Here is a 64,106-nt window from a genome sequence, read left to right on the forward strand (position 1 = left end):
TGAGGGTGAACCATTCCCTGACCTGCATCCCAACCCCCTGACAGAGCTCCAGCCGTTCCCTGGGTCCTGGCCCTGCTCCCACAGGGAAGAGATCAGTGCCTCTCTCAGGAGGAAGGGAATTTTTAAACCTCCCCAGCAGTCACCTTGTCTGAGGTCCAAGCCACCCCTTCAGCTGCTGCCACTGTCCCTTTGTCCCCAGACAGGACCTTGGGAATGCTCCCAACCCATTCCTTTCCCAGCCCAGAGCACTGCCCTAAGTTGTTTTAATTAACCAGAGTTGTGTTTAATCCAGGAACAGCTCAGCACCTGCCAGGGCTGCCCCATCCAACCTCTGGGCTCCAGCTCCTCCTCCTCACATTCCACGGGTCCCTTCTCCCCTCAGGAGCCATTCCTGGCCTGAGACAGCGCGGGGCAAGGGCAGGGATGGTGACGTGTCCAGCCAGTCCAAACAGACGTGGAAATGGTGCTCCCAAGAGGCTCGGAGGAGACACGCCTTGAGAATGTGCCTGAGCAAGGCTGAGGCAGGGAGAAATCGGGAAAGATGGGGATAAATTGTGCACCTGAGCAAAAAGGCTGATGGAGGGAGTTCCTGGCTCACACTTCAGGAGTTTTTTCCACAGTTTGTCACTGGTACCATCAACACGTGGAGGGTGGAAAATGCATCTGATATCTAAAACAAATCTGCATTGTTGTTACATGGTTCTGCTGTGGAGGAATCCTTAGATCACCTCCAGTGAGAGAGGCTTTAATGCAGCTTCTTTATCCAGCTTCTCTCATCCATGGAGAGCTCTTCCAAGCGGGGTCCGGATCCGTCAGGAGGGAGAACTCACACTGGAGGAAGCTGTTTGGAAAAAAAACACAAGAGCTATAACAGTCCTGGAAATTCTGAAATACAACCACCACCCACACATGCACAGATGGACACACACTGAGAACCTCCAATGCAGAGGAAAATCGAGATATTTTAGAAATAGCACTGACATTTAGAATCCCAGAATGGTTTGGGTTGGAAAGACCTTAAAGATTATCCCATTCTAGCCCCTACCATGGGCAGGGACACCTTCCACTCTCCCAGGTTGTTCCAAGCCCTGTCCAGCCTTGGACACTTCCAGGGATGGGGCAGCCACAGCTTCCCTGAGCAACTTCCCCCAGCGTCTTCAGCAAAACCAGGATTTTGTTTGAACCTGGCAGAGAAGAAGAAAAGAAATAAAAAGGAGAGGTGTGAAAACCCAAGAGTTACAGGTGGACAAAACTGACGAGACTGAAATGCACCGAGATCCTCCCACTGATGGGGAACAGATGCCACAGAGAAAGTGCAGTCAGAGGGATGGAAAAGGATGTTTCCCTAGTGCCTCATTCCCTACAGCTCCAGGAGGAGTTAAATCCATTCATGGACTCTTGGAATGGCTTCCACTATTCCGTCACACAATGAGACCCAGCCTCATCCCATGTCCCAGTCATTTTTTCACCTCTAAACTGACTGAGAGATGCCATCAAAAACCACTCCAAAGCTATTTTCCAAGCTCTCAGCTCAGGGATGTTGAGCTTCTCTTCACTAACGATGGAAAGAAACTCCACAGAAATTCCTGACTGGCACCACTCCAAATTCAGCCAGATCCAAGCTCGGACACTGAAGGTTGTAAACCCGCAAAAAATCCCATCTCTAAATTAAACAAATTTCAGGATGTCTCCTGCATGTCCCTGCTGCAAGAGGAACATCTGTATCCTATGGAGTGGGGAGATATCCTTGATTGAATCAGGTTGGGGAGATTAGAAGGATAATAGGAGCCATTTGCAAATTCCCAGTTTCCTAAAACTTCTCATTCCCACTGCTGCTGGACACTGGTGGGATCTCCTGGAGCTGTCCATGTGGTGGGGAAGGCAGTGGATGTGTGCTCTAATTCAGCCTAAATAACCAAACCAGGTTAAACCAGACCCATGGCTCCATAAACCTCATTTGGGTAGGGCTGGAGAGTTCTGGTGCCTCAAGCGAGGGGCTCCGGGTGGGACAAGCTCCCCAAGACACCTCAGAATGAACCAAATGCCAAAATACCCATCCCCATCGAGGCTGGGGCAAAGTCCCCTGATGGATCAATGTGCTGGCTTCCATTCCAAAAGGAAAATATGGCCCTGAAGCCACCCAGCCCTTCTGCTCCTTTTGGGTCTGACCCAAATCTGCACCTCCCCTCCCCCTGCATTTCCCCCCGACACACCTTTCCTTCCACTGGAACATAACCCCAAATAAGACGTTGGCCTGACATGAAAGGAAAATGTATAAATATTTTTAAAAAGAGAAGAATTCCTGCCTCTCCACCAGTTTGCTCCAACTAATAGGTTTCAGATGTCTCACATACTTCATTCATTCAGCCCCATTCAGTCTCCTAGGAGCCCCCGCTGTATTTATTAAACACAGCAATTGTGGAATGTTCAGCACTTACAGAATCAAACACACCATTTTTTTCCTTTTTTTTCCCCCCCAAAAAAGCGTAATTAGAAAGCTTTGTGAGTGACCTAAAACCATCATCCTGGTTCCAATCCCAGTGCCCACTCCAGCGTCCTGCAGCTGTCCCAAACCTCTTGCCACGGTTTAACCCTTCCTGCCTGCCCAAGAACACTTTTTTTGGGGGGAGTTTTATCCTCAGCAGGACGATTTCCCTGCCGTGCTGGAGCACCTCCTGCTCACTGTGTTGTTCCTGAACGTGTTCTTTTGGACACTTGGCTCTCACATCCAACTTGTCTCCGCAGTCTCGGCAGCTCTTCCCACTCTGGAGGCGCGAGGCGAGGCTGGAATCCTGCAGGATGCCAGCGCTAATTTCAGCAGCACGGAGCTGGAGAGAACACGAGCTCTTTCCTAGAGGGATTCAAATGGAAGCAGACACAAGAGCAGAGCCATTTCTCATTCCAGAGCTGGCAGGGAGAGCCGAGGAGGATGTCTGGGCTGCAGAGGCAGGACGTGGGGTTGGTTCCAGCACCGGTGACCTGCCAGAGCTGGGGGACTGCTCCGAAGGGTTTGCTGGAGTCTGGCGCTGGCCCAGGCCTTTTTTTGGGGAGAGACACATGAAAAGCAGAGCTGAGAGGGGACGTGAGGCCCTGAGCCTGGGCTGGGACCATCTGGCAGGAGGCAGCGGCGGAGGAATGGCCTTTGCTTGAGGCCACAACCAGTTCATGCAGCTGCTGAGCTCTGTCGGTCTGGAGTGCTCCAACAGCAGGTCACGGCCCCCAGCCAGCCTCCCTTGGACCAGCAGCTCCATCCTGGCCTCCCCTGGGCCTGGGCCTCAAACTCCATCCCAGCCTCCCTTGGACCAGCAGCTCCATCCTGGCTTTCCCTGGGCCTCAAACTCCATCCCAGCCTCCCTTGGACCAGCAGCTCCATCCTGGCCTCCCCTGGGCCTCAAACTCCATCCCAGCCTCCCTTGGACCAGCAGCTCCATCCTGGCTTCCCCTGGGCCCCAAACTCCATCCCAGCCTCCCTTGGACCAGCAGCTCCATCCCGGCCTCCCCTGGGCCTCAAACTCCATCCCAGCCTCCCTTGGACCAGCAGCTCCATCCTGGCCTCCCCTGGGCCTCAAACTCCATCCCAGCCTCCCTTGGACCAGCAGCTCCATCCCAGCCTCCCCTGGGCCTCAAACTCCATCCCAGCCTCCCTTGGACCAGCAGCTCCATCCCAGCCTCCCCTGGGCCTCAAACTCCATCCCAGCCTCCCTTGGACCAGCAGCTCCATCCTGGCCTCCCCTGGGCCTCAAACTCCATCCCAGCCTCCCTTGGACCAGCAGCTCCATCCCAGCCTCCCCTGGGCCTCAAACTCCATCCCAGCCTCCCTTGGACCAGCAGCTCCATCCTGGCCTCCCCTGGGCCTCAAACTCCATCCCAGCCTCCCTTGGACCAGCAGCTCCATCCTGGCCTCCCCTGGGCCTCAAACTCCATCCCAGCCTCCCTTGGACCAGCAGCTCCATCCCAGCCTCCCCTGGGCCTCAAACTCCATCCCAGCCTCCCCTGGACCAGCAGCTCCATCCCAGGAAGGCAGCCCAGCCCAGCCCTGCACAGCCATCCTGGGCACACCATGCTCTTCCCAGAGATGTGGTGGTTCATTTCCCCCCCTTTTTTTGGGCTGCAGAGCCCCTGCCCCCATGGGAGACCCCTGGCTGATGGGAACTGTGCTGCTGTCACTGTTTCCACATTACTGCCCGCTTCAAAGAGCCCTCAATGAGCCTTGTCCCAGACACTCCCAGGGGAGCTGTTGGTTTCCAGGCAGGATCCCTGGTTATTGGTCCCACTGCAGGAGGCTGTACGGGAAGGGATGAATTCCCCTGGCTGTAAAACACCAAATGTGCTGAGAGCCACTCCAGAGCCTCCCAAAGCCTCATTACAGCACTGGGTAATTAAAGTCCAGCTGTCACAGCCTCTGCCTGGGCACAAGGGCAGCTCCTTGCTCTGACCACCTCCAGGGGTTCCCAGTTTTCCTGTGCTTTTGCCATCTCATTGTACAAGGAAAAACACCTCTGCAAACCCTGGTTCCTGGAATTTGCAAGTGCTCTGGCCAGGGAATGGTCACATTCCCAGGGCTGCCAGAGCTCCAGGAGCGTTTGGGCAACGCCTGAGGCACAGGGTGGGATTGTTGGGGTGTCTGTGCAGGGCCAGGAGCTGGAATCTGATCCTTGTGGATCCCTCCCAGCTCAGGACATTCCATGGTTCTACAATTCCGTGTGACTAATTAACAATCCAGGTTAATTGCCTGGTGGGGACAGGCCCTCCTTAGAAGGACCATTTCTACTTGAGCAGCGTCTCTACACCCCCAGGAGCACAGAGGGACTGGGAGATCCCGGGCAATCCCTCTCTTCCATCAGCATCCTCACCCCCACCACATCCCACCTCCTCTCTTCAGGGCTTTGCCGACTTCAGGGAACTCCCAGGTGAAACCCAAGGCAACCCCTGCAGCACCTCACATCCAACTCATGCCAAGCCTTAGGAAACCCCAGGGATCCGAGAGTCTGGATTCAAGGATCTGGGACAGGAACCCATGGAGCAGCCCCACCTTGCAGCTCCTCAGTTCAGAGTTGCTCCATCTCCGATTGTTCCCGGATATTCCAGGGTCACTCAGCTGTGTGCTCGTGGCACAATTCCAGATTTCTGCAGAGATGCCCAGGCCATGAGCACAAACCACTGCCCCGGTCTGACAATGTGTTGGAAAAACCCCTAAGGAAGATTCCTGCCCATTCCTGAAAGCTGGTGCCTCTGGGACAGCAATTCCTCCCCATTCACCCCAGGTTTCCAGCCTTTTTGTGAGGTTGGCTGAGCATCTGCTGGTGATTAAAGGTTTTGTCATCTGGAAAGAGCTGACAATTACCTCCAATTATTCCAACTAGGTCAGGTTCTTCAGCACGAGTTTATGTGACGACTCTTGGCTGGAATTTAGGATTTCAAACTCCAGTGGAGAGCAGAATCCACTTCTCCTCTCTCACACTCAGGAAAAAATTCTTTCCATAAATAACAGCTCCTTGTCCCACAGGACCTGACCTGTGTGTCCCTGGCCTCCTGTTGTTTCAGGACAACACCCCAGGAACCACACAACAGGCCTGGTTGCTGGTTGTCCAGAACTGGAAAAGGGAGTGAAGGGAATTTCAGGATGCTCCAGGAATTTCAAGAAGGGTTTTCTCATCAAACTTTCCATGTCAAACCTCCCAGCTTCCTTGGAAATGTCCTTTGGGGCCTCAGGTGCCAGGTGAGAGAGTGGGGACTGAGGTTTAGACTCAGTGTGGGCAAAGGATGCCTCATTCCATTTCCTGGGATCCACTGTCCTGGACAGGCTCTAATTTCCTACTGGGAACCTCTCATTGTGTGAGCAGCAACCATTTAACAGGGGCTGCACTAAAGTCCTTTAAAGATTCCTGCCAACCCCAGCTATTCCGGGGCTTTTTGAACAGTTGAACTTCTCCAATCCCACAGCAGACTGGGGCTGTCTGTCCCCCATCTCCAGGGAAGAGTTTTTCCAGGTGTCCCTCAAAAGCTCAGAGCTCCTCCGCACTCCCAGTTCCCATTCAAGACTCAACGTGCCTGGAAAGCCTCCTCAGGAATCTCCTGCAGAGCGGGAAAAGCGGAGAGAATTGAGCACCCATCATCCCATTTGTGGCTCTGCCCGTGCCAGGTTCTGTCCTTGTCACCCTGCCACCCTGGCCAGCACAGGTGCCCCGTGTTCAGCTTCCCACCAAGATTCCCTTGGGGGCAGGAGCGTGTCCCACAAAGCCCAGCTCGGAGCACACCCCAGGAATGAGATGGTCCAAATGGGACAAGCACGACTGGAAAATGTGCGGCACTGCAAGGCCAGGAGATTCCAACTCCTTCTCCCTAATTACATGTGATTGCTTCTTGGCAAGAGCTCAACCTGCCAGAGCAGTGAGGTTTTACAAACATTCACACAGGCATTAGATCATTGTTTGAAGGAGTTATTGGCAGCCCAAATCTGAAGTAAAAACAGAGTTTAAAGCAGACCATATTGACCAGGGTGAAGCTGTCTGCTTTCATGCCTCCTGCTCCTCTCTGGACACCCAGGACCCCGTTCATTTCCTGTCACTCCCATCACCATGGCATTCCTGGGGCTGGATGTCACCGTCCTGGGGGCTTCTGTCCTTGTTAGGAACACAGGTTTAGAGAATCAAGAATCCCCGGATGGTTTGGATTGGAAGGGACTTAAATCCCATCCAGGGCCACCCCTGCCATGGACAGGGACACCTTCCCCAGTCCCAGGTGACTCCAAGCCTCGTCCAGCCTGGCCTTGGACACTTTCCAGGGATGCAGGGGCAGCCCCAGCTGCTCTGGGCACCCCGTGCCAGGGCCTGCCCACCCTCCAAAAGAGGAATTCCACCCCAACATCCCATCCATCCCTGCCCTCTGGCAGTGCGAAGCCATTCCCTGTGTCCTGGCACTCCAGGCCCTCGTCCAAAGTCCCTCTCCAATATTTATTTCTCTATGTCAGAGAAACACCTTCCCACATCCAAACGCGCATTGGGAACAATGTGTTTCAACAGAAATTTGTATTTCTGCTCTGCTCTCGTGAATTCATCCTTGCCTCTGCTGGGCCAGTTTGACATCATGGGATGAGCTCTGGAGAGCTCTGCCACCCTCTCCCAAAACCTTTGGGAAAGCAGGTGGGGGCTCAAGCCCGTGGCAAAGGACAAAGGGGAATTGCCACAGAATCCTGCTGCCAGTCCCTGGGAGAACAAAGGCCTGCTGCAGAGGTGGGTCTGTCCTGCACTGCGCTCAGGTGGGGCTGGATATGGATGAAAACACCAGAGGCTCTGGCGGCCGAGCAGGCTGGAGCTCCTCACAGAGCAGCTCCCAGCCCGGAGCCCTGGAGGACACCCTGGCCTTCCATCCACGTGTTCCTAAATTAGATCTCCTGAGACCAGCCCTGGCTTTTAAAAGGGAGGTGAGCTTGTTAGTGCCCAGCATTATCCCTTAAATGGGAATCAGCAGTTTTACTGCACTTGGAGGGGCTGTAAAAGGCAAGGAGGGAAGGGGCAGCGTCAGGAGGCAGCAGAGCCTGGCACGGAGGGGCCACTCAGGAGCTCTGTAATTGTGAATTTACCAGTGCTGAGGTAGAACAAGCCTCAGATTAAACTCAGGAGCCTTGGGAAGTTGCAAGAGGATGCAGAGAAGGTTTTAGGGGCAGCTCCCCAGCAGGCCCCTTCTCCTGAGGCCAAAACCCTGGGCTGGAAAGGGTCTGAGTGAGGATTGCCAAGCTCTCCACCCATGAAAGTCAGGGTGTGCAGGCTCCTCTCTCCCCAAATCATGGCCTGACTTACACACCCCTGTGCTGCTGGCACAGGAAACCCAGGGAAGTCACATTACAGGAGTAAAAAAAGCTCCTGTGCTGTCAGAGATTCCCTTCCCAGCCTGCCCAGGGATCAGGGATACCGGCTGGAAAAGGCTCTCCTGACACTGCTCCAGGGTTTCCTTGGCCAAGGGGATCTGGGGTGTAGTTGTGTCTGCTCCCATGTTCCCAGAGAGCTCCCGTCTCATCCTGGAGATACAAATTAATAAGGAAATAAATTAATCGAAAGTGGTGTCTTTTGGTTACAGAGATAGCCCCAGAATCTGAACATAAATGATGGAGAAATGTCTGTGAGCTCTGAGAGCTGCCAGGCACCAACTAAACCTGTCCTGCCAAGGCCATTTTGGAATCACAACCCAAAATCAAAAGGACAAACCAAACACAAACGACACAGGAATCATCCTGGAAAAGCTCTCAGGAATCTGCCATCGTGTTTTAGAAAGAATGCGGAATTTCTGCTGCTTTAAACTGATTGTACAGTGCAAACCTGGTGTTGCAGCAGCGGCTTTAGGAAAATCCGAACCAACAAAAAGCTTAAACACCTTTTTTAATATTAAGCAGTCCCACTCCCTGGGAGGATTTAGTGATTACTGTCACCCTAAAATATGGGAATTTGCAGGAGAGCTGACGTCCTTCCTAAGGTCAGATGTGATGAGATGGAGCCAGGAAGAAAAAATAATTGGTCCTGGTTTTAAGTGTTAAGCAATTCTGCCTCCCTGAAATAAGCAGTATAATTTATTGTTTTTTTTCTTGCTTACACAGCAAAATCCACAAACTACCAAGACAACCAGGAGGGGAAATTTGTCCCCTCACTTAAATCCATTTTTGCCTTGTAAAGCTGCATTCCCGAGCCAGCAGCTGCTCCAAAGGGCCGATCCCAGACCCCCCCATTTCACTGCAGACACCCCCGAGGCTGTTTGGGTTACAGGATCACCCCAGGACAGCCCAGGTGTGCTCGCCAGCTGGTTTGGGACCACGGGATGGACACACCAGAGCCGACTGCCAGCGTGAGGCCGAAGGCAGCCGCCACTTTCCCAGGGATTTTCCCTTTGCTGTGTGTTTGGAAGGTTACACAGCTGTGTAAGGCAGACGCAGGAGGAGCTGGAAGCCTGCAGGGATCATTGCCTCCATCCCACATGTCCCATGGAAGGAGGCTCTCCGGTGGACTGACATCCCATTAACTCCTGCTGGTGGGAGCCGATTCCTGGGGCTGGAAATCCTTTGGAGCATCCAACTGCCAGCTGCTCATCCTGCAGATAACTCCGGTCCCATCCCTGACCTGGTGACTCGTATTTATTTTCTCATTTTATAAGAACCAGGTTCTTCCCTGCTCTCATTCCTGGTGGGAATGAGCACTGACCGGGTGTGAGGCTGCTCTGTCTCAGATACCCGAGATGGAAAACTGGGATCTTGTCCAGCAGGCTGTCTGTCTTCCTGGGAAAAACCTCGGCTCCACACGCTCCCAATCGTGCCATCAGCTGGAGCAAGGTGGAACTTCACACGATGCGACGAACCAGCCCTTTTTTCCAAAACCACCTGTGAGGACACAAAGTGCTTCCAGAGCCCGGGAGAGCTCAGGGAGGGAAATCTGGAGGGCACAAAGCCTGGCAAAGCTTGGGAAAGGGCTTGGTGCTGTCTGGAAGGTGGCGGATCTCTGCCCAGGTCCCCATCAAATCCAAGAGATGCGATACTGGGAAGGAATTCCCGCCTGTGAGGGTGGGCAGGCCCTGGCACAGGGTGCCCAGAGCAGCTGGGGCTGCCCCTGCATCCCTGGCAGTGCCCAAGGCCAGGATGGGGCTTGGAGCAGCCGGGGAAGTGCGTCCCTGCACAGTGGAAGGTGTCCCTGCCGTGGCAGGGGTGGCCCAGGACGATCTTTAGGGTCCCTTTCCCACCCAAACCCCTCCATATCCGCCTCCCTTTCCCGCCGTCGGCCCAGCCCTCCGGGACTCACTCCCGGGGTCTCCCGGCCCCGCGCGCAGGGGCTGCGAGCGGCGGGACGCGCCGGGACCAGGCGGGGGCGCCACCGTCCGCGAGACCCGGTGCGCATGCGCACGGCGCCCCCCCCCACTCGGTGGAGCGCGGGAAGGCAGCGACGGGCGGGACCATCAGGGGGCACGGTGGGGGGGGTCTGTAACGGCCACGGGGCAGCGGTGTGAGGTCTGGAAGCCCCCGAGGCTCCGGTGTGAGGGCTGTGAGGCCCGGGGTTCCGGTCCGCGGCCGCCTCAGCCCGGGGAACGCCGCGCAGGGAGCAGGCGCCCCTCGTTAATCACGGCGCTTCCCCCTGGGCCCACGTCCGACATGGCCGCCCACCCCTCAAGCCCGCCGTGTCCGTGCGGCCCCGCCCCGGTGGGCGCTGAGGGCCGGGGTGGGGCAGAGGGCGAAGGGAACGGCCCTGGGGCAGAAAAGGGACCGACCCCAAGGGCAAAAAAGGGTCAAACGCAGGAAAAGAGAAGGATTGTTCCAGAACAGCAAAGGGACTGGCTCTAAGGGTGGTGAAGGGACTGACCCCAGGGGCAGCTCAGCCATCGCAAACACCCCAGTTAGAACAGGGACGGAGCCTCAAGCCCTTTTATTGCCCATTCCTGGCAGCACTGGTGGCTCCGCGCTACTGGTGTGGGACAAGGGACGGGATCAGGCCTGGCATGGGGACAGCGGCCCTGCCTGGCTGTCACGGCCCCACCCAGGGTGTCCCCGAGGCCGGCGGGCTCCAGGCGCTGAATTCCCCGGAATCCGTGATGTCCTTGGCGGCCACTTGGATGTGGTGGAGGCTGCCGGGCTCCAGGTCCGTCAGGGTGTGGGATGTCAGCTCGTACGGCCCCACCTGGGGACAGCGGGGTCAGGGACACGGCGGGCACAGCCACAGCTGTGCCTCAGTTTACCCAGGGGGGTGGCAGTACCGTGGTGGGGACGGAGTCGTTGTCTCGGGAGTAGCGGATGCGGTAGTGGAGCGGGAAATACTCCGGGAATGGCCAGGAGGATGGAGGGCTCCACTCCAGCAGCAGCTTCTGGGGCTCCCCAGGGATGGGGGAGACCCGCAGGGCCTCAGGGGGGTCCGGCTTTACTGGGGAGACAAGGAAGGAGAGAATTCCAGGATGGTTTGGGTGGGAAGGGACATTGAGGATCATCTCATCCCACCAGGGACACCTTCCACTATCCCAGGTTGCTCCAAGCCCCCATCCAGCCTGGCCTTGGACAGTCCCAGGGATCCAGGGGCAGCCACAGCTGCTCTGGGAATTCCGTTCCAGGGCCTCACCGCCCTCACAGCCAAGAATTTTTTTCCAATATCCCATCTAAATCCTCCTTTAGATTAAAACCAACCCTCTTGTCCCACCACTGCGTGGAAAAGGTCACTTTCCTTCATTTTTAGACGAAGGGGGGATGTTGTGGCTGCAGGATCCAGCATGGGATTGTTGGGGACAGGGCCCTCAGGTCCCCCTGTGAGCTGTGCAGGACAGTTAGAGCCCCAGCAAATCATGGCACTGATGATCCCACATCCCAAGCAGGGGAGAGCCCCAAAGGGTGAGACAGGAGGGTCCTGCAGGGGACTCCGGTGTCCCCATCCCGCAGCACTCACTGATGTTCTCCAGCAGGAAGGGCAGCGCTCCGGAGGCGGCTCCCAGGGGGTTCCGGGCAGTCACGTTGAGCTCGTAGGGAGTGAGGGAAAAAACCTGCAGGTCTCCAAAGGAGCAGCTCCGCGGGCCCGTGAGGGTGCACTCACCTGTGTCTGTGCCGTGCCTGGGGACACAGGGACAGCTGCCAAGGGCTGGGTGACACGGGGAGAGCCTTTGGGGACCCCCACTCACCTGTAGGTGGCCACGAAGTCAGTGTCCAGCAGGGGCTCGGGGCTCAGCCCCCAGGAGCAGTTCACAGCCTGGGGGTAGCTGGTGGCCCAGCACTCGATGGCCGGTGGCGGGGGTGGGTCTGGGACAGGGGACAGGGGACAGGGGTCACCCCACTGCCAGCACCCCCAGGGACCCCTGGCCAGCAGCGGGGTCACAGCAGGGCTGGGGGGCACTCACAGCCCAGCCGCAGGCAGATGCTGGCCCAGGTCTCGCCGGTGACAGGGTGGTGGCAGCTGTAGTGGCCCTCGTGGGCCAGGCTGGCATTGGGCAGGGCCAGCCCCGGGGCTGGGGACGTGCCCAGGACGGTGTCGCCCCGACGCCACTCAGCCTCACCCCCCGGGCACAGCAGCAGCACCTCCGTGCCCAGGGAGCCGTGCTGAGGGGTGCAGGGGCCTGGGGACACATGGGGACACGGCAGGGACACTGCATCAGGAAGGGTCTCGGCCTCCCTGGGCCCCCCAGTGCCATTCCCAGTGTCCCCAGACCCCCAGCTCTGCCCCTGGTCCCCCCATGTCCCCAGACCCCCAGGCATCATCAATCCCTCCATGGCCATCTTCTGTACCCCAATGTCCCCAGGCCCTCCAGCATCCCCACACTTCTCTCCCTAGAGACCCTGTCATTGTCCCCTGTCCCCCCACTGTCCCAAATCCCCTCCATCTCCAACCCCAGTGCTCCCAGTCTGCCCAGTCCTGCTGCATCCCCTGATCCCCCCAGCCTCCATCCCAGTCCCCCCAGTCCCCCCTACCTCTGTCCCCGTTGTCCCCATCCCCAGTGCTCCCCGCCGTGCCGTTGTAGGGGACAGTGCAGGCAGGTGCCACCAAAGCCATGACCCAAAGCCACCTCATGCCAGGAGACTCAGCGGGGCTGCCCAGGCACCTGTAGGGACAGGCAGGACGGTCAAACCCCAGCACTGGGGACAGCACAGACACCACATGTCCCCAGGGGGCCAGGGACATCACCCTGGGGCCACCCCACACTGCTGTGCCTCAGTTTCCCCCCCGGCCCTGCCACACACCCTGCAGAGGGATGGGTTCCAAAGGGGTCAGACCCTACAGCCAGGACAGAGAGGGGGGGGAAAATTCCCACTGTTCCTACAGTTCCCGGGGGACGTGCAGCCACCCCTGCAGTCCCACACCTGGAGTCGGGGGTTTGTATCCCTCGGCTGGGTCCCCACCTCCACCCAGGGCAGGACTGACCCTCACAGAGCCCCCCAAATCCCAGCCTGGGGGCCGAGCTGAGCTCCCTGCTTTCCCCAAGGCCAGCACTACAGGGACAGGTCCTGCCCTTGTCACCTCCCGCCACAGCCAAGGGCTGGCTCACCCCCAGAGGGGACACGCTCCGCTTTCCCTGGACTGGGGGGTGCCCCAAACCCGGCGCTGTGGGGTCACCCCAGACCTCCAACACCCCCTGCTCTGCCCGCGGGGATCCCAATGCCCCCAAACGCTCACCGCAGCAGGGCCAGCTGGGACCGCAGCGTCCCCGCCGGATCCCGGCGCTTCCCAGCCCATTTCCTCGCAGGAAGTGCCGTTCCCGTGGGGACGGAGCCGCTCCCCAGCGTGCTGCCACCCCCGCCCCGCGCCCCTGGGAGAGGGATTCCAGCCCTGGCCAAGAGGGTTCCCACCTCTCCCCTGCCACCACTCCCTTCCTTCACGGTCACCTTTCCCCTCAAGGGACGGCAGGGCTGGAGATGGTGACACCGATCCCCTGCTGTCCCCAGGTCCCCACGACCCCCCAGAGAGGAGCCACCCCATTAGTGTGACTATAAATAACTTTATTGCTGCTGTGCTGGCGGTGGGCTGGGTGCCCGGACAAGCAAAGGGACACACAAGGTGCTGTGACAGACCTGTCCCCCCTGTCCCTGTGCCACCCGTGCTGGCAGGGGCTCATCTGCCCTGCTCCTGCAGCCGCTGCATCCTCAGGATCTGGCACAGGAGTCTCTGCACGTCCTCGTCCATGTGGCCCTGGGGTGGAGGGGACATTGGTGGGCACATTGGAGTGGGGACATCAGGGAGGCTCCGTGCATGTCCCTGGGCTGGCACCTGGCTCAGCCCCTACCCCAGTGTCCCCAGGTGTCCCCAGCCCTGTCCCCAGCTCACCTGCACAGCATAGAGCAGGTGGCTCCGGTAGAGCATCACCACCTTGCTGTGCCTCGTCTCTGTCTCCTGCAGCACAGGGAGGGGTTTGGCCACAGGGCTGGGGGCTCGGGGAGCCCTGAACCCCCCAGTGACCCACCTCCAGCTTCTCCTCCAGCGCCCGGATCCGCGCCTGGAGCGCGGCCGTGTTGGGTGGGGATTGTGGGGGCCCCCCCGACTCGGGGAGGGCGTTCAGGGCTTCCTTCAGCCTGAAAACCTCCTTGGAGAGCTCCGTGATCTGCACAGGGCACAGGGGTTACAGGTTACCCCGAGCAGCTGTGGCTGCCCCATCCCTGGCAGTGTCCGAGGCCAGCCTGGACAGGGCTGGAGCAGCCTGGGACAGTGGCAGGTGTCCTTGCCCATGGCAGGGGGTGGAATGGGATGAGCTTTAAGATCCCTTCCAACCCAAATCCAGTGACTCCACGTGTGCAAGGCCACCATTCCCATCCGAGCAGCCCCTCATGATTTCCCGTCCCCTACCTTCCTGTCCCTGTCCCTGACCAGCCGTGCCGCATCCTCGGCCTGGCCGTGGAGCTCCCGCAGCCGCCGCACCTCGTCCTGGGCCTGCTCCAGCTGCTTCTGCGCGGCGCCCAGCCTGTCCTCGGCCGCCTGCCGCTCGCTCTTCATGAACAGCGCCTGCCGCTGCACGCGGAACACCTCCTCGCACGTCTTCTCGTGCCGCCGCTCCAGCTCCTGCAGCCGCTGCGCCAGCGCCGCCGCCTCTGCCCGCAGCCCGGCCTCGGCCGCCTCGTGCTGCGCCCGCGGCACGGCCGCCGCCAGCTCCGCCTGCAGCCGGGCGGCCTCACGGGCCTTGGCATCGGCCGCGGCCTCGAGCTGCGCCAGGCGCTCCCGCAGGGCCCGCGCCTGCTCCTGCAGCGCCGCCGTGCCGCGGGCGTGCTCCTCCCGGGGCACCCAGCCCTCGGCCCGCGCCCGCTGCAGCCACGCCGGGGCCTCCTCCTCGTGCTCCCGCAGCCGCTCCCGCAGCGCGCCCAGCTCGGCCTCCCTGCGCGCCAGCGCGGCCCGGAGCTCTGCCAGCTGCGCCTCGGCCTCCGCCTGCTGCCGCGCCGGCTCCGGAGCTCTGGGCGCGTCCCGCGGCCTCGCCTCCAGCTCCCGCCGCAGCGCCTCCGCCTCGGCCTCGGCGCGCCCGCAGCGCTCCAGCAGCGCTTCCTTCTCCCGCGACGCCTCCTCCACAGAGGCTCCCGGCGACGCCGCGGCCTCCGCAGCCTCCAGCCGGGCCCGCAGCTCCTTCAGCCGCCGCTCCCGCTCCTCCAGCTCGGTCTGTGCCCGCTTCAGGGCCGCCCGCGCCTCTGCCAGCTCCGCGCCCGGCTCCCGCTGGCCGGAGGGTGAGGAGGACGAGGAGGATGTCTGCACCCCCAGCTCGCCCAGTGCTGCCTTGCACTCGCCCCAGGCCCAGGCCGGCTCCTCGGCGGGACGGGGCCCCGCAGTTCCCTCCGGGCCGGGCTCCGAGGGCGCGCGCTGCCCGTCCCCTCCGGCCCGCGCCGTGGCCTCCCTGCCCTGCGCCCGCAGCCGCTCCAGCTCCCGCTGCAGGGCCTGGTACTGACTGGCGGGCACCACGTCCCCCGGGGCAGGGGGGCTGCTCTCGTCCCGCTCGTAGTTCTCCAGCACCTGCCAAGAGACCGTGAGGCCACCGTGGGCCAGGGGACAAGGAACAGAGGGACAGACGGACGGACAGAGGGGGGACGTGCCTGGATTTTCTCCCTCAGCTCCTTGTTCTGCACAGTCAGGGAATGCACCTGCCCCTGGAGCGTGGCCAGCAGCTCCTCGGCCGAGGGGCTCAGCGTCTTCTTGGAGAGCAGCATCTCTGCTCCTGCAGGGCACAGGGACCTGGGGCTGTGCCCACCTGTGCTGCCCTACCCAGTGCCACCTCCCCAGGGTGTCATTGGGAGGCTGGCAAGACCTACCTGGGAACTCAAGTGGGTCTCCCTCCTCGTCCTGCAGCGTCTCAATGTCGTAGCTCGTGTTCTCCTTCTCATTCTGGGGGTGCAGGGTGGAGGTGACGCCCCTGTCCCCAGCCCTGGGCACTGCCAGCTGTGTCCTGCCCACACCCACCTCCATCGAGGATAGGCGGCTCCGCAGAGCCTCCACCTCCTTGCCCAGCTTCTCCTTCTCCCCGTCCCGTGCCACCAGCCTCTCCTGCAGCTCCTGGATCTGCAGGGCAGGACATGGAAATAGGGTCCCTTTGGCTCTTGGCAGAGTCCTGGTGGCATTCCCAGCACCAGGACCCCTTGGAGAGCTGAGGTCACCTCCAGGCTCTTCCCTGGCCTCACCTGTTTCTCCATGGAGCGCAGGGAGGCCTCATCCAGCTCTGCCCGCTGGCAGGACCCAGGAAGAGAACAGGGAGGGGTGAGTGCTGTCCCCATCTCCCCTGTCCCCTCTGCTCCCCGGGGACATGGTGGCATGTCCCCAGGGACACGGTGGCATGTCCCCAGGACCCTGCAGCCCTTACCTCCCGTCTCTGCTTCTCCTGCTGCTCCAAGCCCCGGATCTTCTGCAGGAACTGGGCCCTCTCCTGCCGCAGCCGCACGATCTCCTCGTAGGCGTCCTGGTCCTCCTGCAGGGAGTCACAGAAAGCATTGAGTCCAACTCCTGGCACAGGAAACCCCCAAATCCCACTGTGTGCCCGATTGACCCCTAACTGACCCTCAATGAGGGGACCCCTCACTGAGGTGTTTTGGGCTCCTCTGCACCTGCCAGGCCAGGTGAGGAGCTGGGGACCCCTTTCTCACCTGACTGGGGGTGCCCAGGGGAGGCAGAGGAGCCTTCCTCTTCCTCGGGGTGCTGCTCTTCTCCCTGACAGACGACTGGCTGGGCGAAGACGTCTGTGGACACCCCAGGGCAGAGGGGACGTCAAACCCACAGTGCCCTCCCTCCTTCCTGAGCCAGGGGACCCTCCAGGGATGGCCACCAGCCCCTCACCTGCGACGCCTGCTCAGTTGACTCCTCTTCTGTGGGGCAGAGTGGGAGGGAAGAGAAATTGGGGAGATTTAGGGGCTCAGAGCTCAGAGCAGAGGCACCTCGGCTGGGGACAGCCCCAAACACCCCCGGTGATGGTGACAGGGAGCCCGGGGTGCCCGGCAGCCTCACCGCTGGCCCAGGAGCAGCGCTGGGCCGCCTCCTGCAGCAGGTGCTGGATGAGGGCGTTGCCCGTGGCCAGCCCGTAGTGAGCGGCATCGTGGCCGGTGGCGTCCACCACACCCACGCGGGCACCGGCGCTCACCAGCACCTCCACGGTGTCCACGCTGCCGCTCTCGCAGGCCAGCATCAGGGCTGTCCTGGGCACGGGGAGAGCGCGGGTGAGGGGACAATGGGACAATCCCCGGGGCCGCCCCGGCCCCCCAGCGCCGCAGCCCCACCTGCCCTGCAGGTCCCGGCAGTTGACGGCGGCCCCGCGGTGCAGCAGGTACCGGCACAGCTCCGAGTGGCTCATCTTGGCAGCCAGGATCAGCGGCGTGCAGCCATCCTGGGCACGGCGGGCAGGAGGGGGAGCAGAGGGGGTTCAGATCCTCCCACAGGGCAGCCTGCTCCCAATATCACCCCGGTTTCCACATCCCACCCCAGTTTCCACATCCCACCCCAGTTTCCACGTCCCACCCCGGTTTCCACATCCCACCCCAGTTTCCACATCCCACCCCAATTTCCATGTCCCACCCCAAGCTGTGCTGTGTTTTGGGACAGCCCCAGCCTGGCACAGCAGGACCAGGAGCAGAGGGACCTCACCTTGTCCTTGCTGTTCAAGGGAGCCTTGAAGTCACAGAGGATCTCGGAGCAGGAGATGCAGCCGCTGGCAGCTGCGGACAAGGACAGAGGCTGAGCACTGCCCCCATGGGGACAGGAGCAGGACAGGGCTGGCACTGTCCCCACTCACCCGCCAGGTGCAGCGCTGTCCGGCCACTGCCATCGGCCACGTCCACGGGGCAGGAGGCCTGGGGGGAGAGCCTGGGTCACGGGAGGAGGGGGACAGAGGGACAGACTGCTCGAGTGGCTCTGTGGCACGGTGAAGGACAGGGGACTGACAGACTCTGTGGTGTGGTGAAGGAGTGGGACAGACAGACAAACCCCCTCTGGCTCCACGCTGTGGTGAAGGACAAGGGACAGACCCCTGTGGCTCCCTGGTGCCAGGCAGCAGCACATGGAGCTGGGAACTACCATGCCAAGGCACTGGTGAGGGAAGGGGGTTCAAGGACAGGGAGGACACTTTGCTGGCACAGCACCTCCCTCCCTCCCTCTGTCCCTCCTCCCTCTCCCTGTACCTGCAGCAGTTTGCTGACACACTGAGGGTGGCCGTGCTTGGAGGCCAAGTGCAGGGCAGTGTAACCTGGGAAGGGACAAACAGGTCAGAGCACAGCCAGCAGGACTGTGCCAGAGGGGACAGCTTGGAGACAAAGAGACAGGAACAAAGCAGGACCTGCTGGAACAGGGGGACAACCCCAGGAGCTCATCAGGCACTGCTTGAGCTCCTTTAGGAAACTGGGACAATTTACAGCCCCCCCAGGTGTGGCCACCACCTCTGTCCCCTCAGCCTCAACACCTGGGGTTGACCAGTGGCTCTGTGTGGCAGGGGCACGTGGTGGCCGTGTCCTCACCCGAGCTGTCCTTGGTCATGGCATCCACGCCGTGGGCCAGCATTGCTTCCAGGCAATCCACGTTGCCCCGCGTGGCGGCCAGGTGGAATCTGCAGCGACACCAGGGGCTGTGGGGCTCTGTCCCCTGTCCCCAGCCGTGTCCCCAGGGCAGGGCCTGGCACTCACGCGGATTTGCCCTCCGAGTCCAGCTTGGTGGGCACCAGGCCCTTGCGGAGCAGGAGCGACGTGACCCGCCCGGCATCGTTGTAGTCCACGGCCTGCAGCAGCTTCTCGTCGTTCTTGGTCCAGTCCTGGCTCTGCAACAGAGCCCAGAGGAGGCTGTGACAGCGTCAGCTGTCCCCAGGGCGGGCAGGGCTGGGCTGGGCTGGCTGTCCTTGTCCCCAGCCCTGCTGCGCTCCATCCAGCCCTGTCCCTGAGGGTGGCTGTGTCTGTGCCCCTCTCCTGGGAGCTCACCCCTGGGTACAGAGAGTTCAGCAGAGATTGGGATGAAAATCCCCTCCAGCCCCCCCCAGTCTGCAGCTCACAGAGCAGGGGATTTACAGACACAGCCCAGTTTAGCTGTGCCAGGCTGGGATTTGGGAGTGAGCCCAACTGCCCCGGGGTTTGCCCCTGCGACCCTGAAATCCCACAGCTAAACCCAGCCAGCACCCATGGGAGCCCCAACCCTGCCCATTCTCCCCCTGATGCCATTCCCAGCCCTGCTTTGCTCCCGGAGGAGGAAGGGATGAAACCAGGGCGAGCACAGCTGGCAGCGAGAGCAGATCCCCGGGGATGCTCCAGCCTCCCGGGATAACAGGCACAGCGCTGTGCCCCCCAAACAGGACCGCGGCTGGTTGGGATTTGCTCTCCCGGTGCTCCCGCACATCCCTGTCCCAAAGGAGCGACCCGCAGCGGGACAGGACCGGGACAGGGACTGCAAGTCCTGGGTTCACCCCGCAGCCCGTGACGACAAAAGCGGCGCTGGCTGCGCTCGCGGCGGCAGGAAATGGATGTCACCTTTCGGGAGCCGCTGGCACCTGTCCCAAACCCGCCTGTGCCCGCCGGGTGCCCCCCGAGCCCCTCCAGCCCAGCGGGACCAGGGACAGGGAACAAACCAGTGTCCCAGGGTTCTGGGCAAACTGGGAGGGTGGTGCCCGCTGCCCCCGCTCCTGGTCAGGCAAGGACAAAGCGGGATGGGGAGGACACGGGGGGAGCCCCGGGATGATGGGGATGGGGATGGGGGGCGCAGGTGGGGCGGGGGGGACGCGGCTCAGCCCGCAGGACGCGACCGGAGGGGAGCGGGAGGGGAGCGGGACGTACCGCGAAGGAGGCGGCGGCACAAAGGCAGATCTGCTTCATGGTGCTGAGCAGGAGGCGGCGGGAGGACGCCATGCGCCCCCGGCCCGGCCAGCACGGGCACCCCCGAGCCCGGAGCGCTCCGGCATCGCCGCCCGGGCGGGGGCCGGGGCTGCGGCAGTGGGAGCCGGACCCGCCTCCTCCACCCCCGGCCCTGCCTCCTTCCCTCCCTCCTCGGCGCATCCCTGCATCCCTGCATCCCGCCACGGAGCGGGGAGCAGCTCCCACGCAGGGCCCCGCGCCCAAACTGGTCCCAGTTAAAGCGGGAGAGGTGATGGGGGGAGCAGCTGTCTCACCTCGTGCTCAAAAGCACCCCCAAAGCAGGGCTGAGCATCCTCCTGGCCCCCGAGGAGGGGGACCTGGGACCCCCCCCCTACCCTGGGGCCAAGGGAAGGGTAAATTCCCCCTTCCTGCACCTCATGGCCCCCCCAAACACCCCTCAGAGAGGAACCCCAAAACGCAGCGGGGCCCCAGGCACTGTCCGGGCAGTCCCGGTGGCAGCAGGACCTCGGGAGCCTCTCAGGGCAGTGTGGGGAAACTGAGGCACGGAGCACCCCGAGCAGGATGGTCCCCCCAGACTCCAGGTGAGGGGCTTCAAGCTGTGTCCCCATGTCCCCAGCTGTGTCCCTCCCAGTGCACTGGGGACAGCGCTGTCCCCCTCTGCCCTCTGCGGCCCCGTGCCAGGCTGCTGCTGAATAATTGAGGAGCATCGACAGGCTGCTTCCAGAGGCTGTGGCAGCTGGCAAAGCGGCACTTGTCCCCAGCAAGGGGACAGGGAGGGGACCTGGCAACCGCTTCCCTGTCCTTTGCTCTGCCCCACTCCCAGCGATGGCTCTGGGAGCACCGGGGGTGCACTGGGGGCTCGATCCCACCGGCCAGGGTGGCAGTGCCAACCTCCGTGGGGCTGTTGTCCCCGTTGTGAGTGACCACCCCACGTCCCCGTGACACTGGGGGCACGCTGGGGGAAATCCCCAGGTCCTCATGTGCCAGTGAACATCCCAGGGCAGGTCCCTGTGTCCCCGTGGACATCCTGGAGCAGGTCCCCGTGTCCCCACGGACATGCTGGGGCAGGTCACTGTGTCCCCATGTCCCCAGGGATGGCACTCACATCTCCCTTCTTGAACCTGGCCTTCAGGCTCTTCATGGTGGCTCAGCCTCAGCCCTGCAGCACCTGCTCGGGGGGATGATGGCCACGCTCCAGGAGGGTCTGTCCCTGCCTGGGGACAGCCCAGCGCCCCCGATCCCGATCCCGCCGCTCCCAGCCCGTCCTGGCGTTCCCAGCGCAGCGCCCGCAGCCGGAACCGGAGCCGGGGATTGTGTTACGGCCGCGGCTGCGGTTACAGCCCCGGGCAGCCGGGGGGGCCGGCCCGGGCTGTGTTTGGGGACAGGGGACACGGCTGGGGGTGCTGGGGGTGCCTGGGGCGGGCTGGACCCTGAGGTTGGCGCCCCTTGCCCATCCCAAACGCCCCCTGCCCTTGGTGGCACCTCTTGTCCTGACCTGACCTCCCCCCTGGCTCTGCCAGCACCTCCTGCTCTTGTCAGCATCCCCTGCTCGTCACTGGCACCCTTGTCCTTCCCTGGCACCCCCTGCTTGTCCCTGGCACCCTTGTCCATCCCTGGCACCCCCTGCCCATCCCTATTTCCCCCTGGGCCGGGGCACTGCACAGTGTCCGGGCAGTGTCGGGGCAGCGTCAGGTTCAGGGTAATGGCAGCGTCCAGGGAGTGTCGGGGCAATGTCGGGATAGTGTCAGGCTCAGGGGTGAGGGCAGTGTTGAGGGGCTGTCGGGACAAAGTGAGGGCAGTGTCCGGGCAGTGCCGGGGCAGTGTCGGGGCAGTGTCGGGGCAGTGTTCGGATACTCTCAGGCTCAGGGCAGCGCCGGGGCAGTGCCGGGGCACTGTCAGGGCACTGTCGGGGCCACTGTCAGGCTCAGGGCACTGCCGAGGCGCTGCCGGGGCGCTGTCGGGACGAACTGAGGGCAGCCCCGCCTTGCCCGGCTCCAAGATGGCGGCGGCGGCCCCGGGGCGTGTCCCGCGGCCCCGGCCCCGCCCGGCTCTTCCGGCCGCGCCGCGGCCGCGCCGATGGCGGTGAATTACGCGGCCGGGCTGTCCCCGTACTCGGACAAGGGCAAGTGCGGCCTCCCCGAGGTGAGCGCGGCACGGCCGGGTGAACCCCCGCCCGCCCGGGGCAGCCTCTGCCCGCCCGCGGCGTCCCCCGCCCGCCCGGGCCTCCCGCGGGCCCTGCGCGGCCCGGCGCGTTCCCATGGCAACCGCGGCCTCGGCCCCGCACCGGGGAGGCACCGGGGAGGCACCGGGCCCTTGGTGTGTCCCCAGCACATCCCGCGGCTCCCTCCCCGTCCCCCTTCCGTGGCTGCCTGTCCCCAGACACCCCGTGGCTCCCTCGGCCCCCCCATGTCCCCCCCAGGCCGCCCCCAGCTCCCTCCTCGTCACCCCCCATGTCCCCCTCCATGGTCTCCCTGAGCCTACACGGCGGGTCCCCCCATGGCTCTGGCCGTGTCCCCCCTGAGCCCCAGCGGTTCTTGGGAAGCTTAAAACGGGGTTTGGGGGGAGCTGCAGGGACATTGAGGAGCCTGTCCTGAGCCGAGGGGATGGTGAGGGGACGGGGACACACAGGGTCCTGTCCTCGTCCCTGTCCCCAGGAGATGGGGCTGGAGAAGCATCTCAGGAATTAAATCTCGTGCCCAAACCAGTGTCCAGTGTCCCCACCTCCATGGCTCCCATGTCCCTCGCTGTCCCTCGGCCCTGCCCTGTCCCCAGAGCTGGTGGCACTGCTGGTGACAGCTGGGGCTCAGCACACGCGGGGTGGCCCCGGGTCGCTCCTGCAGCCCAGCCTGGGCCAGCTGCCTGTCAGAGCAGCAAACTCCCTGTTGGTGTTGGGTGTTCCCAGCCCTGTCCCTGCACGGAGATGCTCCAGACAATGTGGAGTCTCTGCTATTAAATGTTTCTGTCATTAAGGAAGGCGAAATTCTTCATGGATAAGGAAGAATTGTGGGTTACTGGGGCTCTGGAATCATGGAATCCCGGAATGGTTTGGGTTGAAGGGACTTGAAGGATCATTCAGCCCCACCTCTGCCATGGCAGGGACACCTTCCACTGTCCCAGGCTGCTCCAAGCCCTGTCCAGCCTGGCCTTGGACATTCCAGGGATCCAGGGGCAGCCCCAACTGCTCTGGGAAATCCATTCCAGGGCCTCCCCACTCTCACAGGGAAGGATTCCTTCCCATATAATCCACGCCCACATCTCTCCATCCCACGCTGTCTTTTCCCAGATTTTTGACCCTCCGGAGGAGCTGGAGCGGAAGGTGCGGGAGCTGGCAGAGCTGATCCGCAGCTCCTCCCATGTGGTGTTCCACACGGGGGCAGGGATCAGCACGGCCTCGGGCATCCCTGACTTCAGGTAAGTCCAGGGCTGGGAGCGTGGCACCTCCTCTGAGTCCATCTTCCTTGGTGGAAGGCTCTGATTTAACCCAGACCTGCCCCATCCCTGCTGTCCATCCTGGATCCAGCTGCAAACACCATTTTCCCTCTTGCACGTCCCAGCTGTTGCCACAGAGTCCCCACATTGTTTGTATCAACCCCCAGAATCCTGCTGATCCACGAGCTCTGCTCCCAAGGATGGGGCACCTGGAGCCTGAGCTCTCCCTTCCTGCTCTTTCCAGGGGCCCCAATGGTGTCTGGACTATGGAAGAGAAAGGGCTCTCCCCAAAATTCGACACCACCTTCGAGAATGCCAGGCCCACCAAGACTCACATGGCGCTGCTGGGGCTGCAGAGGGTGGGAATCCTGAAATTCCTGGTCAGCCAGAACGTGGACGGCCTGCACGTGCGCTCGGGATTCCCACGGTACTTCCCAGCCCCACACAGAGGGAATTCCCAGGGAATCCCTGCCCTGTCTGATACTGGGAGGGGAGGCTGGAAGGGGATAAACCAGCTGGAATTTAGAGGGGAGAGGTTCTGGTTCTGAGGCAGAGGGTCATGGAATGAAATGGTTGTTGCTGTCTAGAAATGCTTCCAGGCGCTGTTTGTGCACAGGAAAAACAGATTATGGAATAATGGAATCCCAGAATGGTTTGGGTTGGGAGGGACCTTAAAGCTTATCTCATTCCCCTGTGCAGGTGTCTGTGCAGGGCCAGGGTTTGAATTCAGTGTGATCCCTGTGGATCCCTTCCAGCTCAGGATATTCTGTGATCCCTGGGAACAGTCAGGGATGGGGTTTGGAGCAGCCTGGGATAGAGGGAAGTGTCCCTGCCCATGGCAGGGGGGCTTGATCTTTTCAGGTCCTTTCCAACCCAACCCATTCTGTGATCCTGTGACTCAGGATGTGACTGAGGAGCATCCGCGTGTCTTTGGAGCAGGTGCCTCTCACAAACACCTTCAGCCAGAGCTGCCTCCAGGGGCTTTTCCTGTCATTACAAGCCCCAAGTGCTGGGTCCTGCTCCCAGCCCCGTGTTTGTGTGTTTAATCTAAACAGCCATGGGAAAAGCAGCAGGGAATGATGACAGAATTCCATGGTGCTCCCACAGCCCGCAGCCACTGGCTCCTGTTCAGTTCAGCCCAGCTCTGCCTCCCAAATGAAGCCTGTGCTTGAGTAAGCTGAACTGGGGCCAAACTGGGGGAAATCAAGTCAGTCCTGTCTCAGGCAGCCTGGAGGAAGTTCCCAGTGAGCGTGGGGCTCTGAGGAAAACAGGGCCGTGTTTTCCTCTGGCTTCTGCTCTGAGCCTGAAGGGAATTTTAGGAAAAACAGGTGTCAGAGGGCTGGAAAAGCACAGGGACAGACAGGAATGTTGGGTGCTGGAAAAGCAAAGATCTGGATGCTCCCAGGAGCAGAGATTTGAGTGGATCAGGAGCTGCAATCAGTGCTGCAGATGGAAACATTAAAATTAAAAGGCCAGGATCTGCTGTCCCTTCCTAAGTCCCTTTTGGGGGATGAACCCAGCACCTGGCAGGGCTGGAATGCAGAGAAGCCCTTGAGGTTCCTGGGGAGGAGGTGGGGTCCCCCCAGGGCTCCCCACCCTTCCCCAGCTCACCTGTGCCTTTCTCCCACAGGGATAAGTTGGCCGAGCTCCACGGGAACATGTTTGTGGAAGAGTGTGTGAAATGTGGGAAGTACGTGAGCCCTGGGGGAAACTGGGCTGGGATCCCCATCCCAGGGAGAAACTGGGCTGGGGTTCCCATCCTGGGGGAAACTGGGCTGGGGTTCCCATCCTGGGGAAAACTGGGCTGGGGTTCCCATCCTGGGGGAAACTGGGCTGGGGTTCCCATCCTGGGGGGAAACTGGGCTGGGGTTCCCATCCTGGGGGAAACTGGGCTGGGGTTCTTTCCAGGCCAGGCTGGGGTTCCCATGCCAGGCTGGGGTTCCCATGCCAGGCCGGGGTTCCATGCCAGGCTGGGGTTCCATGCCAGGCTGGGGTTCTCATGCCAGGCCGGGGTTCCCTTGCCAGGCTGGGGTTCTCATGCCAGGCTGGGGTTCCATGCCAGGCTGGGGTTCCATGCCAGGCTGGGGTTCCCATGCCAGGCTGGGGTTCCATGCCAGGCTGGGGTTCTCATGCCAGGCCGGGGTTCCATGCCAGGCTGGGGTTCCATGCCAGGCTGGGGTTCCCATGCCAGGCTGGGGTTCCATGCCAGGCTGAGCTGGCCTCCCCAGCCCCTCACGAGCAGCTCTGTCCCCACAGGCAGTACGTGCGCGACGCCGTCGTGGGCAGCATGGGGCTCAAGCCCACGGGACGCCTCTGCAGCGTCACCAAGGCCCGGGGGCTGCGGGCCTGCAGGTAGGGGGGTCCCTCCTGGGATGTGGGAGTGGGGCATGACCCCACAGCCCCTCAGATTTGGGAGAAGCAAGGCCAAGGTGCAGGAGGATCTCTCTGGGTGCTCTCCATCCCTTCACAGTGTGGGGACAGGGAGGGTGGGATGGGCTCTGGTCATTGTCCCCTTTGCCCAGGGCGGCTCTGCTGCCTGTTCTCCTACCTTTTCCAGGGAATACCATGGTCTCTGTGTGTGTTTTCCAGAGGGAAGTTACGAGACACTATTCTGGATTGGGAAGATTCCTTGCCCGACCGTGACCTGACGCTGGCAGATGAAGCCTGCAGGTACTGACACCCTGCTCAGGAGGGGAACAGTCCCTTCCCACCCCTCCATGCCCTGGTTCTGGATTTCTCCTCCTCCCTGCAGGAAAGCCGATCTCTCTGTCACCCTGGGGACCTCTCTGCAGATCAAACCCAGTGGGAACCTCCCGTTGATCACCAAGAAGAGAGGAGGGAAGTTGGTCATTGTCAACCTCCAAGCAACCAAACACGTGAGTGAGCTTCCTACAGCGCTGCACTGCTCCTTTCCCCTCCTGTCCCCTGTTCCAGGCCCATCCCAAGTTTGTCCCTGCACGTTGTCCCCTCCCAGGTGGCCTCTCTTAGCAGGCAAACAGGCTGGGAGTCCTGGGTTGGAGGGTTTAACCTGCAACTCCTGCTAAACACGTAGAGATGGCAGGTAAATATTAGAATCATGGAAAGGGCTGGGTTGGAAGGAACCTTAAAGCTCATCCTGTTCCCTCTCTCATGGGTGGGGACACCTTCCACTATCCCAGGCTGCTCCAAGCCCTGTCCAACCTTATCCAAGTAAGTCTTAGGAGCAGAGTAAAAGCTCAGCCTGGAGGCTGCTGCGTCCTCTTGGGGTTTACAGCCCGATGGAAGGGCCACACACACAGAACCTGTGGAGGACATGCTCAGTTCCTGCTCAGGTGTTGGTGCCCCAATCATCCAGACCTGGGGGTTCCCGGGATGTCACCAGAGCTCCCTTGTGCCTGTCACACTCTGTCCCTGCTCTGTCCCTGTGTCCCCATCCCCAGGCGTGACTCAGCCCACACCCCTGCAGAGCCCTGGGGCCAGCTCATGTCCCACTGGGAATGACACACGGCCGTGTCCCTGTGAGGAGCTGTTTGTCCCCTGAGCCGTGTCCCTATGAGGAGCTGTTTGTCCCCTGAGCCGTGTCCCTGTTTGTCACTGTTTGTCCCCTGAGCCGTGTCCCCCTGTCCAGGACCGCCAGGCCGACCTGCGCATCCACGGCTACGTGGATGAGGTGATGACCAAGCTGATGAAGCACCTGGGGCTGGAGGTGCCCGAGTGGACGGGGCCGGTGGTGGTGGAGAGCGCCGAGCTGGCCAAGGGCGAGCAGGAGCAGCTGCAGGGGCGGCTGAAGGAGGAGCCCCCCCTGGGCCAGCACAACGGCACCGCAGCGCCCCCGGAGCACCTCAAGCAGGAGTGTCCCAGCCCTGACACGGGGCCAACACCAGTGAAGAAGATGAAGGTGGAGCCTCTCCTCACCTGACCTGGACTGTCCCTGTCTCACCTGGGCTGCTTTTCCTACTACCGACTTTTTTTTATACCCTTAAATATTGTCCCTTTTTTTATGTCAGTATTAAACATACTTGAATTGTGGCTCGCGGAGCAGCTGCACCCATGGGCCTGAGGAGGGCCTTGCATAGAGATGTTCTTCCCTGTGAAGGTGGTGAGGCCCTGGAATGGAATTCCCAGAGAAGCTGTGGCTGCCCCTGGATCCCTGGAAGTGCCCAAGGCCAGGATGGATGGGACTGGGAACAATCTGGGACAGTGAAAGGTGTCCCTGCCCATGGCAGAGGTGGCACTGGATGAGCTTTAAGATCCCTTCCAACCCAAACCATTCCATGACTCTGTAATTCCATGTCACTTGGTCATGGAAGGGGACTGGTGCTGGCTGGATCCCAGCTGGACTCAGGGCTGGGAGCTGTGGGAGGGTGCCCTGGCCCCAGCTCCAGGCTGGGCATGGCTGTGTCCCCCCACATTTCTGGGCCCCTCATGGCAGCTGGGCTTGAGGTCCTCCTGGCCCAGAGCTCCTTGAAACCTTGTGGATCACCCCCTCTTAAACTACAGCAGGTGGATTTTTTTCCAAAATATCTTATATTTAGAGATGAAAATAAAATTCTAAAACCAAAAAACAAAACCAAGAGCAAAACCAACCAGTTGCACCATCAGCAGCCAACCAGGCCGGGGCCCCTCCTGCTTCCTCAGCCCCATCCTGAGTGACCTCAGGTCCTTTCCACAACTCCCACTGTGCCAGGGGGACAGGAGCAGCCCCTTTCCTCCAGTAAGGCCAGTGGGAACCGGTCTCCTCTTGGCAGTTCACAGAATCCAAGCAAAGCCAAGCAGGTCCAGCATCCAGAGGCAGATCCCAGAGGGGACCCCCGAGGGCGTGTCCTGTAGGGGACGAGGTGCTGGCACCCCGTGGCACCCCCGTGCTCCCTGCTCTGCCTAAAGCTCCTCCGCCGGCTCCAGCACCACGGGCCGGCCGTGCCCGGGCTCGGACCACGCCAGGGATGCCAGCCCCGGGTGTGGCACGGAGCCATCCCCTGGCACAGCCTCGGCCTGCTCCCTGTGCTCATGGCTCAGCCCCTCGGAGCCCGATGCCCGTGTGTGGTTCTGGAGGGACCCTTTGGCCGGGAGTGCTGGGAATGTGTCCTGGAAAGCCTCGTGTGGGGTCCCGGGGGTCTCGTGCAGGGGCTCCGACCACAGCGGCTCCGGGGGCTTCTCATCCCCGGCCTGGGGCTGGGTGTGAACCACGCGGGAGGCGGCGGCGTTGTGCAGGGACCTGGAGAAAACTGAGCCCCACGGAGGGTCAGGGCCTGGGCCAGGGCCATGAGGGTCTGGCACAGCTTTGGCTCAGCTCAGCACAGCCCAGCACAGCCCAGCACAGCCTTGGCACAGCCCAGCACAGCCCAGCCCAGCACAGCCCCAGCTCAGCCCCAGCTCAGCCCCAGCTCAGCCCTCACCTCGCACGGGCCTGAAGTCACCGTTTGCCTCGGCCTTGCTGGGGGCGAAGGGGCTGATGGAGGGGAAGACAATGAGGGTGAAGGAGAGCAGCAGGACCTGGGGACAGAGGGGACATCACTGAGCACAGCAGGAGAGAGGAACCAGGAGCTGGGTCACAGCTGGTGGCAGACCCAGGAGTGCATCTATTCTTCCATCCCTCCCTTCTGGTTCATGTCCTACCAGTGCACCTCCATCCATCCATCCATCCATCCATCCATCCATCCATCCATCCATCCATCCATCCATCCATCCATCCATCCATCCATCCATCCATCCATCCATCCCTCCCAGCCCATCTCCAGGCTCCCAGGCTTTGGAGGCCCCACGCACCGCCAGGCAGGTCCCTGTCTGTGCTGCCTTGTTGCTGGACTGAACCACCATGGCCTGGAGCTTCTTCAGCTGCTCCAGGAGGGATCTGGGAACAGGGAGAGCCCATGAGCCTCCACGCCAACATTTCCCACCCCACCTTGTCCCCATCCCGCCCTGAGAGCACCTACGAGTTCTCCTTCTCCAGGTGCAGGACCTTCCTCTGCAGCTCCTGGTTCTGAGCCGTGCACGCCGACATCCTGGGACAGGGAGAGCAGCAGGGGCTCAGGGGACAGGGCTGGCAAGGAGCAGAGTGCCCGGGGTGCCACCCTGGGGGTGTCACCGTGCCCAGGTGAGGGGCTGGGCTCTGTACCTGCTCTCCAGCCCATCGATGTATTCCTTCTTCTTCTTGCGGCTCTCCTGGGCCGACTGCTTGTTCCGGATTTTCCTCCGGATCTTCTTCAGCACCCGCTCCTCGTACTGGGGGAGACACGGGGGGTCAGGGCCACCAGGGCTGGGTGTCCCCCTCCACACCCCCCAGGTGTCCTGGCACCCACCTTGGTGAGGGGCAGCTGCGTGGGCAGGGTCACCCCCTCCTTCAACAGCAGCTTCTTCTCGTCCTCCGTCAGCACCAGCTCCTGGAAGTGGCCCTGGCTCGGCCGGAGCAGGGAGCCAGGAGCCTGTGGCTGCTGTGGGGACACGGAATGGTGACACCTTGGGACACCCCCCACCTGGCCCCAGGGACCCTGGCTGGGACCATGGGCCAGGAAGGGACAGGGATCACAGACAAGGGCCAGGAAGGGAAGGGAACAAGTGTGGGGATGGGGAGGGATAGGGATGGGAATGGGGGATGATCAGGGTGCAGGAAGGGACAGGGCTGGGGACAGGGAGTGTTGGGGACACAGGGACAGGGACTCACATTGTCAGAGCTGCCTGAGAGCAGCAGGTCCTTGACGGTGAGGGCACAGGATGAAGGCGGGGGGACCACAGGCACTTCCTGGCTCTCCTCCAAGAAGAACCCAGGGTGCCACATGTCTGGGTGAGGGCAGAGCAGGGCTGTCAACAGTGCTGTGTCCCCACTGTCCCCACTGCAGGACCCTCCCCTGCCATGGCCCCAGAACCAGGGTGACTTGCTGCCCAGTCCAGTGCCCCTGGCTCTGTCCCCCCAAATTGTCCCTCTGGTCCTACCCTAGTGCCCCCCACCATCAGTGTGCCCAGTTCACCCCAGTTCCCACTCTCTCCACACTGTCCCTATCTCCTCCCTAGCCCACCAGACCTCCCAGTTCTTCCCAGTTTCCCCCAGCCCCCTTAATGTCCTCACAGTCCCCCGCTCCCCCACCATTCTCATCTCCCCAGTGTCCCCAGTCCCTCCAGTGCCCCCAGCCCGGTCCTTTCCCAGTGTGGCTCACCCAGGTCAATGGAGACCTCGGGCTGCAGGACCCCCGACCCCGCTGGGAGGGGCTGGGCCTGGCAGGGGTCAGTGTAGGGGTACAGGACCTCTCGGGGACCCCCGTCACAGCTCCGGGGGGGGCTGTCGTGCTGGTCAGAGGGGGGGTCCTCGGACACCCCGCTGTCACTGGTGGCCGGGGACCAGCTGGGCGAGTCTGACACCGAGTCCCCCGAGCCCAGGACGGAGCTCAGGAAATCGTTGCTGTCCGGGGCACGCTGTGGGGACAGGGCACTGTCACCGGGAGCCCCGGGGTGTGACATCCCAGGGCTGTCACCCAGCAGGGCCGAGCTCCGGCCCAGGGCTCACCCTGTCCTGGGGCCAGGCTCCCGGCGGCGTCCCCAGCTCCACCTCGCGCAGGATCCCGTCCTGGACGTCGAAGAGGAGATCCAGCAGGTCCAGGCTCTCGAGGCTGCCCACGCTGGAGGCCATGGCTGCGGGATGGCAGGGTCACTGCCCCGCCCAGGCCCCATGGTACCCCCCAGGGCCACCCCCACACCAGCTGCACGGTCCCAGGGACACCCTGGGTCATGGGGCAGCTGCGAGGGGGCAGGGGAATGTTGGGATTCACCTGGAAAAGCCCTACAGGTGTGGGACAGGATGTGGGGGCTCCAGGCATGGCAGTGCCCCCCCCTCCTCCCAGCAGCTGAAGTTCCCAAATCCTCCAGTTTTCCACCCAGAGCTGCCCAGCCCAGGGGCTCCCTCCTGGAGGTGGCCGTGCTGGAAGGGCTGGTTAATCATTCTGGCAAGTGGAGGGGAGGCGACTGTGGCCACCGGTCACCCCAGGGAGGGGACTCGGCCCCAGGGAGGGGACTCAGTCCCTCACTGCTACCCCAGGCACTGCTCAAGACCCTGGCCTCAGAGCCATAGGCCAGCTGACCACTAACCCAACTGGCCAATCAGCCAGCTGGCATCCCAGCTACCCGAGCAGCTGACCCACTGACCAACTGGTTGACCAGTCAGTCAATGAGCTGATCAAGAGACAGACCAAATGGTCAACCTGTTGGCCAAATGACCAATGGATGGACTGCCCCAACAACCAGCCCACTGACCAATGGACTGTCCAGTCAACTCTCTGCCTGATTGACCAACCAACCAACCAACCAACCAACCAACCAACCAACCAACCAACCAACCCACCACCCACCCAACTGACTCAAATGCCCTCAAGCCAGATGAGGACAGTTGTCATTACTTGACATTTGTCTGGCCAAGGTGGACACGGTGGTCCTTCACCCTGAATCCTCTCAGAGAAGGCCCCATGGGATCTCGTTGAGCGGTAGCAGCCAGGACATACCTGAGAGAGATGCCATAGATTGTCCTCTCAGCCCTCTCTGAGCTCAAGGAGCACAGTGGACAACAAGCTCGGCCTTCACCCTCCTCCTCTTCCTCCTCCTTTATGATTCTCTGGCCCAAATGGCAAAGTTTAAACTTCAACTGCACAGAAATAATATCCTAGATTGCAAAACGTCCCAGCCCTGATTGGGGCCATCAGAGTGAGATGGCAGGGCCGCCCCGGGGCTGGACCCGTAACTCATTAGCCAAATGTTTTTGTGCTCTTCTGCCAAGCGGGGCAGGAGGGGCCAGGGCTGCCGGGCGAAGTCCAGGTGCTATAATTGTCCATGAACCTTCACCCACTTTTGGGGACAGTTTCCCTTTTTCAGACGTCTCGGCATTAATCACATTCGATGACTGCTGAGCGCAATATCCGGGGATGTTTGCTTGGGCTCTACCACTTGTGGATTATCCAAAACCACCTTAGTGCCCGGTGGTTCTCCCTGGAGAGAGACCATTGACAAGGGATGGAGGGACAGGACACAGGGAATGGCTTTCCAGGGACAGAGGGCAGGGATGGATGGGATTTTGGGAAGGAATTCCTGGCTGTGAGGGTGGGCAGGCCCTGGCACAGGGTGCCCAGAGCAGCTGTGGCTGCCCCTGGATCCCTGGCAGAGCCCAAGGCCAGGCTGGACACAGGGGCTGGGAGCAGCCAGGGACAGTGGGAGGTGTCCCTGCCATGGCAGGGGACGGCACTGGATGTGTTTAAAATCCATCCCAACCCAGCCCATCTTGGGATTCCATGAGTCCCTCATGGCTGTCTCGGGTTCACACGCTGTGCCAAACCCTCACCCCCCTGCACTGAGGGGCACCAGCCCAACTGCAGCACCTGCGTGCCCTCAGTGAATGCCACCCCGGGCACAGGGAGGGGACAGAGATGACTAAGGCTCCGTGTGGCCCAGGCGTGGCGCGGGGACAAGGCCACGGCCCCTTATCGGCCGCCCCACGGCCTCTGCCCGGGCAGGCGGCGGCTGCTCCCCACTTTATGGCCCCGCCGGGACCGGGCAAAGGGCGCCCGCCCGGTGCCGCCACCCGGGGCCGTTCGGGGCCCCTCCTCAGGGGCCTCGAGGGTCCCGCGGCCTGGGATCGGGCATGGAACGGGATGGGCAGAGCAGGCAGGGGCTGAGGGGCTGCTGCCCGTTGCTGGGTCACTAATTAGTGCTTATTTAATTAACGCTCCGTCCACACAACCGGAGCCCCCGGGTGCCCCACGGGCGTGGAACCCCGGCCACAGCCACCACGGCCTTCTCCCCCTCAAAGAGATCTCGCGAGATTTCGCCCGCCGCGCGTTCCTGTGCCGGTACGGGGCCCCGCCCCTCCGGGCCTTCAGCCCCCACCTCTCGGAGCCCCCGGTCCCGCCTCCATAGGCCTGATCGTGGCCCCGCCCTGGTACCGGCTTTGGCCCCGCCCCAGGCTCGGCCCCGCCCCCTATTGGCCGACGCTGGCCCCGCCCGGCCCCGCCCCCGCGCGCCCCCGCGCCCGGCCGCGCCCCCCCGGCCCCGCAGGCGCGGCCCGGCCCGGCCATGCCGGCCAAGAGGAAGCCGGTGCTGCCCGCCCTCAACATCGCCCCCAGCGCCGCCGAGGGGCCCAGCCCCGACGGCTCCGCAGAGTGAGTCAGGCCCGGCCGGGACCGCCCCGGCAGCGGGGCTGGGCGTGGGGGGGACGCGGGGCCTGGGGGGGACACCGGGCCCGGGCAGAGCGGGGAGGCCGGGACAGAGCGGGCACCGGGCCTGGGAGGTCGGGGCACGGCGGGCACGGCGGGCACGGGGCGTGGGGAGAGCCAGGGAAGGCCTGGAAGAGCCGGGACAGGTTTGGGGAGGCCTGGGAAGGTCTGAGGGGGAGCTGGGACAGGCTCGGGGGGACCGGGGAAGGCCTGGGGGAACTGGGGCAGGTCCGGGGGAACCGGGACAGACCTGGGGGGCTGGATGGGCCCGGTCTGGGCTGTGTGGGGCAGGGAGGCAGAGCCGGGGGAGAAGGCTGAGGGCTGGAAGGGATGGGCTGGGGCAGGTGCGGATGGGAAGGGCAGGGGGAGGCTGCTCTGGCCCCCCCAGGTTTGCTGGGGCGCAGCTCAGGCCCGGGGGGTGCCGGGCCCAGGAGCGGGAGCGAAACAGGCCTGGAGATCCAGGCTGGAGCTGGGATGGGCACCCGGGGTCTGGGGGGGACTTGGGGCAGCAGTGGGGGCGCGGCAGATGGGACATGTGGGGTGAGAGGTGGTGGAGGGGGGTACAAGGGGTGCTGGGTGGAAGGGATGGGTGAGACCCTCCCGACACGTCCCAGTGTGGTTGAGGAGGGACAAGGGGGTGGCAGCAACTGGGACGGAGCAGCTGGAGCTGGCACAGGCGGTGGGGGCTCGGCAGCTGCTGCCGGGGCAGCACAGACCCCCCTTTGTGCTCAGGATTTGGGGTGGGGGTGTAACAGGGCTGCTGGACCCCACGGAAAGCCCTTCTCAAGTTACACACCAAAGCCAAGTTTGGCTCCCCGGGACAGGGAGCAGCATCTGCTGCTGCCTCTTTAAGGGCCCAAGGATTCTTCCTGTTCCTTGGCTCTCCCAAAACACCTGACTGCTCCCAAGCTCCTCTCCAGAGGGGCTGTGTGTGCTGGGCAGGGACTTCTCCAGGTCTCCCTGTCCAGGTGATCCCGTTGTTGGGACTCAGGATATGTCAGGGGATGATTTTCCATCATTTCCTAAGAACTGCGCTCTCCTTTCCCTGGTGCTGAGCATCTCCCATCTCCTTCTCCCCTCTCCAGGGCTAACCTGGTGGACCTGCAGAAGAAGTTGGAGGAGCTGGAGCTGGATGAGCAGCAGAAGAAGCGCCTGGAAGCTTTCCTGACACAGAAAGCCAAAGTGGGGGAGCTGAAGGACGATGACTTTGAGAGGATCTGCGAGCTGGGCGCTGGCAATGGCGGGGTGGTCACCAAAGTGCAGCACAAACCCTCAGGGCTCGTTATGGCACGGAAGGTAACGAGGGGCTGGCAATGCTGGGGGGAACCTGGAGCTCTCCCTGGCTCGGGGAGGGCTGGGTTTGTTTGGATTCTCTCTGCATTTGCACCTTCACCACCTCACCATGGTCAGGAGCAGAGTCCTGGCTGCTCCCAGATGGAGTTGTCTCCTTTGGAGAGGCTGCACTCCCAGTAACAGATCCCTGGGCTCTGGAAAACGGGAGTTTTTTGTTTTTTTTCCCCCAGTTCTGATGGAGAAAGTGACTGGAATTGGCTCTCCTGAGGATTGTAGGTCATGGCTGGGGAAGTGGCAGTGGGAAGGATGGGTTTGGCACACACATCCCTCAGCCCCATTTGTCACATCCCAAGGTCATTCCAAGCAGGGACAGAGGTTCCTGAGAGGTTCCTCAGACAGAGGTTCCTCTCAGACTTGGCCTCATTGGGAACATCCACTGTGGTGCCACGGAGTAGAAAATCAGGAGCTGCTTCACCTGCCTGCTGGGAGAGGCCGTGCTTGGCAGGAGCGGCACAACCACTGCTCTGCCTCCTCCAGAGTCTCTCCTCCCTCCTGCTGCTGGGATCGTGGAATCCTGCCGTGGTTTGGGTTGGAAGGGGCCTTGCAGCTCACCCAGTTCCAGGGGCAGGGCCTCCTTTCACCAGCCCTGGGTGTTTCCCTCCCTGCTCTGCTCTGACCCCACGTGCAGCCCCAAAAGCCGCTGCTCGTTCTTGTGCAGAACCTTCACAGGGGCTTTTTCTTTTCTGTGGTTTCCTTGATCTGGGAGCACCTTCTTACAACACCTCCAGAGCTTGTGAAAATGCTCCTGGCTGCTGACTCAGAGGGGCTGAGATCAAACTCCTGACTCGTCTTTCCACCCGTGTCCGGTGCAATCCCGGCGCCTTCCATGGCTGAGGCAGCACAGAGCTCTCCCTGTGCCTCCAGCCTGGGATCCCACACTGGATGGGGTTGGAGACACCTTCAACCCACCCAGTCCCACCCCTGCCACGGCCAGGGACACCTTCCGCTGTCCCAGGCTGCTCCAAGCTATGTCCAACCTGGCCCTGGGCACTTCCAGGGGCAGCCACAGCTTCTGTGGGAATTCCATTCCAGGGCCTCACCCCCCTGCCAGGGTTTATTCCCAATATCCCATCCATCCCTGCCCTGGGAAGCCATTCCCTGTGTCCTGGCACTTCATCCTTAATATTATTCTGCAAATGGGAAAAATTCTGCTCCAGAGCAGCGCCTCCCTTGGAGATCTGATTTCCTCCCGGCACTCAGGGCTGCTGCCCATCAGTTCTTTTCCTTCCCAGGAGTCACACACCTTGCCTGTTTTCTCTCTCCTGGCAGCTGATCCATTTGGAAATCAAGCCAGCCATCAGGAACCAGATCATCCGGGAGCTGCAGGTGCTGCACGAGTGCAACTCCCCCTACATCGTGGGCTTTTATGGAGCCTTCTACAGCGACGGGGAGATCTCCATCTGCATGGAGCACATGGTGAGTGAGTGAGCGAGGCCCTGCCCTCCCTGCAGCCTCCCAGTGCCCTCTCCCTGCCAGCTCAGTGCCCTGGGCCACTGGCAGCTCCTTCTCCTGGCCACTCTGCTCCTGGTGGGAGCCACGCATTCCTGCCCAGGGCTCGGAATGAAGGAGACAGCGACGTTTGGGAAGAGGAAGCAGAGGTTTGGGGCTTGGCCAAGCGGAAATGTTGCCAACCCACTGCTCTGCAGAGCCTGCTGAGAGGCTCAGTGGACACATTCTGTTCTTTCTGGTGGAGAATTATGTTATTTCTCCTCCAAATCAGCACCATCTTGGCATTTCCAGTGATGGAAGGAAACAAAGATCCAACAGCAAGAAGCAGAGCTGTTAAAAAAGCAGTTTTCAGTGATAAACCTGAGCTCAGATCACCAAATCTTTTTTTTTTTTTTTGGCTGAAAAAGGAGTGTGCTCAATGCTGGTCACCCACACCTGCTGCCCTGTACATCCAGCTGCTCTGTTTTCCTGCTGGGAATTGCTGTGTTGGTCATTCCCATGTTCTTGGTTTCAGGATGGTGGCTCTTTGGATCAAGTGCTGAAAGAAGCCAAAAGAATTCCTGAGGAAATCCTGGGCAAAGTCAGTATAGCGGTGAGTGGTGGGGCTGCTCAGGCTTCCAGGGGGGGATTTGCTGGGCAGGGATTGGGAATAATTCCTGGGCTGTGTTCCCCAGTCCTGGGGACTTCACTTTTCCTGGGCCAAGAGGCCAGAGCAGAGGGGAAATATTCCCAACCCCTTTCCCCCTGGATAATGTTGGCTTCACTTCGAGGAGATTTGGGAGAAGCTTTTTTGGGGTGGTTCACCCAAAATCTGTGATGGAACTGGGGATGAATTGCAAACCCTGAGGGACGTGGGCACCACAGGGCAGCTCTCCTTGAGCTGGGGGCAGAGCTCTCCCCTGAGCTCTGCTCTGATCCAGCCTTTGGGTTCCTCCCAGGTTCTGCGGGGCCTGGCCTATCTGCGGGAGAAGCACCAAATCATGCACAGAGGTGAGAGCAGGACCCCGAAAATCCCAGCCTGCGGTGCCAGGTGTCACCCAGAGCCACCTTCACACCCCCCTCTCTCGCTGTTCCCAGATGTGAAACCCTCCAACATCCTGGTGAATTCCCGAGGGGAGATCAAGCTCTGTGACTTTGGGGTCAGCGGGCAGCTCATTGACTCCATGGCCAACTCCTTTGTGGGAACTCGGTCCTACATGTCTGTAAGTTCCTTCCACCTGGGGTTTTTGGGTCGTTTGGGTTCATCTCAGCTGTTTCCATCCCCATCCTGTTCACAGGGACGCTTTCCACTGTCCCAGATTGTTCCCAGCCCCGTCCAGCCTGGCCTTGGACGCTTCCAGGGATCCAGGGGCAGCCACAGCTTCTGTGGGAACCTGTGCCAGGGCCTCCCCACCCTCCCAGGGCAGGATCCTGAGGTCTGAGCTGCTTCTGTATTTTGGGAATGGTTATTCAAGTGCAGTTATAGTTAGACAGGGGCTATTTAAAAATCCTGTCCCCTCTGCTCCTAGGCCCTGGCTCCAGGCTGCCTCAGAGCTGCCAGTGGGGATGACTTGCATGGATTGATTCATTTCTGATTCTTTTCTTTTAATGGTCATATCCTCGAGGGGATTTTCTGCTCCTCTGGTTCCTCTTGGGTGTTAACAGCAGAGAGCAGGAAAATACATTTTTATGGATAAGTTGAGTTCCTTCGATTTCAGCCCACAGAGAAATGGATTCCTGCTGGGTGTTCCAGACTCCCAAACACAAGTAGCTGGGAATGCTGCTGAGTTGGGAGTGTGGATAAGATGCTCCAAGTGCTTTTCGTCTGCACATCATTTTTCTTTGCCATCCCCTTTGCACATGATCCTTTTGGGACTGTCCTTTCCCTGGAGAGCTGCCATGGAGAGGCCTTTGGGATATTACAGAATCCCAGAATGGTTTGGGTTGGAAGGACCTTAAAGCCCATCCAGTGCCACTCCTGCCATTGCAGGGACACCTCCCACTGTCCCAGGGGGCTCCAGCCTGGCCTTGGGCACTGCCAGGGATCCAGGGGCAGCCCCAGCTGCTCTGGGCACCCTGTGCCAGGGCCTGCCCACCCTCCCAGGGGGGAATTCCTTCCCAATCTATCCCATCTATCCCTGCCCTCTGTCTGTGTGAAGCCATTCCCTGTGTCCTGTCCCTTGTCCAGAGTCCTTCTCCAGTTCCCTTGGAGCCCCTTCAGGCACTGGAGGCTGAGTCTCACCAATACAGGATATTTGTATTTGGTGTCCCATGTTAGCCCATGTTCCTGTGTCCTGGGGGGTCCATATCCCATGTCAGTGGATGTTCCTGTGCCCTGGGGACCAGCATTCCATGTCACCCTGCATTCCCTGTGCCCTGGGTGCCATTATCGCCCATTCCCAGGGCCATTATCCCTGCTCCCATGCCCATTCCTGTCCCCCTGAGCCCCTCCCTGTGCTCTCCCTGTTATCCCCATTCCCAGTGCCATTATCACCCATTCCCATTCTCCCTGAGCCCCTCCCTGTGCTTTCCCATTCCCAGTGCCATTATCCCCATTATCCCCATTCCCATTGTCCCCCATTCCCAGTGCCATTATCCCCATTATCCCCATTCCCATTATCCCCATTCCCATAATCCCCCATTCCCAGTGCCATTATTCCCGTTATCCCCCATTCCCATTATCCCCCATTCCCATTATCCCCATTTCCAGTGCCATTGTCCCCATTATCCCCATTCCCATAATTCCCCCATTCCCATAATCCACCATTCCCATTATCCCCATTCCCAGTGCCATCATCCCCCATTCCCAGTGCCATTGTCCCCATAATCCCTCTTTCCCAGTGCCATTGTCCCCCGTTATCCCCATTCCCATTATCCCCATTCCCATTATCCCCATTCCCATTATCCCCGTTCCCAGTGCCATTATCCCCATTATCCCTGTTCCCAGTGCCATTGTCCCCCGTTATCCCCATTCCCATTATCCCCATTCCCATTATCCCCATTCCCATTATCCCCATTCCCATTATCCCCGTTCCCAGTGCCATTATCCCCATTATCCCTGTTCCCAGTGCCATTGTCCCCATCTCCCCCGCAGCCCGAGCGCCTGCAGGGCACGCACTACTCGGTGCAGTCGGACATCTGGAGCATGGGGCTGTCCCTGGTGGAGCTGTCGATCGGAAGGTACCCAATCCCCCCGCCAGACTCCAAGGAACTGGAAGCAATTTTTGGCCGTCCTGTGGTGGACGGGGCGGAGGGAGAGTCCCCCAGCATCTCGCCGCGGGCCAGGCCCCCAGGACGCCCCGTCAGTGGTAGGGGCTGTGGTGTGCATCGGCAGCAACGCTTCCATGGGGGATCCGCGGGGTTGGGGGGCGGCTGGGGGAGCTGCCCCGCAGGAGGCTCTGCTGGGAGCGCTGCCAGGGGAGGCCGCACCCGTTCCTGCGCAACACAGGTTGGTGGAAATCCCGGTGGGGAGGGAGCTCTCAGGATGGATTTGGGATCTGTCCGTCCGCGGGCTCCCGAGATCCTCCCGTGTCCCGCAAAAAGGCCGTGGGCGAAGCTGGAATGGGGCTCCCATGGAGAGGATGGCTTGAGGGACGTTGTCGCAGCCCCTGTGCTGCCAGCAGGTTCTTCTCAGGCCTCAGGCAGCTCTTTGGGAAGAGCTTTGCTGGGAGCTCCCACAGAAGCACCAAAGAGCAGCAGGATTCCAGGGGTGCTCTGCTGGAGCCGTTTCCTTGGGAGCAGAAGGCTCTGGAAGTGCTGCCAGCCAGCCAGAGTCGATGGTCTGGTGCTGTCCAAACATAAATAAATCTGGACGGGAGGTCTGGTGAAAGAAATCCAAATTCTGGGAATGAAGTTGATTTCTCTTTAACCATGACTCAATTCCCCTGGGAGTTGCCTCAGCCTCTCCCAGCAGAGCTCCCCCAAAGTTGTGTTTTTCACCCCAAACTGAGCCCTGAGCAGCCTCTCAGCACCGTTTGTGTCGTGTCACCCCCCAGGCCACGGGATGGACACCAGGCCTGCCATGGCCATCTTTGAGCTGCTGGATTACATCGTTAACGAGGTGGGTGTTTGCTTTCCCAGAGGTTCCTCAGGGATGTTCTGCTCTGCTCAGTCAGGCTGGGATCTGGAATGTTTGGTCACTCATGGAATCCCAGCATGGTTTGGGTTGGAAGGACCTTAAAGCTCATCCAGCGCCACCCCTGCCATGGCAGGGACACCTCCCACTGTCCCAGGCTGCTCCAGGGATCCAGGGGCAGCCACAGCTGCTCTGGGAATTCCATCCCAGGGCCTCCCCACCCTTACAGGGGGGAATTCCTTCCCAAAATCCCAGCTAAACCTTCCCTCCCTCAGTTTAACGCCATCCCCCTTGTCCTACCCAACTTGCAAGGACAGGTCTCACAAACAAGTGGAGAAAGGGCAGCTTCCCTTTCCAGGGTGATGGAAAATTCTCATTTTGGGATTGTTTCATCAGCCCTAGGCATGGCCAGAGCTGGGATTTGTGAGGTTGGATTTAGGATTGGGATGCTTGGTGATTTCCCAGCTTTGGCTGGGGTTCAGTGTGGGGTCCCCTGGGTGCAGAACGAGCTGGAGCAGCAGGGGAAGGAATGGCAGGGAAGGGTTTTCCTGGCTGGAAAAGCAGTGAGGATGAGGAGGATGGGAGTGTCTGTAGAGCACAGCTCCCTGACACTGATTTTTGGCACAGTAACACAGGAGTGGTGCAGGAACCCCTTTTCCTTCTCTCCACAGCCACCTCCCAAGCTGCCAAGTGGAGTCTTCACGCAAGATTTCCAGGAGTTTGTAAATAAATGGTGAGGATTTCATCTCCTGGCTGAAGGTGGAGGCTTGGATGTGCTCCTTGACAGCTCTGCCTGATCTCCCTCTCTCCCTGCCTGATCCCACCTTGTGCTGGGAGCTCCTGCCTTGGGAAGGGTTGCAATAAAAGCATTTTATTTGTGGGGCTGCTGAGCAGGATCCCAGCCCCTCCTAAATCTGAGCCTGGCAAGGGGGGGTTGGTGGAGCAGATCCTGGGGCTGAGTCACCCCGTGGGCACAGGGACACCTGAAGGTGCTGCCAGAGCTCCCGGTAAAGCAGAGCTTGGATATTAAATCCCAGATTGCTGCCAAGCTTTGGGGCCTTTTCTCCATTTGCAGGGCACAATTTGTCCCCACAGTGTGGAGGAGATGGATCCTGCAGCTCTCCCTGGGAGCTGAGCTGGCAGGGATCCCTCTCCCAGGATCCTGAGGGGCTCTGGGGGAAGCTGGAGCTTCCTTCTCCAGCCTGATCCCCACATTCCCACAAGGAATCTCACCTTGGCTTCCCTCTCTCGTTCTTCTCATTTCAGCTTAATTAAGAACCCAGCAGAACGAGCAGATCTGAAGATGCTGATGGTGAGTGGGGAGAGGATTTTTCTGCTGCACTGGGGTGGCACCAGCTCTGCCAGCTGCTGCCTCCTCCCTCTTGCTCCAAAGGCTGGGAATTCCCAGGATGGGGCAGAGGGTGGGACTGGCCCCCTTTATCCAGGGGCAGTGCTGGATCTCTGCTGGGACAGCCCTGGCTCCTCACCTGGGCAGGTGGGGGGCACTGAGGGCTGGCTCCCAGCTGTGCTCCCATCCCAGAGATCCAGCAGAGTCCTGGGAAAGGGGGGGATCAGGTGAGACCCTACCTGCAGAGCTTCTCCAACACCAGAGGGACCTGGAGCTGCTGGGAGAGTCCAGAGGGGGCCTGGAGCTGCTGGGAGAGTCCAGAGGAAGGCCTGGAGCCCCTCTGGAGCTCTGGCAGAGCTGGGGGGGCTCACCTGGACAGGAGCAGCTCCAGGGAGAGCTCAGAGCCCCTCCAGGGCCTGAAGGGGGCTCCAGGAGAGCTGGAGAGGGACTGGGGACAAGGCATGGAGGGACAGGACACAGGGAATGGCTCCCACTGCCAGAGGGCAGGGCTGGGTGGGATATTGGGCAGGAATTCCTCCCTGTGGTGGTGGGAGGGTTGCAAGGAATAAATATTTCCCCCAAATCCTCTTTTCCTGCCTCAGCTGTGGCACCAGGATCTTCCCCGCCTCTCCAGGGCATATCCCACAGCACAGGGCTGGCTTTTTGGGACCTGGGATGGTCCTCTGGGCTGTTCCTGACCGTGTTTTCCCCTGTGCTTGCAGAGCCACACGTTCATCAAGCGCTCCGAGGTGGAGGAGGTGGATTTCGCGGGCTGGCTGTGCCGGACGCTGCGGCTGAACCAGCCCAGCACTCCCACCCGAGCTGCCATGTGAGCCCGGCCCGGCCCTCCTGCCTCTGGCACCGCTTCCTCTCCTCCCTGCAGGGCACAACTGCCCCTCCTTCCTCCCTCCCAGCGCCAAAGCTCCGGCCCCGGGCCGGCTCCATCCTCCGGGGCTGCCCACCGGGGTCGGTCCCCTGGGACCTGGGGGTGTTCCAGGCCTCTGCTCCAGCTCTGGAGCTCCTGACACTTGGGAATTGTGGTGCTGCTTATGTTGGTTTTTTTTCTTTATTTTGGGTTTCTTTTTGTTTTGGTTTGGGTTTTTTTTGGTTGGTTTTTTGTTTTTTTTTTTTTTTGGAAATGTGTTCACTGGGGTTAGAAAGGAAGGGGATGGGGGGTGTGAGGTGGTGCAGGATGAGGGGCAGCTGGTGCTTCACCCCATCCCTGGTTTTCTCTCCGGGATGGAGAATCGGTGGGATCAGGAATGGAGAAAGCCTGCCTAGGGTGGCCCAGAGCAGTGTCCCTGTCCTGCCTGGGGCCACAGCTGGGCTCTGGGCTGGGGCAGAGCAGGGATTGCTGTTCGGTTTAAATCTGCTTTAAACGGTTCTGATGAAGCCTGGCTTGTCCTGAGCTGGATGTTCAGGGGAGGGGCTGGATCCATGGGGATGGGGATGGGGATGGCTCCCACTTTCCAGTGTCCAGGTGAGGGGGAGAGCGTGGATTTTGGATTTTCCTTCCCTGGAGAGGTGGAGGCAGAGCCCGGCTGTTCCCAGCGGCCATGCCCAGGGTTGGGGTCCCTCTCCTGACCCCAGCGGGGGCACAGGGAACCCTCCAGGCTGCATTTTCCCCCTCCAGGCTGCATTTTCCCCCTCCAGGCTGCATTCTCCCCCTCCAGCTGCCTCCAGCCCATCCCAGGGCTGGCCTCAGCCATTGTGGACGTGGCAGAGCTCCAGGATTCCCTGTCAGAGCCCCCTGGCCAGGGATGAACCCACCCCGAGCCCACGTTGTCCCTGGATTGTCCCTCCCATCGAGGACCCTGCAGCCCCCAAGGCCCCTTCCCACCCCGTGGATTTTGGGGTGAATTATTCCTCTCCTCCCCCCCATGTGGGCTTGGCAACACCTGAGCCCCCCGTGAGGATTTGGGATTTTTTTGGTGTTTTCCTTCTATTTTTTTGGCTGTTTTTCACTCAGTCAGGCTGGCAGCTGCCATCCCCCTGCCTGCCCTGGGTCCCACCATGGCAGCCCCCCCAAAAATTAACTACCAAGGCTGGGTACCCCCAAACCCCTCATCCCTTTTCCTTTCCTGTTTTCCAGCACAGGACAAAGGCACTGCCCTGCCTGGGGCCAACCCACAGGGCAAACACCTCCCCAAAGGGGGAACACCCCAATTTTTTGGGGGGAACACCCCAGTTTTGGGGGGAACACCCCAGTTTTGGGGGGAACACCCCAGATTTGAGGGGTCTGTGCTTGCTGGCCCAGCTCATGCCCAGCCAAGCCCCCCTGGAGCCGTGGGGTGCTCGATGTGATGGATTTTGCCTCTTGTTTCATGTGGGAAGCAGGGAAGGTTCCTCGAGTTTCGGGCTATTTTCCATCAGTTTTGGTGCTGGGTTTTGGAGGAGGAAGAGGAGGAAAAGGAGGATGATGAAGAGGAGAGCGTGGATGGAGCAGTTTGGTGGTGCAATTAATTTTTTTTTTTTTTTTTTTTAACTCGATATTTTCATCATGGACGGGGAAGGGGCGGGGGGGGGGGGGGGGGAAATAATAAATAAACGGCACTTTACATTTCCAGGTGGTTTTCTCTCCTCCTCGGTTGTGCCCGGGGTGGGTTTAACCCCTTTGGAGCCGGAATTCCAGCCGGGAGCTGTCTCTGGGAGCTCTGGTGGCTCCCCCTGGGCTCTGCTGGCCACTGCTGCCTCCAGTGGGAGCCGGAGACGCCGGAATTATCCCGGCACGAGGCAGCCCCGGCCCGGGACGGACGCGGAATCCGAAGACCTAAAAATCCAGTTGGAAATAATTGGGGGGTGGAAAATATTTAGGGGTGGAAAATATTTAGGGGTGAAAAATATTTGGGGTGAGCAGGAGCTGGGTGAAGCTGAAAAAAAAAAAAAAAAAAACAACAACAAATTGGGCCCAAAATTGGAAAATATTTTGCAGTTTTTGGGTTGTGAAAGATGCAGGGGCTCAGGGGGTGACACCAGCATGGTGCCATCCCTAATTCCAGGCTCCTTCTGGGACATGTTTTGGGGTCCTGTGGTGTCATCCCTAATTCCAGGCTCCTGGAACATTTTTTGAGGTTCCCATGGTGCCATCTCTAATTCCATGCTCGTTTTGGGACATTTTTTGGGGGTCCCTTGGTGCCATCTCTAATTCCATGCTTGTTTTAGGACGTTTTTAGGGGGGACCCCATGGTGCCATCCCTAATTCCCGGCTCCTTCTGGGACATTTTTGGGGTCCCATGCCGTGGTCCCTGACTCCAGGCTCCCGTGGTGTTGTTTTGGGGGATCCTGCTTTGTTTTTTCCTGGTGTTTTGGGGTCCCCCAGGGCTCTGGGGTGCCCTGGAATGCACTCACTGCGCCCCTGGGAGCTGTGCCAGGCTTTGGTGGTGCCAGCTGGGAATTGGGGGGGGTCCCGCGGGGTCCCCAGGGTGGGGGTGACCACGGCCCTTGTGCCACAGTGGGATTTTGGGGGTGCAGGGAGGAGCTGGGGGTGCCCAGCCAGGCTGGCAAAGGGGGGATCCCCAACCCCTGTTCAGTTTATGGGGTACAGTGGGGGCAGTTGGGGTTCTCCCCCCAAACACCCTCACGGGGAGGGGGGGGGGGGTTCCACAGCTGATTTTGGGGGGGGTCTCGGTGGGGGGGGGGCACTCTGGGCGTTGATATTTTGGGGGGAGCCCCCGGACGTGCCCCGGGCGTGCAGGGGGAAAGCGAAAGCAGCCGGGAGCTGGGGCTGCTGGGGCAGGGTGGGGACGGGCCCGGGGTGCAGCCCCCCCACCCCAAACCCCACCCCAAAACCTCCCGGAGCCTCCCCCCGCTCTGGTTGGGGGCTCAGGGACCCCTCAGTCCCCACCCCCGGCCGTGCTTCCCCGTCCTGCCTCAGTTTCCCCACCTGCTCAATGGGGTTAATGACCCAAAACCCCCCTGAAACCTCCCCAAAATCCCCCCGGGGGGCGGGGGAAGGGTGAGGGGCAGGAGGGGGGAGCTGAGCCGGGGTTATTTAAGGGAAAAAAGGGGGAAAAAGGGGAAACCCCAGCGTGGAACGGGACCCCCCGAGGGGGGAAGGGGGGGGTGTCGATCAGGGCTTTGCTTTTCTCGCTTTCTCTTCCTTTAATGAACTCGAACCCCCCCCCCCTCCCCCCCGAGCAGGAATTCCAAATGCACCCGAAATTTTCGCTTTTCCACGCGGCCGGGGCCGGGAAGGCGCTGGAATTCCGGGAGCCGTTCCCTGCCGGGCTGGGGGTGGCCCGGCCCCGCCCGGGTGGGGACAGCCCGGCCGTGTCCCCGTGTGTCCCCCCCCGGCCCGGGCGGGCCCGCAGCCCGGGCTGCTCCCGCCCTTGCCAGGCTGGCTCCGAGCCCACCGTGACCTTGGGCTCCGTGTCCCCTTCCCCCAGCGGGCGACGGGGGGGACACGAGTGGCAGGGAGGGGCTGGGGGGACATTGAGGACACCGAGGGTGGCACGTGGTGGCTTGGGGAGGTGACCTGGGAGGGACATTGTGGGGCGGGGGGCGTGGGGAGGTGACACACCAGGGTGGGGTGACTCGGGGAGGTGGCCTTGGGGGGGACCCGAGTGGGGTTGGGGGGACAGGGAGGTGACCTGTGGGGACACGCGTGGGTCTGGGGGGCACGGGGAGGGGGTGACGCGTGGGTAAGGTGAGCCAGAGGAGCCCGGAGAGGTGACCCGAGGGGTGACACGAGTGGCTGTGGGGGTGTGGAGCATGAAGGGTGACCCAGAGGGCCCGGGGGGGTGACACCCGTGGGGTGACACCCGTGGGTTTGGAGACACAGAGGTGCCCCAGGGGCTGACAGGTGGGCAGCGTGACCCAGAAGGGACCTGCTGGGTGACACCCGTGGGTCTGGGGGCCACAGAGGGGCCCGAGGGGGTGACACGGGGGCAAGGTGACCCCAAGGGGCTCAGAGTGGGGACACGAGTGGGTTTGGGGCCGGTGAAGGTGCCCCGGGGGGTGACACGAGGGGGTATGGGGGCGCCAGGGTGACCCGTGGGATGGCCCGTGGGCAGGGTGACCCAGAGGGGACCTGGGGGTGGCCCCGTGGGGACACGAGTGGCTCTGGGGTCTGTGTGACACTCACAGAGGGGGGAGGTGACACCATGTGACATACGTGGGTCTGGGGTCTGTGTGACACTGACGGGGACAGGGGGACACGCGTGGGTCTGGGGTCTGTGTGACACTGACGGGGACAGGGGGACACGTGTGGGTCTGGGGTCTGTGTGACACTGACGGGGGGGAGGTGACACCGTGCGACACGCGTGGGTCTGGGGTCTGTGTGACACTGACGGGGACAGGGGGACACGTGTGGGTCTGGGGTCTGTGTGCCGCTCCCGGGGGGGAGGTGACACCGTGCGACACACGCGGGTCTGGGGTCTGTGTGCCGCTCCCGGGGGGGAGGTGACACCGTGCGACACGCGCGGGTCTGGGGTCTGTGTGCCACTCCCGGGGGGGAGGTGACACCGTGCGACACGCGTCCCGCGGTGGGGGGGGGTCCGCGGGGTCGCCCCTGGGGTCTCCCCCGGCCGCGCCCCCCCCCGAGCCCCCCCCGCGCTGCGCCCCCCCCCGGCCGGAGGCGGCTGCGCCCCGCGGGGGGGGCGGCGGGCGGGGGGGCGGCGCGCGGCCCCTTTAAGAGCGGGGCGGCCCCGGCCGGAGCAGGAAGGAGCCGCATACGGGCCTCGGCGAGCAGCTCCCGCGGGGCGGCCAGAGCCTGCTCCGCCCGCCCGCACGGCCCGGCCCGCCCGCCTCGGCACGGCGCGGCCCGCTCCGCTCGCCCGGACCGCTCGGCCCCCGCCCGGTACGGAACTGAGGGGTGGGCGCGCATGGAGAGGGCGGGGGGGGGGGGGGGGGGGGTCGCGCATGGGGGGGGTGGTTCGAGCCTGACCCTCCCCCCCCCTCCCCGGAGGTGGTGGGGGGCAGTGGAGGGTGGGGAGGGGTCGGTTGCGTCCGTTGCGGAGGGGGGGTGGGGGCTGCCCCCCCCCTCCGCCCCCCCTCCGTATACGTTGTACTTGGCCGGGCCGTGCTGGGGGGGTCGCGGAGGGGGGGGGGGGAAGGGTTGGGAGCGGGGAGGGGTGGGGGGAGCGCGGCGCGGGGGTTGCCGGGAGTTGTAGTCCCTCGGCGGCGACGCGCCGCAGGTGCCCGTGGGCGAGCGGACTGCGCTCCCCGGCGGCCCTCGCGCGCGCGGCGAGCGGGAGGCGTGTTGATAGGCAGCGGGCGGGGCCAATCGGGGCGCGCCCTCCGCCCCGCGCACCCGCCCCGCCCGCCGCCGCCCGGCCCAATGGCGGGCGCCGCGCGGGGTGGCCGGGGACGGGCGCGGCGGGGCCTGCGCGGCCCCCCCCGCCCGGGCCCGCGACCCCCGCCTGGGCCGGGCCCCGCCGCGACCCCCGCCCGCCCCGCCGCCCCCGCGGGGCCGCCACCGACACTTCCCCCCCCCCCTCCTCCCCCCGGCGCCCCCCGCCCCCGCCTCCCCCCGGCCTCCATTGCGGCGCCCGCCCGCCCGGGGGAAGGGGTGGGGTCGTGGCGCCCGGCCAAGGCTCCCTGTGGGCCCCGCGGGGGGGGCGGCCCGGGCCGGCGGGGGGGGAGGCCGGTCATGGGTGGGGTCCCCCGGGGCCGCCCCGTGCGGGGGCGTCGGGCCGCGCCGTCCCCGCGCACCCCAAGGTCGTTGGCGGCCGGGGGGCGCCGGCCCGGCCCTGCCCGCCCCGCTCCGGCCCTGCGCGCCCGGGGTTGTTTTTACCCCCCTCGGCCGTCCCTTATCTCCCCCCGGCCGGCTGCGGGCAGGGGGGGCCGCGGTGATAATCCCCCCGCGGGGCTGGGGCGCTGCTGCCCGCAGGAGACCGGCGGGATAAGCCTCTCCCCCCGCGGGACTGCGCAGCGGCGAGGGCTCGGCGTGAGGGGCAGCATCCCTCGGAGCTGCCAAAACATTCCCCGCGTGCCCGGGGAGCCGGCACTGCCTCCTCATCGTCATCCCCCACTCGGGGCTCGGTTTTGGAACTGGTGGTTCCGGTCAGGTGCCCAAAAGTGCCGTGCCGTGCTGAGGCCTCCGCGACACAGGCAAAGGTCCCTGCCCTCTTCCCCTCGGAGCGGTGCTTGGTGGGGCTGGAGACGGGACAGAGTCACGGACACATCGCTGGGAGCGTGGGCTGGCGGCTGGGCACTGCCAGGGAAAGGGGTCCTTGGCCGTGTTGTTCCGGGAGTGTGGGAAAAGTTGCTTTATGAAGCTGTGTCAGGAGAGGCTGAGGTTGGAGATCGGGCAAAGTTTCTTTTTCCAGAGCATGGTGGGGTGCTGGACAGATTCCCCAGGGAATGGCCCCAGCCCCGAGGCTGCCAGAGCTCCAGAAGCGTCTGGACAGCACTCTCAGGGATGCACAGGGTGGGATTATTGGGGTGTCTGTGCAGGGCCAGCAGCTGGGCTGGGTGATCGCTGTGCGTCCCTTCCAGCTGAGGTTATTCCATGATTCCATGGAAAGCCCTGGGACTCCGGCAGCAGCACCAGGACGTGTAAATCCCGGCGTTGCTCCGCCGAAAGTGACAGTTCCTGTTGTACAAGCCCAGCCGACGTGACTGCCCGGCCCCTGCCTGGCTCTCGGTGTTCCCTGAGCTCTGCAGACCCTCGGCTTTGGGCAGCCAAAGTTTCTTTGGGCTCAAGGACTCTTGGTGGTGAGAGTTTGCTGCCGTCCCAGTTCAAGAGCGGCCGTGTTCCCGGGGCTGTTGGTTGTCCTGGCTATCGAAACCATAACTTATATAATAACTGTTTTATGGACACGGGGAGAGAAAGGTTCTGCCTGGAAGAATTTACAACCTAATGAGGGTTGAAGTTGTGCTCGGTGTAGCAGCGGAGCTAAAAGGTCATCGTGGCGCTTTCCAAAAGTGTTTGGGGTGGTTGTTGGTGGTGTTTTTCAAGGAATTGTGTGATTTCTCAAGGATTCTGCCCGTCCTGGTTGGAAATTGCAGTGTGTGGGCTCTTCTGGAGGCTGAGCAGGAAGAGCTGGGCTGGCTTTAATTCTGATGGTTTTGCTGGAGTTGTTGGATTTCAACTACTTTAAAAAAAAATAATAAAAGAGACCGAGAAAAACTGAGGAGTTTATTAGAGAGGAGCCTTTCTTGTTTAATATTCATTCTGGCCCCTGTTTAGGCTTGTTCTGGTGAAAGAGGGAGTGAAGAGGCGCAACCCAAACACGGGTGATGATGGTGGGATTTTTCCACCAAGCCTTAATTGCTTCAGTAACTCCAGGGAGGGTTTTGCAAGGCAGGAGCTCTTAATAAATGTGGTGGTGAATGAAAGTAGTTCCTCACTTTGCTGCTCTGCAACTCTTCCTCTGCCTTTTTTTTTTTTTTTTTTTTTTTTTTTTAATTATTAATCGTTTTTCACTCGTATTTCATCTGGTGGCCGTGGGTCTGGTGAAGATCTTTAGCTGTGGCTTCACAAGGAGCTCTGCTCTGTGGAGGAGCTGGGTGGAATTAATTTGGCACGGTGAGGGCGGCCGGGCTCCCTTCGTGTTTGGTGACTTTTGGAAGCAGAATTAAAAATTCCAGTTGTTCTCCCAGCGTGGGAATTTGGATGTGGGCACGGGACGCAAATGAGGGGTGAAATTTATGCTGCCATCGAGGCTCCGTGGTGGTTTGGGTGCTCCTGTCTCCCTTCAGGACCTTGTTTTGGGATCCAGTGCTGGGGTTTAACTGCAGGATCGAGTCCCATGCAGGTGTCCCACCTAAAAATCCCGGGTTTGTGTTTGAGGCAGAGTCTAAGTGCTTGAGAACTGTGGTTTGATCTTGATTTAAACTGACACTTGAGGGTTCTCTTCCCCGTCTCGGGATGCTGAGTTTTTTGGAAGATGAGCTTGTGTGGCGAACAATTAGAAAGAACCCTGCTCCTTATCTCTCCTAGTCCAGGCAATGAACAGTTGCTTTAACTACACTCTCAACCAGCCTTAACCTCAAATTTGAGCAGACCGGTCCCAGTCTGTAATTAAAAGCCTTTTGACGAGCAGAACTCAGGGAAAGGGAGGAAGACAGGCAGTGTCTGGGCTGAGGGAAGCGTTTATCCCCAACCCCGTGGCCCTTTGATCCCAACTGCTGCTGTGTCCGTCCCTGTACCTGTGCCTGCAGCGTCCCAGAGGAGCTCTGCGAGGACGTCAGCGGGAGTAAACGAGGTCAGGCCAGCGCTGGGATCCTCTCGGAGTAGCCGGGGCCGATTGTTCCTCGCCCAGCCCCCTGCCCGTATCGCCTTCCCTGCGCTCAGTTTCAGTTTCCCACCCGCCCGCTGGCACCGCCGGCTCCGGTGGCACAGCCGGGCCGGATCCCGGTGGGGCTCGTTCCCACCGCCCCAGGGATTCGGGGATGTCCCGCAGCAGCCCCGGGCTGCAGGTGGAAGGGAACTATAGGGCTCAGCTTAATGCGACGAGGTGCGAGAAACTGGAGACTGCTGCGAGCTGCCCCGGGGCTGCAGGTGGGAGCCAAGGGCACGGCGGTGGGATGAGCTGCAGATCCCCTGGCAAGCAGCGGCTTCCCAGCACCCTGGCATCGCCCATCCCTGGGAAAATGTGCGGCCAGAGAGCCGGGAATGTGACCTGCCAGCGCTGGCCTGGCCGGCTGGAACGCTGGCATCCTCCTGGGCATGACATCCCAGCACCCTCGGGATTGTTCTCCTCCTGTTCCCCACCCCTGTGCCCACCTGCTGGAACGCTGGCATCCTCCTGGGCACGAACTCAGGGTCGTTCTCCTCCTGTTCCTCACCCCTGTGCCCACCTGCTGGAACACTGGCATCCTCCTGGGCATGAAATCCCAGCACCCTCGGGGTCATTCTCCTCCTGTTCCTCACCCCTGTGCCCACCTGGAGCCCGTGCCCCTCTCCGGACCTGTCCCTGTGCTGGTTTCTCCACAGCAGAGGATGCCCCCCGCTCCCAGCGCTGGGTTTTAACTCCCTCCTCCCCATCCTTCACTCCACTCCTGCTCCCATTTCCTTCCTGCTTCGTGCACCTCCTTATTTCCCACCGGCACGCTGGGAACCAGTGAGTAAATGAGATTTTTTCCCCGTTGTTTGCTGGAGCTGGGAAGGTGCCGGACGTGGGCTTGTAGCTACAGGTTGGAGCTCCCCGAGCCTCCTGCCCCGACAGGCAGAGCAGAGGGAGCAGAGAGGGATCAGCATTCCCCCCGTGCATCCCAGCAGGGCAGGAAGGAAGGAGGGAGATCCGTGGTTGCCAGGGATGGAGCCCTGCTTGCTCCAGGGATTCGCTTTTGCTCGTCATCCCCTGGAGCCGGGAATGGCCGGACGAGCTGTCTGTTAATCCACAAACTGGGAATTACATAAGGGGCTGCCCTGCCCTGCTCTCTCATCAAACTCCAGGCTTATTCTTTTATTTGTTTCCCCCCTTTTTTTTTTTGTCCTCCCTCATTTCCCAGTGTAGAAAAGAACAACAGGTCTGTGAGGTGTCATTTGAGGCAATTAGATTGATGCCAGAGCCTCGGGCAGGGAATGTCAGGAGTGGTGGGGGGGACAATCCTGGGACAGGGGACAGCTTTGGGGGCTCCTGCAGCAAATGGGAATGGGGGGATTTGGGGTTTGAGCAGTTCTTAGGGCTCTCTGCTTAGGGGTCAGGAGAGATGTGACAGGGAGGGGGAACATGGAGTGAGGGGGTAAATGCTGTCTGGGACCTGTGGGAATGGGGGGATTTGGGATTTGAGCAGTTTTTATGGTTCTCTCAGTTCAGGAGGCCACGAGGGCTGTGACAGGAGAGGGGAAATTGGGGTGAGGGGGCAGAGGGGATTGGTTTTTCTCAAGGAAACACTGGAGTGACTTTGGGAGGATTTTGGCTGGAGTGGGGACAGGCTCTGGCCTCTGAAGGGGAGGGGGTGTCCAAGCATGACCTGCTCTGGTTGTTCTCCAGCCTGGAGCAGCTGGGCTGTGCCGGGGGTTAAAGCTTGGAGTCCTCAATTGCTCCCTTGCAAAGGGGCCCCATGCTGCCTTTTTGGAAAGCAGTTGCTTATTCCTGCCTGGATCCTGGTGCCTCCAGGCTCCTGGGGCTCCCAGGTTGGAAAAGAACTCCTGGGAGAGAGCAGCTCCTGCAGCCAGCACTGGAGCACGCACAGCCTCGTGCTTTGTGCACTTCTTCCCCTTTTTCCCTGCAACTCCTGAGACTTTCTGAAGTATTTTGGAGAACTGTGGCCGGCTCAGCCACGGCCTGGTGTTGTCCAGAATCTCCCAAAACCAGGGAGCTTTCCCACAGGAGCCAGGTGGGACAGAACCTGTTGGAGGGCCAGGACTGCAGCAGTGTGGGCGCACTGGGGCTCAGTGAAAAGGATTTGTTTGGGCAGCAGAACAATTTCCTTGAGTTCCAGGGTATCCAGCCTTCCTGGGCTCTGGGCTCAGCTCAGGTGGGCTCAGCTTAGCCTGAGGGTTGAGGGAGGCCTGGGAGTTGCTGGAACAGAGGTGGGTTTGGAGCAGGGGCTGAGGGTCTTTGAGCAGCTCTCAGCAGTTTGGGGTTGGTTTTGTCTCCGTGCAGGGGAATTCCTGTGACCTCTTGGTGCTGTTGGGGACAATCCCAGCACACAGAGTTGGTGCCATGGACTTTTGTGCTGAGGCAGAGTGACAGTGCTGGGGATGGAGGAGCTTCTCAGCCCAAAATAACCCTGACACTCAGGGCTCGGGTGGGAGACTCCCAGGGCTAAAAGGCACATTCCTGCCGGATTAAATCCGGCCTCTGATGACAAAGGAGAAAATTGGCAAGGAGGGCTGGGTGGAGGAACCAGTTCAGGCTCACCTTGCAACATGAGAGGAGTTTGGTGCTGTCGGGGCTGAGGGTGGCAGCTGGGGAGGCTCTGGGGCTGCAGCTTTGGGATCCTCTGGAACAGCACCAGTGTTTGGCCACTTGACCGTTGTCCATCGAGGTCCATGTCCTGCCTTTGGCCAGCAGCTGGAAACTGAAGTTTCCCAGGAGCTGTGCTGTGCCCTGCAAGGGAATCCCATCCCAGCTCCATCCCTGGAATGTGGCACTGGGTCACCCCTCTCTGCCTGGGCTGTGGAGGGGAATCCCTGCTGGTGAATCCCCTGTGGCTCTGGGAGCACCACCGGCTTTCCTGGGAGATGCAGAGTCTGGCCCAGGCCTTTGGGATGAGCCTGATCTTGGTGACGCTTGTTCTTCCTCTGGAACAATTCCACACCTGCCTTGTCCAGCCTCATCTGGGCCAGCATGTGAAAAACCAGTGGAGTTCAGGCAGTTTGGGAAAACCAAGAGGAACGAGCCCCTTTCTTCCCGGTGGCTCCATAGCAGCATTCCCAGCAATTCCCTGTCGCTGATGAGGGATCCCAGACCTCCAGCCCCACCATGGTGGTCCCTCCATGGTTCCTGTTTTATTCCATTAAAGTTCCTGGGATGTTCATGGAGGGTCTGAGGGATGTTCAGACCCAGGGCCCCATCCAGGCTTGAGTGGGAGCAGTTGCTCTTCCTGCCAGAAGCTGCAGGATGTGGGATTCTCCTTTCCTGGCTGTTCCTGCAGTGCTGTAGGTGCTTCTTCCCTGGGCCTGGAGTGCCAGGGGAAGGGACAATGGCTTCAAAATGAGGGCAGGGATGGATGGGATATCGGGAAGGAATTCCTCCCTGGGAGGGTGGGGAGACCCTGAGATGGAATTCCCAGAGGAGCTGTGGCTGCCTCATCCCTGGAGGTGTCCAAGGCCAGGCTGGAGCACTCTGGGATGTGGAAGGTGTCCCTGCCCATGGGGTGGAACAGGACGAGTCTCAAGGTCCCTCCCAGCCCACACCAGCCTGGGATTCTGGCATTTCAGGGATGTGTGGATCCGTGCCCCAGGATCTGCAGGGTTTGGGGCAGGTTTCCTCTCCTTGGAGCAGCTGCTGGGTGTGAAGGGGCTGCAGGAGGGGGGGGTTGGCTGTGCTGGAGCTTCCTGTGCTGCCCAGGCACATCCTTGAGAGCAGGGGAGGAAAAGCTCTGGGGCAGGGGAGCTCCTGGAGCCCAGGAGCTGTCAGAACATCTCAGGTGTTCTTGTACTTCACCTGGAATTTGAGTCTTGGCCTCATCACAGAATGGTTTGGGTGCAAGGGACCTTAAGGCCCATCCAGTGCCAGCCCTGCCATGGCAGGGTCACCTCCCACTGTCCCAGGCTGCTCCCAGCCCTGTCCAGCCTGGCCTCGGGCACTGCCAGGGATGGAGCAGCCCCAGCTGCTCTGGGAATCCCATTCCAGTCCCTCCCCACCCTCACAGGGAAGGATCCCTGCCCAACATCCCATCTAAACCTCCTCTGTTTGAATCCATTGCCCCTTGTCCTGTCCCCGCATGTCCCTCCCCATCTCCCTTGGAGCCCCTTCGTGCACTGCAAGGTCTCCAGAGCTCTTGCAGCAGCATTCCAGCACCCAAAGCACCTCCAAGACGTGGGGTGCTCTGATCTGTGTAAGGAGCAGAGCAATGCAGCCCCTCTGAGGAGCCCCTGGAGCAGGGCTCGGTCAGGGCTGGGACCTGGAGCCTCTTTGGGAACCAGCTGAACCCTCCTGGTGTGGTTCAGTCTCGTTCCTCATTCCTCACATCCCAGATCCAGAGCTGTGGTCGCTTTTCCCTGTTAAGGGCTGGGCAGGGGCTGGAGGGGATGGATGCCCATGCTTGGGAAACAGAGCCAGATTGTCCAGAGCAGCCCACAGATATTTGCAGGGCGCTGGTTCTGCTCCGGTCTCTTCCCTTCAAGAGCTGCATGATCTTGGTCATGTTACCCCAGCTGGGGTGTCCAGGCAGGACAAAAGAAAGCTGGAATTCACTCTTTGCCATTGATGACTCCATTGCCTTCTCAAGACCAAGGATTTCTTCCCACTGCACCGTTGAAAATGTAGTTTTATTTAAAAGAAAAGCAGGCTGAGGGGTTTTTTTAATCTTGATTTTTCCCACAGTGCAGTTCCTTCTGTTGATGTTCAGGGTCTTCTTCTCAGGAACATCCAGCTGGTTCTCCAGGTCCAAATAATTGGGATAGTTTGGCCCTAAGGCACTGACAGCACATTTCCTTGTTGGGAGCAGTTGAGTTTCCATGGCTCAGTGGAGTGGTTGGAATTGTGACTTCTCCCAAGCAGGCAGAAACTTCCCCTTTTCCCGTTCCCTTTTCCCATTCCCCTTTCCCCTGCCCTGTTCCCAGCTCCCCAGTGCAAGGTGTGTGTCCCGAGGCCTGGGGTGGATCCTGGGCAGGGTGGGACCTGCTGGGGCCTGTCCTGGGCTGCTCCCAGCACAGGCTCTGCCTCTGCTCCCCGTGGCCCCAGAGCTGCCTTGGGCCAGGCTGGCAGAGCTGGGAGAGGGACAGGGGCACTGGGATGGGCTGTCCCTAAATGTCAGCAGGGGAGGACTTGTGGGGTGGCAGCAGTTCTAGGGGGAAATGCCCCATTTCTGCAGGCTGGTGAGGGAGTGCTGGGGTCGTGTTTGGGCCTTGGGCAGCAGCCCCTGGGGTGGTTTTTTGTGTAAATCACCATTTTTTAAATCATTCTCCCCTGGTGCTGCTGCTGAGGCTGCCCTGCCTCGGTCGTGTGTGTTTGCTCCAAGAAATCCCAGAGCAGCTTGGGATCCTTGGGCACCTTGAGTGTCCCAAATTTCAGAACAGTTTGGGCTGGATGGACCTTAAATATTCCTGCCACGGGCAGGGACATCCTGGAGTATCCCAGGGTGCTCCAGCCTGCTCTTGGACACTTCCAGGGCTCCAGGGGCAGCCACAGCTGCTCTGGGAATTCTTCCCAATTCTCACCCTGCCCTGTCAGTTTGATCCATTCCCTCCTGCCCCGTCCCTCCACACTCATGTCCAAAGTCTCTCTCCATCCCACAGCCTCAGCATCCACAGGCACCTCCCAGAGCTCAGCTCTTCCCAGGAATTGTTGCTGTGTGCATTGCAGAATTCCCCAAAGCCGTTTTGCCTCGTGCCCCATGGAAAGGGTGATGCTGATTCTCCCTTCCTGCCCTGAGCAGGTGCCAGGTGTTGCTCAAGTTCTCACCTGTGCTGCTGCAGAGGGCGGCACCTCTGCCTGAGGAAGGGTTTTGGGATCTTTTCCGGATTAGAGCACGTAGAGAACATTGGCTGTTCCCTGTTCCCCAGGTGTGACCCAGCTCTTCCGCCTGGCTATGCCTGAGCCCTCCCAAACTGCTCAGCTTCCTCTAAATTTTAAGGCAAAGAAGTGAAGAGAAAAGGAAAAACAACCACTGAGGTTCTGTGGAAAACTGGTAATTAAAGAGGTGTTTTGTCAGCACTTTTGGTTGGGATCCCATCTTGATGTGGTCGTCTCATTTGAATGTAAATGTCAAATTCCAGAGCTCCTGGAGGAGAGGGATTGGGTGACATCCTGCTGAGGGAAGCACAAGCTCAGGGGTTTCCATGAGCTCTGGGTGCTGCTCTTGGGCTGGGGGGGGGGTCTGGGAGGAGAGAGGTGAGAAATTGAGCTTAAAAAAAAGAAAATAAAATCGCAGTGCTGAGGTCACAGCTCGGGTGCTGTGTCCTGGTGTGGCCCCTCACGGTGAGAAGGACACAGAGGGGCTGGAGTGAGCCCAGAGAAGGGAATGGAGCTGGGAAGAGTCTGGAAAACATCTGAGGGAGCTGGGGAGGCTCAGGAGTGACCTTCTGGCTCTGCACAGCTCCCTGACTGGGGGCACAGCCAGGAGGGGTCAGGTTCTGCTCCCAGGGGACAGCAGGACAAGAGGGAACGGCCTTGAGTTGCACCAGGGCAGGCTCAGGTTGGATTTTGGGACGATTTCTGCATGGAAAGAATGATTGGACATTGGCAGGGGCTGTCCAGGGAGTTCCCATCCCTGGAGGTGGCACTGGGCTGGGGACAAGGTGGGCACAGCTGGGACTCAGTGATCCTGGAGGGCTTTTCCAACCTCAGGAATTCATTTCAGTCTTGAGGAGCAGCGTCCAAAGGCGATGGGGAATCAGCTGGATGTGGAACATCAGCTCAGGGAGGTGGAGAACTTCCCTCACCCCCGTTCAGCCCCCAAAAAATGACATTTTTCCTGCCTGTGTGTGCCAGGCTGACCCGTGGAGCTGGAATAGCCACAGCTCCCCTGTGTTGGGATTTTGGAAGCGCTGAGGGGGCTCAGAGCAGGGTTGGGGCTGCACAGGGTGTCCCAGCAGGCTGTCAGTGATGTTCCTAAATCACCTGGAGGGCCCTGCTGCTGCTCCAACCCCCCTTCCTCACGAGCTGTATTTCACCTCAGTCGGGCCATTCCCAAACTTCTCCCCCAGTGCCACTTTTGGGGTGAAATGTGGCACCTCTGAGCCCTGCAGAGCCGCCCAGTCTGGGACAGGGGCCTGGAACTCCCAGGCAGGCAGGGAGGGAATGGAGCTGCTGGGAAATCCAGGTCAGGAGTTGAGGCTCCCCCTTGGTGGCCCATTCAGACCTTTCCTTGCCAGGGAGGGACGGGCTGTGGTTGTGCCAGCAGCTTTTGTCACTTGTCACCTGGCTTCAGCACATTCCCAAGTGGATTCTGCCCATTCCATCGTGGCCTTGAGCCCCGGTGCCATGAGCAAGCAGTGGATTTGGGGTGCCTGGAACTTGTTTTGAGTCACCCACCTCACAAAGACTCAACAAGTTCCCAAAACCCCAAATCCATCCTTTGGAACGCTCCGTTTTCCCATTGGCAATTCCTAAACTGTTGGAAAGGGGATGGAGGGGACGTTTTAAGGGCTCAGTCTCTGGATGTGGCTGGAGCATCCAGGCCCTGAACCCGTTCCTGGGGGGCTCAGGACGCCCCCTTTGCCCCCACCACCCCCGGCCACCGCGGCCGTGGGACACAAAGGCCGTGTTGTGTGCGGGGTGGCCGACTTGGAGCAGGCTCCAGGGGCAGTCTCATGACCCTGCAGCCATTCCCACACTGTGGGGATGATTATCCCAGCCCCCAGGCTGGGGGGGGACCTTGTCTGGCTGCTCCCCAGGGCTGGGCTGTGTGGGGGACAGACACAGAACCCTCAGGACGCCTGTCCAGAGCTTCCAAACGCTGCACGCAGCTCCAGCTCACTGGATTTGGGAGGAAAAAACTTGTAAAGCATCTGTGGTAGAGAGGAGGGAGAGGGGGAAGCTCCAGTGCTGGTTTGGGGGCTGGCAGGGTTGTGGGATCTGCTCCAGTCAAGGTTTGGGGAGCTCTGGAGCTGCCCTGGTGGGAGTGGGACCAGCAGTGCTGAGGCAGCAAAGCCTCCCTGGAGCCCCAGCTCAGGATCCCCTGGGATGGGGTGACCTTGCCCAAGGTCACACCTGAAGCCAGGTCTGGCGTGGAGTGGTGCCACCAAACAGCTCTTTCCTCCCTGATGTAAAAATCCATGAAATTAGGGTTTAAAGGTCACGCCTGGAGCTCCGGAGGTGGCTCTGGAGTTGCTCCCAGGAGTCTGAGGAAGCCACCTGGCTTTGGTGTTTGGTGTTGGTGGCAGGACTGGTGCGTGCCCCCAGCCCCCCTGGTCCTCCCTCCTCCTCCTCACCCCATCCCATTCCTGCTGGGAGCCGAATCCTGGTGTCCTCCTGCTGTTGATTACGCAGGGATTTGCTCCAGATCCCTTTTCCACAGCCTCAGACCTGCCTTCTCCTGCCTTTTCTCTGTATGAAACAGGAAGGTGCCAAAGTTAAACTTATTTTCTGGGCTTAACAAAACGTTTCAAAAATAAGTAAATATGGAAAACTACTGGGGAGGCCGGGGGTGGGTGGGGGAAGCCGGAGTTGTGCAACCTGGGCTCCTGCTCCGTGCTGGGACCCGGGGCTGGCAGCTGCTTCCTGAATAATTATTCCTGTTCTGGATCCATCCTGACTCATCCGTCCCCCCATGGCCTGGGACAGGCCACGTCCCGCCGTGCCTCAGTTTCCCCACCTGGAAATCAGGAGCCTGGGTACTCCAGCCTTGTGCTGGGGTGATTTTTGGACTGGTTTGTGCGTGGATTTCTTGGCTCCTGCTGATCCCAGTGCTTGGGATGGGGGGAATTACACTGATTTTCCAGCAAAGGCATTGCTGCTTCAAGGAGCGTGTGGATTTGTGCTTGAGGTGGACAGGAGGGAAATGTTATTCCTCATTTTTGGGATCAGAAGACTGGGATTGTGGGAGAATTAGGGGCTGCTCAGGCTCGCAGTCAGGCTCCAGTGCCCATTTCCCAGCAAAGGCTGGGTTTTTCCAGCCTTTGGAGTAAAGTGGATGTGTCAGGAGTGACTTTATTTATTTATCTTGTCCCAAACAAACCCTTGGCATTGGGAAGAGCTGCTGCTTCTGCTGGAACCTGTCCAGGATCCAGGTCTGGCGCTGGCACTTGGTGATCCCGGTGTCCTTTCCTCTCTCCCGCTCCCAGGAAGGAGCAGGAGCTGCCTCAGCTTCCAGGGATCAGCTCTGCTCTGTCAAACACCTGCAGCAGCAGCGTGGGGAGGCTGGGGCTCCCCTCTCCCTGCCCTTCCCAGAGGATATTCCCGGGGTGCTGTGATGGGAATGCTGTTCCCAGTGGTGACATCATGGAGCTGGGGACCTTCCCAGCAGGAATGGCACTGGGAGATGCTCCCAGGGCAGGACTGGGATGCACTGGGGAGGCTCAGGCTGCCCTGGCCCCACGCTGGGCACGGCTGTGCCCGCTCCAGGTGCTGCCTGGCTGGGTGATGCCAGCTCCCTGCCAAGGCTTGCTGCTCTGGCCCGGATCCGTGCTAATTCAGCTGTTCTCACTTGAGAGCACCTGGCCTCTGTTCCTCCTCCTCCTCGCCAGGTAAGCACAGGACGGGCAGGATGATGGGAGAGGCACAGGGGACACACTGCCAGGTGCGTCCCTCAGGAATTTGGGGATTCTCCCGATGTCTCCAAGCTCTGACTCACGGCCTTGCCCTCCTTCCCCACAGCCTTTAGCCTGGAAGATGGCGGGTGGCGTGGACGGCCCCATAGGGATCCCGTTCCCGGATCACAGCAGCGACATCCTCAGCAGCCTGAATGAGCAGAGGAACAACGGGCTGCTGTGCGACGTGGTCATCCTGGTGGAAGGCCAGGAGTTCCCCACCCACCGCTCCGTCCTGGCAGCGTGCAGCCAGTACTTCAAGAAGCTCTTCACCTCAGGGTTAGTGGTGGACCAGCAGAACGTGTATGAGATAGACTTTGTGAGTGCGGACGCCCTGTCGGCGCTGCTGGAGTTCGCCTACACCGCGACCCTCACCGTCAGCACTTCCAACGTCAACGACATCCTCAACGCCGCCACGCTGCTGGAGATCCCGGCCGTCAGGGATGTCTGCACGGATCTCCTGGAGAGGAAGATTCTGGCCAAAAATGACCAGATGGATACAGTAGATCAAATTGATCAGAGGAACCATCTCAGAGCAAAAGAGTACCTGGAGTTCTTCCAGAGCAACCCCGTGAACGGCCACCAAGGCAGCTTTCCGTGGACCAACCCAGAGTTGAGAGACCTTCAGAGACTGAACTTCCGAGGCCAAGAGGAGGAGGAGGAGTCGAACTGCAACGGCCTGGACTTCTACTCGCAAGCCACCCCAACCGAAAGACCAAAGGCAAGTGACTGTGACCCCGACAGCAACCCGGCCATGTGGCTGGAGCGCGAGGACGAGGAGCCGGTCAGCGGCGGGATGTTCTCCCCTTCCCAGAACGGACATTACAGCAGCCGCGGCTTGGCCACCCCGGCAGAAGAGGAGGGGGGCACCCCCAGGGGCCCTCTGGACCCGCAGGAGGCCGGGGACTCGCCCAGCTTCATCCCCACGGGCACGGAGACGGAGGATGATGCCAGGGAGGTGGATGACCTGGCCGCCAGCGCCCTGCTCCAGCAGATGATCAACTCGGTGGGGCGGCAGCAGCTCGGCGACGACGACCGCAAGGACGAGGACGGGGTCATGGATTATTACTTGAAATATTTTGGCAGTTCCAGCGAGGGCGACGTGTACCCGTCCTGGTCGCAGAAGGTGGAGAAGAAGATCAGGGCAAAAGCATTCCAGAAGTGCCCCATCTGCGAGAAGGTGATCCAGGGCGCCGGGAAGCTGCCGCGCCACATCCGCACCCACACCGGGGAGAAGCCCTACGAGTGCAACATCTGCAACGTCAGATTCACCAGGTACGGCTGGGAACGGGGGCTGCACACAGACCTGGGGGCTGCACACAGACCTGGGGGCTGCACACAGACCTGGGGGCTGCACAAAGACCCGGGGTCTGCACCCAAACCCGGGGTCTGCACCCAAACCCGGGGTCTGCACCCAAACCCGGGGTCTGCACCCAAACCCGGGGTCTGCACCCAAACCCGGGGTCTGCACCCAAACCCGGGGTCTGCACCCAAACCCAGGGTCTGCACCCAAACCCAGGATCTGCACCCAAACCCAGCCCTCCCCTCTCCCCGGGAGCCAGCCCAGGGCTGCTCCTGGGTGATTTTATCTCTCTGCTCAACTCATTTCCGTCCTAACTGGCGAGCTGGGGCTGGAGGCCAAAGTTTTCCAGGGAGCAGTTTGGGGGTGTGACACTTGAGCTATCTCAAGGGGCCTGGCTCGATGGCCAGTGCCACCATCCTGCTGTCCTGACTTGCTGAGCTCTGCTGGAAGCCTGACATGAGGGGGAAACAGAGCTGCAGCTCTTGGTCTGTCCATTGAGGCAGGAGCAGGGGAATGGTTTGGGCATGGCTCATGGCATGGCTGAGGTGGCCGTGGCTGGGTTGGAGGGAGGTCGGAGCCCGCTCGTGTCCTTGGCAGAGCAGCTCTGCAGCCCCGGTGCAGCTCCCGGGGGCGTTTGCCACGGCCCTGTTCCTAATCAGGGCTGCTCTGCTCCCTGCCTGGGCCACGGCAGCACCAAAGAAAGGGGACATTGTTTGGGCTGCTCCAGTTCACTCCAGTCCGTGCCCGGGCGCCGCCTCCTCTCCCCGGCTCTGCTGCGGGGCTGGGCCGGCCCGGGGGTCCCAGCCTGGAGCATCCCTGGCCCTGCCGGGGGCAGCGTGGGCTGCCCGGCCTGGGGCTGCTCCCTTTCCCTCTCCCTGCTCCCTCTCCCTGCTCCCTCTCCCTGCTCCCTCTCCCTGCTCCCTTTCCCTTTCCCTGCTCCCTTTCCCTGCTCCCTTTCCCTTTCCCTGCTCCCTTTCCCTTTCTCTGCTTTTTCCCTTCCCTTTCCCGTTCCCTTTCCCTTTCCCTTTCCCTTTCCCTTTCCCTGCTCCCCTTCCGTGCTCTCTTTCCCTTTCCCTGCTCCCTTTCCCTGCTCCCTTTCCCTTTCTCTGCTCTTTTTCCCTTCCATTTCCCTGCTCCCTTTCCTTTTCCCTGTCTGCTCTCTTCCCTTTCCATTTCCTTCCCTGCTCCCTTTCCCTTCCCTTTTTCTGCTCTGTTTCCCTTCCCTTTCCCTTCTCCCTTTCCCTTCTCTTTCCCTGCCTGCTTCTTTCCCTTTCCCTGCTCCTTTTCCCTTTCCCTGCCTGCCCAGATGTTCCCACTGTGCCACTTCCCCCAGCCCTTCCAGGCCCCTGGTGCTCTGGGGGCTCCATCCCGTGTGGGATCCGTGTGGGGTGCCCGGGGTGCAGCCCGAGGGGCAGGAGGCCGTGTCCTGCCCCTTCCCCTGGTCCCGGCCGCGCCCAGCCCACGTTGGAGAGCTGAGGAATGCAGATAATGGCAGGGGCAGGGTGCCAGCCCTCCCTCCCCGCTCCCCCGGCCCTGCCACGCGGCACCTCCCTGCTCTGGGGCTGGGGCTGATCCCACAGCGACCCCACAGCGACCCCACAGAGACCCCATAGCGACCCCATAGCGACCCCATAGCGACCCCACAGCCACCCCATAGCGACCCCACAGCCACCCACAGAGACCCCATAGCGACCCCACAGCGACCCCACAGCCACCCCATAGCGACCCCACAGCCACCCACAGAGACCCCACAGCCACCCCATAGCGACCCCACAGAGACCCCACAGCCACCCCACAGCCACCCCATAGCGACCCCACAGCCACCCCATAGCGACCCCATAGCGACCCCACAGAGACCCCACAGCGACCCCACAGCGACCCCACAGAGACCCCATAGCGACCCCATAGCGACCCCACAGCCACCCACAGAGACCCCACAGCGACCCCACAGCGACCCCACAGCGACCCCACAGAGACCCCATAGCGACCCCATAGCGACCCCACAGCCACCCCATAGCGACCCCACAGTCACCCCATAGCGACCCCACAGCCACCCCGCTGCCATCCCTGAGCCACCCCACTGCCATCCCCCTCTAGGCACCATCCAGGGCACTGCAGGCCCTGGAAATGCCACAGGGTACCTGGCAGCTGCTGGCACTGCAACGTGAGGGGAGGCACAGGGGGGACTTGTGGGGAGGGGGAGCTGGTGGGACCACCTCATCCTTTTTCCATCCTGCTCCCATTCCTTGGCATTAGGATCTGCTCCCATTCTGTGGGATTAGGATCTGCTCCCTGCTGGCTCCCAGGAGGGCCTGGCACCTGTAAAAAAGCTGCTTTTCTAAACCAGCATATTCCAGCCAAAACACATCCTCCTGCCTCTGCCCACAGCAGCTTTGGGAAGCCTGGACAGGGACAGGGAGCTGTCCTTGGCATCGCTTGTTCCTGTGCCCCGAGCTCCATTTATTCCACGTTATTTATTCCACATTATTTATTCCATGTTATTTAT

At 61.1% G+C, this 64,106-nt stretch overlaps 6 protein-coding genes across 8 annotated transcripts in view; 3 read left to right on the forward strand and 3 right to left on the reverse strand.

Moving 5' to 3' along the window:
• Positions 1 to 10,368: 10,368 nt before the first annotated feature.
• EBI3 (Epstein-Barr virus induced 3) lies at positions 10,369 to 13,183 on the reverse strand. Its single transcript, XM_036399464.1, has 7 exons — positions 13,119 to 13,183; positions 12,416 to 12,546; positions 11,848 to 12,063; positions 11,632 to 11,749; positions 11,403 to 11,563; positions 10,726 to 10,889; positions 10,369 to 10,649 (listed from the first exon to the last, which is right to left on the reverse strand). Exons 2-7 carry the CDS (start codon positions 12,513 to 12,515, stop codon positions 10,497 to 10,499), a joined length of 912 nt encoding a protein of 303 aa, XP_036255357.1. The 5' UTR covers positions 12,516 to 12,546; positions 13,119 to 13,183; the 3' UTR covers positions 10,369 to 10,496.
• A 241-nt stretch (positions 13,184 to 13,424) lies between these two features.
• ANKRD24 (ankyrin repeat domain 24) lies at positions 13,425 to 19,843 on the reverse strand. Of its 2 annotated transcripts, XM_036399409.2 has the most exons (19): positions 19,706 to 19,843; positions 18,572 to 18,702; positions 18,407 to 18,495; positions 18,074 to 18,138; positions 17,689 to 17,746; positions 17,541 to 17,611; positions 17,177 to 17,283; positions 16,908 to 17,095; positions 16,740 to 16,768; positions 16,550 to 16,642; positions 16,270 to 16,374; positions 16,091 to 16,135; positions 15,873 to 15,971; positions 15,725 to 15,797; positions 15,509 to 15,630; positions 14,283 to 15,428; positions 13,903 to 14,040; positions 13,767 to 13,832; positions 13,425 to 13,631 (listed from the first exon to the last, which is right to left on the reverse strand). In XM_036399409.2, the coding sequence occupies exons 1-19, from the start codon at positions 19,775 to 19,777 to the stop codon at positions 13,554 to 13,556; spliced, it is 2,775 nt and encodes a 924-aa protein (XP_036255302.1). In that variant the 5' UTR covers positions 19,778 to 19,843; the 3' UTR covers positions 13,425 to 13,553. The 2 variants fall into 2 exon arrangements, with proteins under 2 accessions (XP_036255302.1, XP_054373337.1); XM_054517362.1 differs by lacking the exon at positions 18,407 to 18,495 and having other exon boundaries at positions 19,706 to 19,794.
• Positions 19,844 to 21,773: 1,930 nt separating this feature from the next.
• SIRT6 (sirtuin 6) lies at positions 21,774 to 27,181 on the forward strand. The gene is made up of 8 exons (XM_036399461.1): positions 21,774 to 21,886; positions 23,028 to 23,155; positions 23,418 to 23,600; positions 24,804 to 24,863; positions 25,430 to 25,525; positions 25,763 to 25,843; positions 25,926 to 26,049; positions 26,781 to 27,181. Exons 1-8 carry the CDS (start codon positions 21,821 to 21,823, stop codon positions 27,069 to 27,071), a joined length of 1,029 nt encoding a protein of 342 aa, XP_036255354.1. The 5' UTR covers positions 21,774 to 21,820; the 3' UTR covers positions 27,072 to 27,181.
• Positions 27,182 to 28,030: 849 nt separating this feature from the next.
• CREB3L3 (cAMP responsive element binding protein 3 like 3) lies at positions 28,031 to 31,854 on the reverse strand. The gene is made up of 10 exons (XM_036399447.1): positions 31,639 to 31,854; positions 30,651 to 30,775; positions 30,304 to 30,559; positions 29,814 to 29,929; positions 29,452 to 29,583; positions 29,268 to 29,374; positions 29,086 to 29,154; positions 28,919 to 29,003; positions 28,549 to 28,645; positions 28,031 to 28,377 (listed from the first exon to the last, which is right to left on the reverse strand). The coding sequence occupies exons 1-10, from the start codon at positions 31,652 to 31,654 to the stop codon at positions 28,031 to 28,033; spliced, it is 1,350 nt and encodes a 449-aa protein (XP_036255340.1). The 5' UTR covers positions 31,655 to 31,854.
• A 1,307-nt stretch (positions 31,855 to 33,161) lies between these two features.
• On the forward strand, positions 33,162 to 42,642 carry MAP2K2 (mitogen-activated protein kinase kinase 2). The gene is made up of 11 exons (XM_036399449.2): positions 33,162 to 33,285; positions 34,425 to 34,635; positions 35,962 to 36,108; positions 36,656 to 36,733; positions 37,080 to 37,131; positions 37,219 to 37,343; positions 39,215 to 39,428; positions 40,116 to 40,180; positions 40,867 to 40,928; positions 41,462 to 41,507; positions 42,266 to 42,642. Exons 1-11 carry the CDS (start codon positions 33,200 to 33,202, stop codon positions 42,374 to 42,376), a joined length of 1,197 nt encoding a protein of 398 aa, XP_036255342.1. The 5' UTR covers positions 33,162 to 33,199; the 3' UTR covers positions 42,377 to 42,642.
• A 4,587-nt stretch (positions 42,643 to 47,229) lies between these two features.
• ZBTB7A (zinc finger and BTB domain containing 7A) overlaps positions 47,230 to 64,106 on the forward strand; it is a 19,013-nt gene continuing 2,136 nt past the window's right edge. Inside the window, exons 1-2 of one of the 2 annotated variants that reach the window (XM_036399435.2) lie at positions 47,230 to 47,340; positions 60,365 to 61,572. In XM_036399435.2, coding sequence (XP_036255328.1) covers positions 60,380 to 61,572 — 1,193 coding nt within the window. In that variant the 5' untranslated portion in view covers positions 47,230 to 47,340; positions 60,365 to 60,379. Of the gene's footprint in view, positions 47,341 to 58,720; positions 60,235 to 60,364; positions 61,573 to 64,106 lie in introns of those variants that run through there. The other variant, XM_036399436.2, reaches the window with a different exon arrangement.

The sequence above is a fragment of the Molothrus ater genome, chromosome 26 (genome assembly GCF_012460135.2).
Source record: "Molothrus ater isolate BHLD 08-10-18 breed brown headed cowbird chromosome 26, BPBGC_Mater_1.1, whole genome shotgun sequence".
NCBI classification, from domain to species: Eukaryota; Metazoa; Chordata; class Aves; order Passeriformes; family Icteridae; genus Molothrus; species Molothrus ater.

What these genes read in the sequence shown, in the direction of transcription:
- EBI3 (XM_036399464.1), bottom strand. Translation starts at nt 12,515, where the DNA reads ATGAGGTGGCTTTGGGTCATGGCTTTGGTGGCACCTGCCTGCACTGTC. An exon ending in TGGGGACAACGGGGACAGAG is followed by an intron (nt 12,064 to 12,415) that starts GTAGGGGGGACT and finishes ATGTGTCCCCAG; the next exon opens with GCCCCTGCACCCCTCAGCAC. An exon ending in ACGACTCCGTCCCCACCACG is followed by an intron (nt 10,650 to 10,725) that starts GTACTGCCACCC and finishes CGCTGTCCCCAG; the next exon opens with GTGGGGCCGTACGAGCTGAC.
- ANKRD24 (XM_036399409.2), bottom strand. Translation starts at nt 19,777, where the DNA reads ATGGCGTCCTCCCGCCGCCTCCTGCTCAGCACCATGAAGCAGATCTGC. An exon ending in CCTTGAACAGCAAGGACAAG is followed by an intron (nt 17,284 to 17,540) that starts GTGAGGTCCCTC and finishes CGCCGTGCCCAG; the next exon opens with GATGGCTGCACGCCGCTGAT. An exon ending in CAACTGAGCAGGCGTCGCAG is followed by an intron (nt 16,643 to 16,739) that starts GTGAGGGGCTGG and finishes GGGTGTCCACAG; the next exon opens with ACGTCTTCGCCCAGCCAGTC.
- SIRT6 (XM_036399461.1), top strand. Translation starts at nt 21,821, where the DNA reads ATGGCGGTGAATTACGCGGCCGGGCTGTCCCCGTACTCGGACAAGGGC. An exon ending in CGGGGGCTGCGGGCCTGCAG is followed by an intron (nt 25,526 to 25,762) that starts GTAGGGGGGTCC and finishes TGTGTTTTCCAG; the next exon opens with AGGGAAGTTACGAGACACTA. An exon ending in ACCTCCAAGCAACCAAACAC is followed by an intron (nt 26,050 to 26,780) that starts GTGAGTGAGCTT and finishes CCCCCTGTCCAG; the next exon opens with GACCGCCAGGCCGACCTGCG.
- CREB3L3 (XM_036399447.1), bottom strand. An exon ending in ATCGATGGGCTGGAGAGCAG is followed by an intron (nt 29,155 to 29,267) that starts GTACAGAGCCCA and finishes TCCCTGTCCCAG; the next exon opens with GATGTCGGCGTGCACGGCTC. An exon ending in CACCTGGAGAAGGAGAACTC is followed by an intron (nt 29,004 to 29,085) that starts GTAGGTGCTCTC and finishes CCCTGTTCCCAG; the next exon opens with ATCCCTCCTGGAGCAGCTGA.
- MAP2K2 (XM_036399449.2), top strand. Translation starts at nt 33,200, where the DNA reads ATGCCGGCCAAGAGGAAGCCGGTGCTGCCCGCCCTCAACATCGCCCCC. An exon ending in CCATCTGCATGGAGCACATG is followed by an intron (nt 36,109 to 36,655) that starts GTGAGTGAGTGA and finishes TCTTGGTTTCAG; the next exon opens with GATGGTGGCTCTTTGGATCA. An exon ending in TGGATTACATCGTTAACGAG is followed by an intron (nt 40,181 to 40,866) that starts GTGGGTGTTTGC and finishes TTCTCTCCACAG; the next exon opens with CCACCTCCCAAGCTGCCAAG.